The following is a 72089-nucleotide window of genomic DNA, read 5'->3' as shown; positions in this document are numbered from 1 at the left end:
CCATCACATCTCCTCCAGTCCCTTTCCCCTGCTATCACCACTCACCTACCAAAAATATTTAACCTCTCTCTCTTACGTTATCTTTCTGTTCTCATTTAAGCATGCCATCATACATCAACTACTTAAAAAAACCATCCCTCGACCAAAACTGTGCTGCTAACTATAGACCTGTCTCTAATCTACCCTTCATCTCTAAACTCCTGGAATGCCTGGTTCACGCCCGACTTATCCGCTATCTCTCAGATACCTCTCTCCTCGAGTCTCTGCAATCCGGTTTCCGCTCTCTTCACTCTACTGAAACTGCCCTCACTAAAGTCTCTAATGCTCTTCTAACAGCTAAATCTAATGGTCTCTACGCCATGCTAATTCTCTTGGATCTCTCCGCAGAATTTGACACTGTGGATCATCAGCTCCTCCTCACTATGCTCCATTCCATCAGCCTCAAGGACACCATTCTCTCCTTGTTCTACTCCTATGTCTCTGACCACTCCTTTACTGTATCTTTTGCTGGCTCCTCCTCCTCTCATCTTCCCCTTACTGTTGGGGTTCCTCAAGGATCAGTTCTATGCCCCCTCCTCTTCTCTTTGTATACTGCTCCTAATTGGTCAAGCAATCAGTAGGTTTGGGTTCCAGTACCATCTCTATGCTGATGACACCCAATTATACACTTCTGATATCACGCCTGCTGTTATGATTGGGTCACCGAGGAGGAGAGCAAGCCCAAGCTAAGCCACAGAAAACCAGAGAGGTTGGTAACTAAGCGGATTGCAGACCCCTGATCCTATCCACACAACTAGCAGTAGCCGTGGAGCATACCTACGATGATCCTAGATGCCTCAGCACAGCCGGAGAGCTAACTAAGCCTAAAGCAAGAAAGGGAAAATCTAAACTGCCCCAGAGCAGACCCCAAAGGAATAGATAGCCCCCAAACATATATTGTCAGTGAGACAAGATGAAAACACAAACGCAGGTAGGAAAATAGACTCAGCAAATGATGGGGCCCACACTGACTAGACAGGACAGGAAAGGAAAGACACTGTCTGCAATCACGCAAAAAAGTCCAACACGTCTGATAGAAAAATACTGAAGTCGCACGATTTCGCCCGCTATATCAGCACTCTGGTATATTCTGAAAGCAGAGCAAAAAGAGGCCAATCTAATAAGGGACAAAAACAAACTGGCACAAGCAGTAACATATGGATGGTGATTCAGCACAGTCCCAGCCGGAGCTGGCTGACCCAAACAAAACTGAGATACACAAAACCAGATCAAATGCAAACAGAATAGCAAACGAACACTTAGCTGAACATGCAGGGACTGATGTTATGAATGAGTCACCGTAGGAGGCAAAAACAGAAATACTAGCTAAGTCCAGAAAACCAGAGAAGTTGGCAGCTATTGGATTACAGACCCCTGAACCTATCAACAACAACTAGCAGTAGCTGTGGGGGGTTCCTACGGTGCCCTAGACCCCTCAATCACAGCCGGAGAACTACATAGCCTAAAGACAGAAAGGGAAATCTAAACTGCCCCAGAGCAGACCCCAAAGCATTAGGCAGCCCCAACATATAATGACGGTGAAACAAGATGAAAAAACACTCACACAGATAGAAAGATAGGCTGAGCAAACGATGGGGCCCAAGCTAACTACAAAGGACAGGATAGAAAAGCTGCTGTCTGTAATCCGCCAAAACCCTATCAAAAGAGCCAACAGCTGATAGGGAAAAAAGCCCTGAAGACGCTAGGCTTCAAAAAGACTATATCAGTACTCAGGTATTTTCTGAAGACAGAGCAAAAAGGAATTCAGCACACCCCAGCAGGGAATGGCAGAAATCCAGAAAAAACAAGGAAAAACAAAACCAAAACACAAATGCAAAAAACAGAGCAGAGAACTTAGCTTTTGAGGAGCAGGAATCAGACTGGTCTCCTAGAATCCCTCAGAGAGATCACCAGCAAGGCAGAAGGGTGTCGGCTGCCTTATATCCAGTCAGAAATTCCCGTCACCCAGTCATCATCATCCAGCTCAGGTGCTTGGTAATCAGCCTCACTACCTTCCTTCACCAGAAGAGGGAGTTCATCAGACCTCAATGGTGAAGGGGAAAATAAACTCACAACAGTACCTCCCCCTTGAGGAGGGGTCACCGAACCCTCAACCACGCCACCAGGGCGATCAGGGTGAGCCCGATGAAAGGCACGCACCAATCTTTTGGCATGAATATCAGAGGCAGAGACCCCTGGAATTATCCTCCTGACCATAACCCTTCCACTTAACCAAATACTGGAGTCTCTGTCTAGCCAGACGGGAATCCAGTATCTTCTCTACCTCATATTCCATGTTACCTTCAACCAATACAGGGTCCGGAGGTGCCACCCCAGGAACTACTGGTTCAACAAACCTCTTCAACAAGGACTTATGAAACACATTATGGATTTTAAATGTGACAGGAAGAGCCAAACGAAAAGAGACCGGATTAATAATCTCCAAAATCTTGTAAGGTCCAATAAATCTAGGCTTAAACTTAGGAGAAGCCACCTTCATAGCGATATTTTTTGATGATATCCAAACCATATCACCAACCTTAAACTGGGGACCAATGGTCCTATGTCGGTTGGAAAACCGCTGGGCCTTTTCCTGGGAGAGATAACTTATCCACCACTTGGTCCCAGATCTGGTGCATTCTCTCCACCACAGTGTCAACACCTGGGCAGGCAGAATGCTCCACCTGCCCTGAAGAAAATCGAGGATGAAACCCAAAGTTACAAAAAAAAGGTGACATCAAAGTGGCAGAACTAGCTCTATTATTTAAAGCAAATTCGGCCAAGGGCAAAAATGAAACCCAATCATCCTGATCAGCGGAAATAAAACATCTCAAATACGACTCCAAGGTCTGGTTTGTTCTCTCCATCTGCCCATTGGTCTGAAGGTGAAAAGCAGAGGAGAAGGACAACTGAATTCCCAGCTTGGAACAGAAAGTCCTCCAAAATCTAGACACAAACTGAACTCCTCTGTCAGATACAATGTTCTCAGGAATCCTGTGCAAGCGAACCACCTGTTGCAAAAACAGGGGCACCAACTCAGAGGAAGATGGCAACTTAGGGAGTGGTACAATATGAACCATCTTAGAGAACCTATCACAAATCACCCAAATAACAGTCATTCTCTGAGAGACAGTATAAAACTAAGGAAAAAGAGAAAGCGCAATAGGGTCTTATCTGGGTGGAAAATGGAATAAATTCTATTGGAATCTACTCACCTTTTCCAGGAAAGATATAAGCATATAAATCAATGTCAGCCTGCTGCACGCCCGAAGGTCCACAACGTGACCGCCAATATAACTCCTTTTGGATAGAATATTCTGACTCGGGCTTACTGTGCGCTGTGTGTGACCAGGATAAAATTACCACCACATGAGAAGTTTACCACCATCACGTGGTTTTGGCGCCCGAATTCAAATATTTTATGTATTTAACCAGAGAAGGCTGTATCTGTTCACTACATGTCATCCCCTGAGGAAGAAGTGGTTTACACTTTGAAACGCGTTGGGAATTAAATGGTTAAACTTCTCATGTGGTGGTAATTTTATCCTGGTCTAGCAGCGCACAGTAAGCCCGAGTCAGAATATTCTATCCAAAAGGAGTTATATTCTCTGAGAGACAGGCATATCAGAGATGAAATCCATTGAAATATGGGTCCATGGCCTCCTGGGGACTGGCAAAGGCATCAACAACCCACTTGAGCGAGAACAAGGTTTAGACCGGGAGCAAGTCCCACAGGACTGCACAAAATTCCTGACATCACGAGACAAGGCGGGCCACCAAAAAGACCGACTCACCAGATCTCTAGTACCAAAAATACCTGGATGACCAGCCAATGCAGAGCAATGAACTTCAGACATCACTCTCTTCTTCCACTGGTCAGGAACATACAACTTTCCACTGGGACAACGCTCAGGTTTGTCCTCCTGGAACTCTTCCAGAGCACGTCTCAAATCGGGCGAGATGGCAGAAAGAACTACCCCTTCGCCTAAGATGGTAGCAGGCTTGGTCACCACAGGAGAATCGGCAAAGAAGCTCCTAGAGAGAACGTCAGCCTTGACATTCTTAGTGCCAGGAAGAAAAGAGACCACAAAATCAAAACGTGTAAAAAACAAAGCCCACCCAGCCTGTCTAGGGTTCAAGCGTTTGGCCGACTCCAGGTAAATCAAATTCTTGTGGTCAGTGAGGACCACGACTTGATGCTTAGCTCCCTCCAACCAATGTCTCCACTCCTCAAATGCCCATTTCATGGCTAACAGTTCCCGATTCCCCACATCATAGTTACGTTCAGATGGAGAGAACTTTCGGGAAAAGAAAGCACAGGGATTCATTTTAGATGTTACAGGATCCTTTTGGGACAAAACAGCTCCTGCACCAATCTCAGAAGCGTCCACCTCTACCTGGAACGGGAGTGAGACATCAGGTTGCCGCAAAACCGGGGCAGAAGTGAATCTTCGCTTCAGCTCCTGAAAGGAAGAAACAGCCTCCGGAGACCAATTCAACACATCAGCACCCTTCTTAGTCAGATCAGTCAATGGCTTGGCAATACTAGAAAATTTTGCTATAAATTTCCGATAAAAATTAGCAAAACCCAAAAACTTCTGGAGGGCCTTCAAAGAAGTGGGCTGAACCCAATCATAAATGGCCTGTACCTTGGCTGGGTCCATTTCAATAGTTAACGGAGACAAAATAAATCCCAAAAATGAAATCCTCTGTACCCCAAAAAGGCTTTTCGATCCTTTGACATACAGGGAATTCTCCCTCAAGATCCGGAACACAGTCCGAACATGTTCCACATGAGAATCCCAATCCTTGGAGAAGATCAAAATATCATCCAGATAGATAATCAAAAATTTATCCACAAAGTCTCGGAGAATGTCGTTCATGAAGCACTGGAAGACAGAAGGGGCATTAGTGAGCCCAAAAGGCATCACCAGGTACTCAAAATGTCCCTCCGGAGTATTAAACGCCGTCTTCCATTCATCCCCATGCTTAATGCGGATAAGATTATACGCCCCCCTGAGGTCAAGCTTGGTAAACCAGCAAGCACCTTTAACTCTGGAGAATAGATCCGAAATCAGGGGTAATGGATACTGCTATTTAATAGTAATTTTGTTGAGGGCACGATAATCAATACAAGGCCTTAATGAACCATCCTTTTTGGCCACGAAAAAAAACCCAGCACCTAAGGGTGAAGAGGATGGTCTAATATGACCCTTCTCCAACGCCTCCTTAATATAGGATCGCATAGCCTCGTGCTCGGGTACAGATAAATTGAAGAGCCAACCCTTGGGAAATTTACACCCAGGGCTCAGTTCAATTGCACAGTCATAACTCCTATGAGGAGGCAAAGACGCAGACTCATACTCACTAAGGCTAGTTTCACACTAGCGCTTTTGAGCGCAGCGACGGCCTGCGCACGGCCGCCGCTAAGCCCCGCCCCCTGCCCCGCCTCCACCGGTATCTCCGCCTCCGGGCGCATGACGTTGCATGCGTCATGCGTCCCCTATCTTCTTCACAGAGGGCGCAGGCCGTGCGCAGTCTGCGCACAGTCTGCGTTTGGCGGCGCATGCGTCCTTTTGACGGTGCGCCGAGCACAACCAAAATGCAACAGGTTGTGTTTGGCGCTGCTCGGCGCACCGTCAAAAGGACGCATGCGCCGCCAAACGCAGACTGTGCGCAGACTGCGCACGGCCTGCGCCCTCTGTGATGAAGATAGGGGACGCATGACGCATGCAACGTCATGCGCCCGGAGGTGGAGATACCGGTGGAGGTGGGGCAGGGGGCGGGGCTTAGCGGCGGCCGTGCGCAGGCCGTCACTGCGCTCACAAACGCTAGTGTGAAACTAGCCTAAATACATCATAAACGTCCGCCAAATAGTCAGGAACATCATGCGACTGAGGAGAGGTGGAAAAAACCGGAGCCTCACTAAGGGCACACCGACAACCCCAACTCACCACAGACACAGATTTCCAATCCAAAACTGGATTATGAATTTGCAACCAGGGAAACCCCAGAACAATGGTATCATGCAAATTATGCAACACCAAAAATCTGCAATTTTCTTGATGGTCTGGGGCGACCCGCATTACCACCTGGGTCCAAAACTGAGGTTTATTTTTCGCCAAAGGAGTAGCATCAATCCCCCTCAAAGGGATAGGCGTCCGCAGAGGTGTCATCGGAAATCCACAACGTTTAGCAAAATCTAAGTCCATTAGGTTCAGGGCTGCTCCCGAATCCACAAAAGCCTTTGCGGAAAATGTGGACAAAGAGCAGATCAGAGTAATTGCCAGAAGAAACTTAGGTTGAACACCACCCACAGAAAACGTGTGTGCAAAACGTTTCTCTCGTTTAGGACAGACAGAAATAATATGCGAGGCATCTCCACAAAAAAAACACAGCTTATTACGCCTTCTGAACTCCTGACGTTGCTCCCTGGACAAAACTCTATCACATTGCATAGGTTCAGACACTTGTTCAACAGGTGGCAACACCTCTCGTGCAGTCCCGCGTTCACGTAAACGCCGATCAACCTGAATGGCTAATGACATAGAATCGTCACGACCAGAGGGAACAGGAAATCCCACCATAGTATCTTTTACGGCTTCTGACAAACCCTTCCGAAAGAGAGCTGCCAAGGCATTATCATTCCAGGTAGTAAGGACCGCCCACTTTCGGAATTTTTGACAGTACAATTCTGCAGAATCTGGACCCTGGCTCAATGCCAACAGAGTCTTTTCAGCCTGATCAATAGCATTAGATTTGTCATACAACAACCCCAAGGCTTGAAAAAATGCATTCACATTAGTCAGAATAGGATCATCTGGTTTCAAAGAAAACGCCCAATCCTGGGGATCGCCACGCAGCAAAGAGATGACAATTTTAACCTGCTGCGCGGAGCTCCCTGACGAGTTAGGCTTCAAGGCAAAAAATAATTTACAATTATCTATGAAATTCAAAAATTTAGACCGATCCCCAAAAAACACATCAGGAGTAGGGATGTTTGGTTCAGCAGCACGTGAATGAGCAAGGTAGGCAGAAATTCCCCGCACTTCCGCAGCGAGCTGCTCCACACGATCAGACAATTGCTTTATCTCCATTGAGAGAAAAAAAAATTCCCCCTACGGCCTCAGAGATATAGAGTAAAAAATATACACACTTTTTTTTTTTTTTTTTACAATTCTTTCCTGCTATTGAGTACCCTCGGATCTGTGGTATGGCTGGTGATTCTGTTATGAATGAGTCACCGTAGGAGGCAAAAACAGAAATACTAGCTAAGTCCAGAAAACCAGAGAAGTTGGCAGCTATCGGATTACAGACCCCTGAACCTATCAACAACAACTAGCAGTAGCCGTGGGGGGTTCCTACGGTGCCCTAGACCCCTCGATCACAGCCGGAGAACTACATAGCCTAAAGACCGAAAGGGAAATCTAAACTGCCCCAGAGCAGACCCCAAAGCAATAGGCAGCCCCCAACATATAATGACGGTGAAACAAGATGAAAAAACACTCACACAGATAGAAAGATAGGCTGAGCAAACGATGGGGCCCAAGCTAACTACAAAGGACAGGATAGAAAAGCTGCTGTCTGTAATCCGCCAAAACCCTATCAAAAGAGCCAACAGCTGATAGGAAAAAAGCCCTGAAGATGCTAGGCTTCAAAAAGACTATATCAGTACTCAGGTATTTTCTGAAGACAGAGCAAAAAGGAATTCAGCACACCCCAGCAGGGAATGGCAGAAATCCAGAAAAAACAAGGAAAAACAAAACCAAAACACAAATGCAAAAAACAGAGCAGAGAACTTAGCTTTTGAGGAGCAGGAATCAGACTGGTCTCCTAGAATCCCTCAGATCACCAGCAAGGCAGAAGGGCGTCGGCTGCCTTATATCCAGTCAGAAATTCCCATCACCCAGTCATCATCATCCAGCTCAGGTGCTTGGTAATCAGCCTCACTACCTTCCTTCACCAGAAGAGGGAGTTCATCAGACCTCAATGGTGAAGGGGAAAATGAACTCACAACAGACTGAGCTGGAAACATCAGACCTCAGGAGGCAAGAAGAAAATCACCAGCAGGGATAGAGGGAGTTGGCTATCTTAAATCCCATTCTGAAACCCCAGATCTCCAATCGTTGTCCTCATTATCAGGTGGTAAGCCTCTGTTAATCAGATCAGCTCCATTACCTCCAGGAACCACCAGAGGGAGCCCAGAAAGAGAACTCGCAACCCCTCTGTCACTCTGACCAGCTCCACTACCTTCAGTAATAACCAGAGGGAGGCCAGAAAGCGAATTCAAAACAGCCTGCCTTTTTGGAAAACACCAGTGATTGTCTAACTGCTGTGTCTAACATCATGTCCTCCCTCTATCTGAAACTGAACCTGTCAAAAACTGAACTCCTCGTGTTTCCTCCCTCTACTAACCTACCTATGCCCGACATTTCCATTTCCGTGTGTGGTTCCACCATTACTCCTCAGCAACATGCTCGCTGTCTTGCGGTCATACTTGATACCGAGCTTTCATTCAACCCCCACATCCGATCACTGGCTCACTCTTGTTATCTGGACCTCAAAAACATTTCTTGAATTCGACCCTTTCTTACTTTCGACTCTGCAAAAACTCTTACTGTTTCTCTTATTCATTCTCGTCTGGACTATTGTATCTCTCTACTAATCGGTCTCCCTCTTACCAAACTTTCCCCTCTCCAATCTGTCCTGAATGCTGCAGCTAGGATCATATTCCTCACCAATCCTTATACCGATGCCTTTACCTTGTGCCAGTCTTTACACTGGTTACGCATCCACTCCAGAATTCAGTATAAACTTATTACCCTCACCCACAAAGCTCTCCATGGCTCAGCACCACCCAACATCTCCTCCCTCGTCCCAGCCTACCACCCTACCCATGCCCTCCGTTCTCCTAATGACCTGAGGTTAACATCCTCAATAATCAGAACCTCCCACTCCAGTCTCCAAGACTTTTTACTTGCTGCACCAATTCTTTGGAATGCACTACCCAGGTTAATACGATTAATTCCCAATCCCCACAGATTTAAGCATGCCCTAAAAACGCATTTGTTCAGACTGGCCTATCGCCTCAACGCATTAACCTAAATATCCCTGTGTGGCTCATTCAACATTTTTTACCATAACCAGGTTCCTCGCATCATGTTCTCTCATGCTTTATTCATTTAATAGCCCTCTGTTTCTGTACTGTTACATATTTAGACTGTTAACTGGTTCATGCAGCAACAGGAACACCCGATTCTTACACTATGACTGGTCCAAACAATAAAAGCAATTGTTACCGTCCACCTTTCGTGTCTCTCCTTTTTCCTTATAGATTGTAAGCTTGTGAGCAGGGCCCTCATTCCTCTTGGTATCTGTTTTGATCTATGTGTTTATTGGTATGCTGTAATGTCTATTGTCTGTAGACGTCTCCTCTACAATGTAAAGTGCTGCGGAATATGTTGGCGCTATAAAAATAAAATTATTATTATTATTATTATTATTAGCCTGTAATTCATTTTTAGGGCTTCTATAAAGTCAATCCAACAATCCAATCAATCCTTTTTTGTTTGAGTGTATATGAGTTGATGACTCTAGGTTAAGCACTTGTTCACACTTAGTTTATGCTTAGATGTGACGGTCAGTTTTTTGAAATTTGTATTCATTAACCTTCTGACTGAGCACTCCACCTCTTATCCGCAGGCACTTTTAATCACATCAGGGCCACCACCCCTCCACAGAGATATAGATTTCAGTCCAAGGAGAGGATTTACATAAGTTCCCATACAGATGAAGACTTTAGTCTAAGTGAGGATTGGCATTAGGTTAGGGTCCTGGAAAACGAGAAATGCCTTATCGTGGCTTCCAGGTACACATAAATTGGCCATTTTATGCTCTAAGCTTTCTCAATTGCAATTCATTTTTCATATTTCATGTTTGCATGCTATGGCACCACAGAGTGCTTCCTTTTTTGTTTGAGTTATCTGATTATACACCTGGACCCGTAGAAATGTCAAGTATGCGAAACGGCCGTCGTCCTTCTTCTTCCCCGCATTCCTCCTGCACTTGCTTGTTCCATGGACTTTGTCTAAAAACCTTTTATGATTTAATAAAGGACTTCGTTTTTCACAGCTTATGGGTTAGTGCTGCATTTCATTCCTTCATTTTTGTCAAGTTTGGACGTGTTTTTCCAATGCTGGTCACCGTTGACCCAAAGCCTTTATACCGCTGTTCACAGATTGCCGTTAATCCTATGCTACAGGCGTGTTACTTTTAAAGAGCTTGGTGCCATTAATTTTTTCTTGTTGTTCGATATCTTCATGTGAGTTGGGAATAGAGCACAAGGTTCTTGTATTAGCCTGCTTGCTAATAATATGGATCCTTCTACTGAATAATTAAATACGACTGAACATATTGTGGTTAATCAGGGACTTTTAGCAGGCCGTGAGGATGTGGTGGATTTTTTTGCAGACTGTAATCTTAAAGAGGAACTACAAATAATTAGAACAAAGTCTTTAGAATCCAAGATCTATTCTCTTGCTGAAAGGGAAATTTGCCTTTTTTGGACTATAAACTCGTTGAAATCATATATTGATTGTGAACGGGTGCCGAGGGGACTGCGTGTATATAAGGAAATATCTCAATTTAAAAGAAGACTCCCAGTTCTAGAAAGAATGGAAAAAAATCCATCTGCAATGATCACAAAATGTATTGCAATTAGTTACATCACAAAACGAAAAACAGTACGCTTCTCTCTGTGAGCAATTAGAAAAGACAAAAAAAGAATTATCCTCCCGTCTTAGTGAGGACCAGAATAAAAAATTTTGAAAAAATTGGAGAGAAAGCTGATCTTGAATCAAATTGAAATGAAACAGAAGAAGAAAGAAAAAATCCTGGGTGATAAAAACGATTATGATACAGACCACATCTTCTCTTGGAATGCTTCGAAAAAACATGCATTTTTTAACAAAAACTGCACTCCTAGATTAAGAAAGAAAAAATCCGTTGGTGATGGCTGGATTATGGATTCAGATTCCAGCGCAGTTGAAGATCAGCCAGATATTTCATCAGAAAATGCAGGGTCATCTCTCCCTTTAGGAAAAAGACAAGAAGAAGCGGCAGAAAACATTAATCCAACGAAAAAGCGCAAACACGTCTCCTGGAGGAAACAGTGATCACTAACGATGATTTAATGATTGTGAACTTCACAAAAAAACTGACAGCTGACCAAAATTCTTTACTGTCAAATGGACTGAATTTATGCTTACCTGAACAGTTTGATTTAACTGACTTTAAAACTGAATTATTTAAATCTGTCAGGAAAACACACTTACATAAATCCTTTGCGAATGCTAGTAAAAATCAGGCATTAGCTAATTCTAACATTGAAAAGCCAATTTAAAAAGGAACGTTAGGATTTATGGTATAACCCACTGATGACACAGATTATATTAAAGATGTAACCACCTTAAAAGGAATCTGTCGCCCCTTTTTTCGGACATGAGCTGCCGGCACCGACATCAGGGGCTTATCTACAGCATTCTGTAATGCTGACAACAAAAATCCCATAAATATGAAATGATATGGAGACGGGACAATCCCGCTCCAACACCATATGCACAAGCTCAAAATCTGATATAAAAACCAGGAGAAGCAAAAGAGCACGCAGTCATTTAAATATAAAAAATATCAAAATCTTTTTATTAAATATCAATAGTACAAAACACATACCAAAGAAGTGCTCATGAATAAGCGTGGGCAATAAATCCCATGACAAACCCCCCTCAACCTCCCCTAGATAGAAAACCCGGTAAATGGCACTAATAAGAATGTGACACATATCCTGTGTAATACAGAATGCTGTAGATAAGCCCCTGATGTCGGTGCCGGCAGCTCATGTTCGAAAAAAGGGGTGAGAGATTCCCTTTATAATAATACATTTTATTTCTATAGCGCCGACATATTCCGCAGCACTTTACATTTCAGAGGGGATTTGTACAGACAATAGACATTACAGCATAACAATAATCACATAGATTATAACAAATACCAAGAGGAAAGAGGGCCCTGCTCGCAAGCTTACAGTCTATGAGGAAAGAGGTAGACATGAAAGGTGGGTGGTAACAGTTGCCCTGATTGTATGGACCAGCCATAATGTTAAGTGTGTAACAGTACAAACACAGAGGGCTAATGGATGCATAAAGCATGTGGGAACATGATGCGGGGAATCTGGTTATGGTAAAACTTTTGGCTGTGCCACACAGAGATAGATTAGGTTAATGTGTTGAGGCGATAGCCCAAATTGTGGGGATTGGGGACTAATCGTATTGACCTGGGAAGTGCATTTCAAAGAATTGGCGCAGCACGTGTAAAGTCTTGGAGACAGGAGAGGGAGGTTCTGACTATTGAGGATGCTAACCTCAGGTCATCGGCAGAACGGAGGGCGCAGGTAGGGTGGTATACTGAAACAAGGGAGGAGATGTAGGGTGGTGCTGAGCCATGGAGGGCTTTGCGGGTGAGGGTAATAAGTTTATACTGAATTCTGGAGTGGATGGGTAGCCAGTGTAATGACTGGCACAAAGTAGAAGCATCGGTGTAACGATTGGTGAGGAATATGATCCTGGCTGCAGCATTCAAGACGGATTGGAGAGGGGAGAGTTTGGTAAGAGGGAGGCCGATTAGAAGAGAGTTACAATAGTGGAGACCAGAATGAATAAGAGAAACAGTAAGAGTTTTTGCAGAGTAGAAAGTAAGAAAAGGTCGAATTCTAGAAATGTTTTTGAGGTGCAGATGACAAGAGCGAGCCAGTGATCGAATGTGGGGGGCAAAGGAAAGCTCCGAATCAATTATGACCCCAAGACAGTGGGCCTGTTGCTGGGGAGTAATAGTGGAACCACACACAGAAATGGCAATGTCAGGTATAGGTACATTAGTAGAGGGAGGAAACACCAGGAGTTCAGTCTTTGACAGGTTCAGTTTCATATATAGTGAGGACATGATGTTAGACACAGCGTTTAGACAATCGCCAGTGTTTTCTAGAAAGGCTGGCGTGATGTCAGGAGAAGAAGCGTATAATTGGGTGTCATCAGCATAGAGATGGTACTGGAAACCAAATCTACTGATTGTTTGACCAATAGGGGCAGTGTACAAGAAGAAGAGGGGGCCTAGAACCGATCCTTGAGGAACCCCAACAGTAAGGGGAAGGTGAGAGGAGGAGGAACCCGCAAAAGATACAGTAGAGGTGCGGTTAGAGAGATAGGAGGAGAACCATGAGAGAACGGTGTCCTTGAGGCCAATGAAATGGAGCATAGTGAGGAGGAGCTGATGATCCACAGTGTCGAATGCTGCAGAGAGATCCAAGAGAATTAGCATGGAGTAATGACCATTTGATTTAGCTGTTAGTAGATCATTAGAGACTTTAGTGAGGGCAGTTTCAGTAGAGTGTAGAGAGCGGAAATCGGATTGGAGAGGGTCGAGAAGAGAGTTATCAAAGAGATAGCGGATAAGACGGAAGTGGACCAGGTGTTCCAGGAGTTTAGAGATGAAGGGAAGAATAGAGACAGGTCTATAGTTAGCGGCACAGTTTTGGTCGAGGGATGGTTTTTTAAGTAGTGGATGTATGATGGCATGCTTAAATGAGGAGGGAAAGATACCAGAAGAGAGAGAGAGGTTAAATATTTTAGATAGGTGACTGGTGACAGCAGGGGAAAGGGACTGGAGGAGATGTGACGGAAATTGGTCACTGGTGCAAGTGGTTGGGCGAGAGGATGCAAGGAGCCTGCTTACTTCTTCTGTGACTGGTTCAAAATCAGAGAGTGAGCTAGATGCAGTGGGGGAGGGAGGACAGTGCATGGTATGAGGTGAATGGGAGATAATTTCCTGTCGAATTTGGTCAATTTTTTCTTTGAAGTAATTGGCCAGATTGTCAGCTCGGAGCTCCGTGGTTGGGGCCTGTACTCTTGGGTTTGTAGAGAATGAAAAGTGTCAAAGAGACGTTTCGGGTTATTGCACAGTGAGGTGATGAGGGTGTTGAAATAGGCTTGTTTGCTTGTTTGGAGAGGTGAAGGGCAGTGTTGTATGTTCTAAGCATAAACTTAAAATGGATGAAATCTTCATGTAGATTGGATTTTCTCCACAGATGTTCGGCGCACCTGGTGCACCGCTGCAGGAAACGTGTTTGCACTGTGTGCCAGGGTTGTCGCCGACTGCGTTGTGGTGTTCTATTTATAGGGGGTGCAAATTCATCCAGGGCACTTTGAAGTGTTTCATTGTAATGCTTCAATGCAGAATCAGGACTTGAGGGGGAGGAGATAGGGGCCAATGAAGACTGCAAGTTCTTCATAAGTTTCTGGGTGTTAATGGCCTGTATGTTTCTATAAGTATGGACAGTGGGGGTGACCTGAGCAGCCTGGCAGTTCTTGATAGAAAATGAAAGAAGATTGTGGTCAGAGAGCAGGAGAGGGGAGTTTGAAAAATCATCCACTGCACAAAGCCGAGAGAAGACCAAGTCGAGGGAGTTTCCGTCTTCATGCGTTGGAGAATTAGTAAGCTGCGAAAGGCCAAATGAGGAGGTTAGAGCTAAAGGTGAGTAGCAGATGGTGAGAGGTGAAGAGCAATGGGAATGTTGAAATCTCCCATGATGAGGGTAGGGATGTCACAGGAGAGAAAATGTGGAAGCCAAGTGGCAAAATGATCCAGGAACTGATGGGAGGGGCCGGGAGGACGATACACCACCACCACTTGCATGGAGACGGGGGTGTAGAGTCTGACGACATGGACCTCAAAAGAAGGGAAGACTAGTGAGGGTAGTTGAGGGATAACCTGAAAGGTACATTTTGGTGATAGGAGCAGACCAACGCCTCCACCTGCTCTATTGTCTAGTGTCTGACTGCTGGATCCAGGTTTCAGTTAGAGCCAGGAGGTTAAGAGAAGTAGAAAGGAAAAAGTCTTGAGTGAAGGAGAGTTTATTACACACTGAGCGAGAATTCCAAAGTGCACAATTAAGAGAGACGGATGGCATGCAGGGAATATTAATAAGATTAGAGGGGTTTCTGAGTATAGCAGTTGGGGGGTTTGACTTTCTATAACATGGGGGAGCTGGGTTGGGAGCAATGTCTCCTGCGACTAGGAGAAGGAGGATAGAAAGAGTGAGCAGATGGTTAAGTGATTTGTGAGAGCGTCTCTTATGTTGAATGGTAGGACTGACTGGATCTGTGCAATTTAACAATGTGAAAAGAGCGTGAGTGCTATACATAGGAGAGGAAAGGAGTGAGGGGCCAATATAGATGGAGTGTAGAGAGTTTAATGAGTTTATCTGAACCTACTGTCAGTACTGATTCTTTGGATAGTGTAGTTACCTCTGCATGTATGCAACCTTTTGTAGGAGAAGTGAAGTCTATATGCCTCCAACCTCTCCTGGTAATGTCATAGACCTTTTCAAGGATTTAGTAAGTAAAGATGTTGAAGCTTTATATTATTGTTTACCTTCAAAAAATTTGGCAGAAAGAGAATTAAAAGCACTACAGGATATTCAAAAATGGGATGATACGGATAGCCGACAAGGGAGGTAATATAGTGATGTTAGAGAAAGAATACTAAATGATGAGGGTTTATCACAACTTAATGACTCACAGATGTATCTTGCTTTGGTTCACAATCCCATTTGCAAGTTTAAGGATAAATTGAGAACTTTCCTCAGAAAAAACGTAGCAAGCGGTGTGTTGACAAAAAAGGGCAGAAAATCTACGTCCTGAATATCCAGAGATTGCACACTGGTATACAACATGTTCCAAATTATTATGCAAATTGTTTTTAAGTGTCACAGCGTTTTGTTTTTTTAATGAAACCCATTGATAGTATTGTGTCTCAGGGTTCTTTGGATCACTGAAATCAATCTCAGATACCTGTGATAATTAGTTTGCCATGTGAGCGCAATAAAAGGAAAACTGGATGTTCCACACTATTGAGCAGGCCACAGTTTTCAAGTAACATGGGAAAGAAAAAGGATCTCTGGTGCAGAAAAGCATCAAATAGTACAGTGCCTTGGTCAAGGGATGAAAACATTAGATATTTCCCTAAAACTTAAACGTGACCATCGTACTGTTAAGAGATTTGTGGCTGATTCTGAGCACAGACGTGTTCGTGCTGATTAAGGCAGAATGAGGAAGGTTTCTGCCAGGCAAGTTCATCGGATTAAGAGAGCAGCTGCTAAAAAGCCATTACAAACCAGCAAACAGATATTTGAAGCTGCTAGTGCCTCTGGAGTCCCTAGAACCTCAAGGTGTAGGATCCTTCAAAGGCTTTCTGTGGTGCATAAACCTACTATTCTGCCACCCCTAAATAGTGCTCATGAAGACTAATTTTCAAACAGTCTTGTTTACTGATGAGAGTCGAGCAACCCTGGATGGAGTAGTGGATGGTTGGTGGATGGCCACCGTCACAACAAGGCTGCGACGTCAGCAAGGAGGTGGAGGAGTCATGTTTTGGGCCGGAATCATGGGGAAACAGTTGGTAGGGCCCTTTAAGGTTCTTGAAGGTTTGAAAACGACCTCTGCAAAGTATATAGAGTTTCTGGCTGACAACTTTCTTCCATGGTATAAAAAGCAGAAACGTGCCTTCAGGAGCAAAATCATCCGCATGCATGACAATGCACCATCTCATGCTCCAAAGAATACCTCTGAGTCATTAGCTGCTATGGGCATAAAAGGAGATAAACTCATGGTGTAGCCACCATCTTCCCTGACCTCAACCCTATAGAGAACCTTTGGAGTATCATCAAGCAAAAGATCTATGAGGGTGGGAGGCAGTTCACATCAAAAGAGCAGCTCTGGGAGGCTATTCTGACTCCATGTAAAGAAATACAAGCAGAAGCTCTCCAAAAACTCCCAAGTTCATTGGATGCAAGAATTGTGAAGGTGATATCAAAGAAGGATTCCTATGTTAACATGTAATTTGGCCTGTTAGGATGTTTTGGAGTTAAATAGCTTTTTTGTTCAGTGAATGTGACCTCCTAATGCTGCAAATTCCACAAATGAACATTTTCAGTTCTTTAAAACATATCAAATGTTTAGAAATTCTACTGTGCCTAATAATTTGGAACAGTGCATTTTGAGTTTTTATTCATTTTGGAGATTATACTGTTATCATTGGGAGGTTTCTTCAATAAAATTCGATGTATACTTAACGGGTGATGACTTTTATTAGACTGACTGTCATTTGTACTGACTATTTAGGAAAATCAGAGAAAAATATCATTTGCATAATAATTTGGAACATGGTGTAGTATTCCCATAATACACAAATCGATTACAGCACCTCCCGGTCGACTCATAATATCAGGGATAAGTTCTTTAACTGAACCCTTGTCACAATATCTGGACTGGCTGCTTAAACTGCTTTTATTATCGATTCCATCATACATGAATGATTCAGGTGAGTTCCTATTATCTCTAAAAGGTTTTGATTGGCAACCAAGTTTGTCTTTGGCCTCTATAGATGTCGAGAACGTATATACTCGTATTCCTCAAAAATTAGGAATTGAAGCAGTCCAAAAATTTTTGATGAATACTGACAAAACCTCTGATTGGATATCGTTTATCTTGGAAGGTCTCTATTTTGTCTTGTCTCACAACACATTCAAATTCAAGAACCAGTGGTACTTACAAAGAACCGGTACCGCAATGGGGACCTCTGTTTCATGCGTTTATGCAAACCACTTTTTAGCGGTTTTTGAAGATAAATATATCACCAATATCAGCAATCCATTTTTGAAATATATACATTTGTTTTTGAGATATGTGGATGATATTTTTATTATATGGGATGGCCCCGAGCATGAATTTGACTGTTTTGTGAGCTATTTGAACGAGGTAAACATGGAAAACATGCATTTTACCTCTCATTTTGGACTTCATAGTCTAGAATTTTTAAATGTCAAAATCGACATTATTTTACATAGAACCAGAATTAAATGTCAACTTCTTATGCTACTGTCTACCGATGCGGAGAAGACATTCGTTAGAGTGAACAGGGTTTTTATGAATGAGACCCTTCAGAGACTAGGCCTAAAATCCAACATGTTACCATGGATATCAGCATTATACTCAAAGCCAATTGCCAATGTAAAAGTTAATGGGGTACTCTCCAAAGAGTTTGTTATACGCAATGGTACGCATCAGGGATGTCCATCATCTCCTCTGATCTTCATTCTTACCCTAGGACCATTTCTGAGGAAAATACGGTTTAATAAGAATATTGAGGGTCCTTGTGTTTGGGGTTCTCCATGTAAAATTACGGCCTATGCGGATGATCTGCTTTTTTTCATTAACAAATCTTTGCCTACTCTAATGGCGGAGTTCAGTACATATAACGACCTCTCTAATTTTAAAATCAATTTTGCCAAATTGGAAGCCCTGAACATCAATAATCCTCAGTCTATAGTGGCACCCTTAAAAGCAGCTTTTAGTTTTAAATGGGCCAAGTCAGTGATAAAGTGTCTAGGGATTTTACTACCAAGTGATATGAAATTGACTCATTCCCTTATTTTCCCTAAATTGCTCAAATCAGTACAAGAGAATTGTTCAAGAGGGATGAGAAATGCCTTTACATGATTAGGCAGAAATGCAATATTTAAAATGAACATTCTCCCTCGAATCCTGTATGTTATCCAGGCCATCCCAATTGCTGTCCCCTCGTTTTTCTTTAAAGATCTTGCCATGGCTCAGATGAAGTTTATCTGGTCCAGTAAGCCTCCCCATGTAGCAAGAAATACATTGCATCTTGCTAAGTCCTCTGGGGGTATTGCCTTGCCTGATTTCGATTATATTATATTGCTGCCAACCTTTCTAGAGTTTTGGACTGGTGCAGGAATGGAATTGAGAAGGCCTGGGTCGGGATTGAACAAAGTTTCACAAACATCCCTCTAACCACTATTCCCTGGTTGGACCTTTCTGTAGTTAATGTTCTTAAGACACACCCTAGTATTGGAGCTACCCTTGCTTGCTGCAGTAATCCTTCAGTATGGTCATTGATCATACCACAGGCCTCCTCCATGTACCCTATATTGGGCAATCCATTCTTCCCCTTGGGGATAGAGGACAAAGTATTCCATGCTTGGTTTTAATAACGGTTGTTTCAGAGTATCCCATTTTGGAATGGGAAATTAATGGCCATCAAAGGAATGCCTTCAAGGTCTTTCCGCCCCCTCCTCTTTGGGTTTTTGGACAGCCGGTCAGCTATCTCATTTCTTGCAATCTCTTCCATCTAGAGTCCACTACAAAAATATGTTCTTGGAAGAGCGCACGAAAACAGAACCCATGAGGCACACCTTGTCTTTCTCCTACTCCCTTCTGATCGATCCCATGGATCAACCCAAAACACATTTCCAAACTCAATGGGAGAATGATTTAGGCCAAATTCTGATGAAGGATCAGTGGAAATGTATATGTAACACACAAATCATCTGTTAGTTCCCGCTTCCACGAGGCTGGTTACAAACTATCGCAATGGTATAGAGTCCCAACTCGCCTACATGAGATATTCCCTGATGACAGTCCTAAGCTTCTTTCCAATTTCTGGGAAAAAGTTGAACTAGTGATAGGTAAAATCACAAATCTTATCACAGACCTAAATCCCGCTCTCGTTCTTCTTCATCACAGTGACATCCCTATATTAAATTCTATATTGAGACACTTAATTGCATCTGCTAGATTGTGCATTCCTTTGTTGTGGAAAAAAGACACCATCCCAACAATTTCCCCCTGGTTTGCTAAAATGAATGCGATAATGTTGATGGAGGAATTAACCTCGACAATAAGCAACTCATATGGAAAATTTTACAAATCATGGTATCATTGGATGTAAATTAAATCCTCCAATGAATATCGGGATCTCATTGGAGACAACTGATTCAGCAGTTTCGGTGACTCTGGATATAGTCCATTGTCCCCTTTTTCGGTACTTCCCCACCTCCCTCTTGTTTCTTCTTCTCTTTGCTCTACTGTCTCTCTTTTTCTTTCTTTTTCTCTCTCTTAATCTTATTTCTTTTTTACACGTCAATGTTATTATTAATGTGACTGTAAGTACGAATTTTGGTTATGTCTACTGTCTAATGCTATATGCATTGTGATATGTTTAATGGATTCACTCTTAACAAGACTGAAATTGTGATGGTTATGACACTTGTATTTGTATTTTGAAAATGTAATAAAAGTTTTAAATTTAAAACAAACAAACAAAACAAAAAACGACATTATTGAAGGGGATATCGTTGCAAAGGTCCATAGAAAGGAAAGTCACTAACTCCATGTTACACTTTAACAGCCCACATCCGTTGCACACGAAAATAAAAGTTTACCATACAGCCAGAAGATTAGATTACAGAAAATTAACAATAATGAAATCATTCTTCAAAAACAATTAGATGAATTGAAAACATGCTTCCTTAAAAGAGGATATCCTCCTTCTATATTGAATTCGGCTCATGAACGGGTGATGAACATATCTCAGGCTGACTTGTTAAACAGGACGTACAAAAGACGTAAAAAAGAATGAAATAATGAGGCCGGTGCAACAAGGAGATTTACTTTCAGTTTTTAACATAGACCCACTGATGGAATCGTACATGCAGCAATCAGAAAAAATTGGCACTTTTTACCGGCAGTGATAAAGACCTAGAAGAGATTAGTTCTGAGTGCCCACAGTTTGCAAGTAAAAGAACGCACAATCTACCTGACCTATTAGTGCATAACCATTTATTACCCACTGATAATAATTGGCTGAACAAAAATCTTCCTAAAGGGAATCATAAATGCGACAATTGTAATTATTGCCATTTACACTTGACTGATAACCCCTAACAATTGGGTCTATTCAACATCAGACTTTATATCCTGTAAAAACACATTTGGGGTACATGTATTATTTAGCCCCTGTCTATTCTTTTATATAGGGAAAACCATCAGACCTCTGACCACTAGATTCCGAGAACATTATCACTCTATAACAACAGGGAAAGGGTCACTAAGATTAATTCATCATATGCAAACAAAACATTACTCTAATCCAGAATTGTTGAGGTTTGCTGGTTTGGAAATAGTCAAATTCACACCACAGGGTGGTAACCATAATACAATCTTATTAAGAAAAGACGCTAGGCGGATTATTATCAAATGGAATGCACAAGGTGCGATAGGATTACATCATAGGTTGGATCTTTCTATCTTCTTGTAAGTTATTTTTATTATTTTCTATTTGATTATAATGTCTTCAGAAACTAGTAATCATGACATTATAGATTTTAATTCTTCCGTATATGTTTTTAAAATAATCATGTGTAGTCATTAACCCTTATAAAGGAAGTGACATCATCTGATTATACACCTGGACCCGTAGAAGCGTCTAGAACGCGAAACGGTCATCGTCCGTCCCCTTCCCCGCACTCCTCCTGCACCTGCTTGTCCCATGGACTTTGTCTAAAAACCTTTTATGGTTTAATAAAGGACTTCATTTTTCGCAGCTTATGGGTGAGTGCTGCATTTCATTCCTTCTTTTTTGTCATAGATTAACATTGGTCCGAATTCAATCTGATTTTTTATCGGATTGAAATCGTCCGATTTCATCGCAAGTGAGAATGAGCCCTTACACCGGTATCCCATTTATATTTTCATTATGTTTTGGCACTTGGACACAATAAAAACTATTTTATACATATTTTTTAATCGCTTCATTCTGACACATAACTTTTTCATTTTTGATGATGATGATGATGTTTTTAGAGGGACCATTTTTAATTACCTTCCTCTTTTTGATCGCACTTTTTGTTTGGCGATATGATTATCATAGTTCTTTTACTTGATTTTAATGTATTATTTCCAGGACGTCCACCTGACAGCACCATGGAGGACGTCCTCCACCATGGAGGGACAGGAAAGCACACGAGAGGTTAAAAGGTCATGTCCCACCCCCTCTCCCTCAGTGTCTTTCCTGTCCCTGCACGGAGGGACACACGAGAACTTACCGGAGGGGCTCAGGGGATCGTGCGGCCAGTCCAAGCCTTCCCCTGTCAAGAGGTCCCGGGGCCGAAACTCTCTGATGGGGAGTCCCTCTGCTCCAAAGGCCAGGAGCAGGACGACGCTCCTGGAGGGAGCCGTTCCTCCCTATGGGAGGCTCTCGGCTCCAGGACTCACCGCCATAGCAGGCGAGGGTCGGCTCCCCGCAGGCGGCTGGCCGAGCAGGCATCGGCAGAGGGATGGCGCAGTCGGCGCTGGGCTCCACAGTGCCATGTCAGGCGGAGGTCAGGCCCCCGCAGGCGGCGGGCTGAGCGCCCGCAGGATGGCTCCAACGGGGGCGAGGTCAGCGCCGGGAGACGGCTCCAACAGACCCCCATAGCAGGCGGGGGGCGGTTCCCTGCAAGCGGCTGGCTGAGCGGGCACCGGGGTAGAAGCAGAGTGCGGTCGCGCGCATGAGCAGCCGGGAGGAAGTGGAGGAGGCGGCCTATCGCGAGAAGCCGCACGTCACATCCGGTGACGTCACACGCCGGCTTTGAATCCCGGGCGTGCGCTCCAGAGGTCCACAGCACTCTGCAGAATCATGCAGGATGGAAGGCAACGCTCCAGCAGGTGGAGGGGTAAGTGCGCATAGCGCAGATCACCTTCCCCCACCCATCCTCACAGCCCAGATCTAGAGTAGGCGCCCCTTCTGTATTTTTAGGAGAAGGGAACCCCGGCAGAATCCCCCTCGGGGGTGAAGGACCCGGCAAAAGTCACCTCCAAATCGGTCCGATGCAGGGTAAGCTGCCAGACACCTATAACAAGACCTTATGCGGACCCTGTACCTCAAGGGTCATAGGCGAGGAACAGCCATCCCTTCTTGCCGAAATGAGATCCCAAATAAGGGAGGAAGTTCAGGCCGCTACAGCCAGCCTCACACGGCGTCATTCCCCCAGCCCAGGGCCGAGTCGCAAGCGTCCAAGGTGGGAAGCAGACCCAGTGTCGGAAGCAAGCCCTAGCGAGGAGTCCGACTTCCGGGATTCAGATCAGGAGGAAGAAGGCGAGATCCTGTGGGATAGACAGGATCAGAGCAGGAAGTACCTGTTCAGACTGGAGGACACGGACGAGTTGATCCAGGCAGTCAGAAATACTATGCAAATAGAGGAAGTCCCTAAACCACAGTCCAGACAGGACTTAATGTTTGGAGGACTAGTGGCCCGGAAACAGGTAGTGTTCCCCGTAAGTGAACACATCAAAACAATGGTCCAGGAGGAGTGGAAAGAGGCAGAGCATCGGTTCATACTCTCCCGAGACTTTAAGAATAGACTGCCTTTTGATCCCGAGGAAACACGGGCATGGGAGGAAGTCCCTAAAATAGATGTCCCAGTCGCCAAGGTTACCAAAAAGACGGCCATCCCATTCGAGGACTCATCAGGTCTCCGAGACCCAATGGATAGGAAGGCGGACGTCTTGTTAAAGAGAACATGGGAGACGTCAGCGGCTCTTATTAGGGCCAACATAGCAGCCACCCTGGTGGCCAGGTCTATGTTCTTGTGGATGGGGCAGTTGGAGGAATACCTAACCAACAAGACCCCTAGATCAGAGATCCTAGCATCACTTCCTCTCATGAAAACAGCCACGGCGTTCCTGTCGGATACGTCGGCTGAATCAGTAAGGTTCGCAGCCAGAAACAGCTCCCTCTCTAATGCGGCCCGGAGAGCAGTCTGGCTTAAATCCTGGTCGCGGGATAACGCTTCTAAAACAAAGCTATGCGCCATCCCCTTCTCGGGCCTGAGGGTATTTGGTCCAGCCCTAGATAACATTCTAGAGCTAGTGTCCGATAAAAATAAAGGATTCCTGGAGGAAAAACCCAGGCGGCCCCAGTCCTTTCGGAGAGGCTCCTTCTCCAGGAGACAGACTGACTTCAGGGGTCGGGCAAGGTCCAATAGAAGCTCCTATAAGGGCTCCTTCAGCCAAGGTGGGAGGAACGGGGGTCCATCATTCACATCAACATCTAGATCGAGGAGGCAATGACGCCATAGGTATTGGGGGGAGACTCCGCCACTTCGCAGCAAACTGGTCCCGAGTCACCCACAATCGGTGGGTCCTCAGAACCATCGCGGAAGGCTACAGTATAGAGCTTTATTAACCTCCCCCCGACAGATATATTGCCCCCACTGTCGTCCTGGAGGACTCCGCAATGTGGACGGATCTACAGGACATGGTAAACTCAAAGGTCATAATACCAGATCCCCCGACGGAAAGAGGAAGAGGGCACTACTCTTCCCTGTTTTCGATCACAAAACCATCTGGCGAAGCCCGTACCATCATAAACTTGAAACCACTAAATGCCTGGGTCAGGTACAAGAGATTCCGGATGGAATCGATCCGATCCGCAATCCTCCTAATAGACAAGGACGCCGTCATGTGCACCCTAGACCTAAAAAAGGCATACTACCAGGTTCCTATCCATCCCTCATCCCAGAGCCTACTAAGGTTCGCGGTCAGTTTACCAGCCCGGACCTGCCACTTCCAGTTCCAGTGTCTTCCATTCGGGTTGGCCTCAGCTCCCAGAATCTTTACAAAACTGGTGGTAGAGGTGGTGGCCTACCTGAGAGATCAGGGTACTGTGATCATTCCATACCTGGACGACTTCCTACTGGTGGCAAGATCCAAAGAAGCGCTCATTCGAGACCGGATCCGAGCAACTACCGTATTGGAGTTCCTTGGCTGGGTGATCAATTGGGAGAAGTCGGACCTCAGGCCAGACACCAGAAAAGTATTCCTCGGAGTCCTTCTAGACTCAGCCGACAGAATATCCTGGCTACCCGAGCAGAAGCAGAGGACTATTCAGGCCAGAACCAGAGACCTGTTGAGGCATCAATTTTCCATAAGAGAGGCAATGGAGGTCTTTGGCCTCATGACAGCCTGCATCCAGTGTGTCCGATGGGCCCAATTCACTCGAGATTATTACAGAGAGAGATCCTCGCAAAGTGGGACAGAAGTCAGGCATCACTAGACAAACCCCTAAGGCTGCCAGAACGAGTGAAGGAGTCCCTTCGGTGGTGGACACAGTCCAGAAACCTTCAGGTGGGAGTACAATGGACAACCTCTCCATATGTGGTAGTCACCACAGACGCCAGTGCATGGGGATGGGGAGCCCACATAGAAGGGAAGATCTTCCAAGGGAAATGGCCAGTAGGCATCAAGACCAGATCCTCCAATTTCAGAGAGCTCTTCGCGGTCTGGGAAGCGTTGCGGAGAAACCAGTTGGTACTAAAGAATCATCACGTCCGCATATTATCCGACAATATAACGGCAGTGGCATTCCTGAAGCACCAGGGAGGGACCAGACATCAACCACTACATGCCCTAGCGGAAAAAATATTCCCTTGGGCGGAACAAACAGTCCAATCTGTGACCGCAGTACAGCTAGAATGTTCTCAGAACGAAGTAGCCAACTACTTGAGCAGACAACGGATCCACCCGACAGAGTGGGAACTGAACGTAGAAATCTTCGACCATCTTTGTCAGCGTTGGGGGACCCCCAGTATAGATCTTTTTGCAAGCCGAAAGAACTCGAAGGTCCCCAGATTCTACTCCCTGAATCCAGCGGACCACCCAGAAGGCGTAGACGCCCTGAGCCAGACTTGGGGAGAATCCCTCTCATGCGTTCCCACCACTGGCTCTCATACCAGCAGTGCTCAGGAAGATACGCGAGGACCACGCGAGAGTGATGTTGATCATTCCATACTTAACCAGGAGGTTAGCGTGCACTCAAGTCCAATAGCGAGGTGCAGGTGTAACAGACCTGTAGGTCCTATTACCAATAATAATATAATTCACCGCACACTCAGAGGGGTTTCTTTATGCAAATAAGTGCTTATTTTTATTATATACAAAACATGTGGGAGCCAAACAAGTATATATAGCACGAAGTAGAAGCGATATAATTTAATACGACGTTTCGGCTCAATCCGAGCCTTTATCACTTTTATCGCTGTAAATAAAGAGAAATACATCAGAAAATGAGAAAATAAACACAAGAGAATTACAACACCATACAAAAAAACAAAAATAATCCCAATAAACAACAATAGTAAAACAATATATACAGAGCATATACAAATATACAATATGGTACATGTAGAACACTCAAGTAAAAAAGGTTCAGTGAACCAACTCCATCTTAGGTACAATAGGAGAAAAGGTGATTACCTGAATTGAAATTCGGATCTTTGAATAAGGAAGAACAGAACTCCCAAGAGAATAGCCCAAGAAAGATGGCTGAAAGGAATTGTCAAAATCGTAGTTTAGTAGATTCACATGTGTAGACACCATGATGTCTCTATAAGGTCATAAAGCAGGCCATCTACACAAGGGGAATACAATGTTTTGCTGTTATATAAAGGTGGATGTGTTCCTTATGACAGATAATATAGTGTTCAGGATGTCCGTAATACCGCAATATACTGTGCACGGAGCAGGCATAGTTGTATGTAGTTTTTAAATGGTATATATATGCTATACGATATGACTGTTGGTTACATAGGTGTCCCTAGATAGTATCATATATCTCAGTGTACTTTGCATGAAAAGGTTGCTGTAACTAAATAGTATGTGCTGGTGTGCACACTCTCAGATGATAGTCAATTAAAAAAGCGTCCCTGAAAAGTGCCACTAAAGATGGCCATGTATACAGTACCTGGTGCAGTGGTGCTAGATAGCGGCGCTCCCACGCCTAGCTGCAGTGGCGTCATGCTAATACAATCAGGGTGAAGTGGTATTTAAATAGGGACCGGGTGGTAGCGTCAGACCGGAAGTGAACCTATGAACCGGAAGTGACGTCGCGCTGTCCCAATAGGAGCACTGCGCATGTCTAAGGACTATACTATTAAGCTGTACACATACAGCGGTTGCCCTGGTGATAGGGAAAATAGCGATTTTTTCATCCTATCAGAAGGAAAGCGGTATAATGTTGTCATGATGTATGGATTACATAGGATACAGACTATGTAAATGTACTATTGATCAAGAACAGATAATTAGTAAAAATTGCATAATTATGGTTAGGACATCTAGACAAATAGTGAATCCTAAAAAAGAAAAAGAAAACCGTAGAAAAATAGGGAAAACAAATAAAAATAAAAATAATAGTAAAAAAGTAAAAAAATGTAAAGTAAAAATAAAAATAAAAATAAAAAGAGGTAGATGGAAAATAATGAAAATCAGCAAAACATTGTTAACTCATGTACAATACCTTATGTATGGACATGTAGACATAAGTGTATCAATATATATATATATATACACAAAAAAATTACATATATATACATATATACACATACACAGGGGCAAACATCTCAATCTAAGACAGAGTCCAGTGGGCGGAGCAAACTCACCTAGGGTTAAAGTGTACTAACGAGTCTGCAAAAATAACAGAAAAAGGTTGTTAGTCATTATATAAGCCAGTCTATTTCTCTATTCAGCCCTCTAGGGGTCAGAGTATCAAGCTTATATATCCAGTATGTTTCCCTCTCTCTTAATAATTTGATATGGTCACCACCCCTCCTCGGACGGGGTACATGCTCAATTACCTGGTATTTCAACTGTGCAACTGAGTGTCGGTATTTAGTAAAGTGCTCAGGCAGGGGTAACCAGTTTTTTTGACATCTAATCGTTGACTTATGGCTGGCAATACGGTCTTTGACGTGTTGGGTTGTTTCCCCTACATAGAGGAGGCCACATGGGCATTTCACCAAATAAACCACGAAGTTTGAATCGCACGTATAATAGCCACGTATCGGAAAAGACTTGCCTGTCCTAGGGTGAGTGATATTGTCTGACCTGATCACATTCGAACAGGCTGCACAGTTGAGGCAGGGAAATGTGCCACAACGGCGAGGGGCGAGTAACCTCTGGGTAGTAGTAGAAACTTTACTGCCTATGTCAGCCCTTACCACCTTGTCACGGACATTGGTGGGACGTTTAGTACAGATCAATACAGGGGCCTCAAAAGAACCGATGTCCGGGTAAGCTTTATAAAGGAGAGGCCAGTGTTTCTTAATAATAGAGTAAACTTTAGGCATCAGCGGATGAAAAGTGTGAACAAAGGGGATCCTTTCTCTAGGATATCTTGTAGGTGGAGGGGAAGGGGGTGTTAGTACCCGTTGTTTTTCGATCTCCAGCAATTTGGATGGATACCGTCTGTCCCTAAATTTCCTAGCCATTGTGTCGAGCCTCTCATTGCGGACATCCTGATCCGATACAATACGTGCTACCCTGTTGAACTGTGAACGTGGTAGACTGTTCTTAGTGGCTCTTGGGTGACAACTCGAGTAATGTAAAAGACTGTTACTATCGGTAGGTTTACAATATAGGTCCGTTGAGAGAGTACCCTCACTATCCTGTAAAACTCTCGTGTCCAAAAAAGGAACTGATTCCATACTGAAATGTAGCGTGAATTGTAGTTCTGGATAAATGGAGTTGAGATACAGATGGAAATCCTGTAAGGATGATATCGTACCTGTCCAGACAAAGAAGATATCATCGATATAGCGATGATATTCTATAGCATATTGTGAAAAAAGATTATTGGAGAAAACATGATTAATCTCGAACAGGTTCATGTAGGCATTAGCGTAAGCCGGCGCTATGTTCGCGCCCATTGCAGTCCCGCACCTCTGTACATAGTAGGTGTCCTCATATAGAAAGTAGTTTTCATGCAATACTAGTTTAAGTAGGGCTATACAGAATTCCATGGAGTCTGTGGACAGGTCTGAAGAATTAAGCAAGAATCTTGCGGCTTCCATTCCTTTATCGTGGGTGATCGATGTGTATAGGCTATTGACATCTAGGGTGGTAAGGATACTGCCTGGTGGTACATTACCCAATTTTTGAATGACTTCCAAGAAATGCCCTGTGTCCAAGAGGAAAGACCTTGTCTGTTTGACTAGAGATGTGAATATTTTCTCAAGGAAAATGGATAATGGAGATAGAACTGAATCCGTAGAAGCTACAATCAGTCTGCCTGGTGGATTTTGTAAGGACTTATGTATCTTGGGTAGAATATAAAAAACCGGTGTAATCGGATGAGGGTTAATCAGAAAATTGGCAGTTTTTTGGTCAATTGTATGACTGTCCAGATAAGTTTTGGTCAGTTCCTTGATTTTGTGAGTAATGGTGGAAACCGGATCCCTAGGGATAATCCTATAGGTATTAGTGTCAGATAACTGCCTATTCACTTCCTTATTATAATCAGTGTAGTTCATAACCACTAAAGCACCGCCTTTATCAGCCGGTTTGATTACGATGTTCTTGTTATTGTGAATAGAATTGAGAGCTTGTTTTTCAGTAAGTGACAGATTAGAGTGAGTTTTGAAGAGACCGAGTTGTGCCTGATGAGAGAGTAGTTTGACCTCACGGTCCACCAGCGAAATGAATGTCTCCGCCGCATGGTATGTGCTAGGAGGACAGAATTTACTCGGGTTGCGAAGACCAAGTGCAGAAATAGACAATTTAGGAACCTGAATATCGCAAGATAATGTTGTCCCCTCACCCATAGGGTTAGGAGACAAGCCAAAATGGGTCTTAAGTCTAATAGTTCGATAAAATCGCTTGAGGTCTTTTTCGAGTTGGAACGAGTTCCACATGGGAGTGGGACAAAAAGAAAGTCCCTTCTGTAGCTCGGAGAGTTCTGACGGGGAGAGGAGATAGTCTGAAATGTTGATCACCAGTTCCGATGCTATATCTGTTGTCTCACCTGTGAGCGGGTTGCCATCCTTTCTCCTGCCTCGCCTGGTGGGTCTGTGGTACGCTGGTTCCCCCTGCGGCTTCTTCCTAAAAAACGTTGTCTGCCAGAGTTTGTGGAGGAGTCGCTTCCGGAACTGAAGGACCCATTTCTTCGTTGGTAATAAGGTCTGCGCCAGGGACCCGTAGTAGCGGATGTATCGTTCCATTTGTATACTCTGTTCATAGAATAGTCGTCTGAATCACGCTGAAATTTCTGCCTCTTACGTTCCTGTAGAGACTTTAGATGTTCGGACAGGGCTTTCTCGGTTTTGGTTTTGAGAGATGTCCACTCCGTTGAGGAGATAGAGGTGGAGAGTTGCGCTTCAATGGCCTGTATATTTTGTTTAGTTTCCACTATGGCCCTCTGCAGATATTCCACCGTCAATATAATAATGTCTAATGAACATTTATTAAGTATCTTTTTATACTTTTCACAATACTCTGAATTGTCAGAGAAGAGAGTAGGGCGGAGATTACTCCTAAGCCCCCTTGGAATCTTATTCTGTCTGTGGTACTCTGCCAGTGTAGTACAATGTAAATCATACGAGATCAATCTACGTTTTGCTTTTTCATACTCACGGGTCCTAAGCTCTTGGACTGGAGTTCTCAAAAACTCGTTGGAGCTAGTAACTTGAGCCAAAATATTGGTGCTCGTAGCCAAATCATATGCAAATGTGTCCGTAGACATATGGAGATAGGGGAGTGACTGGTGCAAACGCCAATATAGCAAACGTAACCAGGAGGTTAGCGTGCACTCAAGTCCAATAGCGAGGTGCAGGTGTAACAGACCTGTAGGTCCTATTACCAATAATAATATAATTCACCGCACACTCAGAGGGGTTTCTTTATGCAAATAAGTGCTTATTTTTATTATATACAAAACATGTGGGAGCCAAACAAGTATATATAGCACGAAGTAGGAGCGATATAATTTAATACGACGTTTCGGCTCAATCCGAGCCTTTATCACTTTTATCGCTGTAAATAAAGAGAAATACATCAGAAAATGAGAAAATAAACACAAGAGAATTACAACACCATACAAAAAAACAAAAATAATCCCAATAAACAACAATAGTAAAACAATATATACAGAGCATATACAAATATACAATATGGTACATGTAGAACACTCAAGTAAAAAAGGTTCAGTGAACCAACTCCATCTTAGGTACAATAGGAGAAAAGGTGATTACCTGAATTGAAATTCGGATCTTTGAATAAGGAAGAACAGAACTCCCAAGAGAATAGCCCAAGAAAGATGGCTGAAAGGAATTGTCAAAATCGTAGTTTAGTAGATTCACATGTGTAGACACCATGATGTCTCTATAAGGTCATAAAGCAGGCCATCTACACAAGGGGAATACAATGTTTTGCTGTTATATAAAGGTGGATGTGTTCCTTATGACAGATAATATAGTGTTCAGGATGTCCGTAATACCGCAATATACTGTGCACGGAGCAGGCATAGTTGTATGTAGTTTTTAAATGGTATATATATGCTATACGATATGACTGTTGGTTACATAGGTGTCCCTAGATAGTATCATATATCTCAGTGTACTTTGCATGAAAAGGTTGCTGTAACTAAATAGTATGTGCTGGTGTGCACACTCTCAGATGATAGTCAATTAAAAAAGCGTCCCTGAAAAGTGCCACTAAAGATGGCCATGTATACAGTACCTGGTGCAGTGGTGCTAGATAGCGGCGCTCCCACGCCTAGCTGCAGTGGCGTCATGCTAATACAATCAGGGTGAAGTGGTATTTAAATAGGGACCGGGTGGTAGCGTCAGACCGGAAGTGAACCTCTGAACCGGAAGTGACGTCGCGCTGTCCCAATAGGAGCACTGCGCATGTCTAAGGACTATACTATTAAGCTGTACACATACAGCGGTTGCCCTGGTGATAGGGAAAATAGCGATTTTTTCATCCTATCAGAAGGAAAGCGGTATAATGTTGTCATGATGTATGGATTACATAGGATACAGACTAGGTAAATGTACTATTGATCAAGAACAGATAATTAGTAAAAATTGCATAATTATGGTTAGGACATCTAGACAAATAGTGAATCCTAAAAAAGAAAAAGAAAACCGTAGAAAAATAGGGAAAACAAATAAAAATAAAAATAATAGTAAAAAAGTAAAAAAATGTAAAGTAAAAATAAAAATAAAAATAAAAAGAGGTAGATGGAAAATAATGAAAATCAGCAAAACATTGTTAACTCATGTACAATACCTTATGTATGGACATGTAGACATAAGTGTATCAATATATATATATATATATACACAAAATATCTGTTCTTGATCAATAGTACATTTACCTAGTCTGTATCCTATGTAATCCATACATCATGACAACATTATACCGCTTTCCTTCTGATAGGATGAAAAAATCGCTATTTTCCCTATCACCAGGGCAACCGCTGTATGTGTACAGCTTAATAGTATAGTCCTTAGACATGCGCAGTGCTCCTATTGGGACAGCGCGACGTCACTTCCGGTTCAGAGGTTCACTTCCGGTCTGACGCTACCACCCGGTCCCTATTTAAATACCACTTCACCCTGATTGTATTAGCATGACGCCACTGCAGCTAGGCGTGGGAGCGCCGCTATCTAGCACCACTGCACCAGGTACTGTATACATGGCCATCTTTAGTGGCACTTTTCAGGGACGCTTTTTTAATTGACTATCATCTGAGAGTGTGCACACCAGCACATACTATTTAGTTACAGCAACCTTTTCATGCAAAGTACACTGAGATATATGATACTATCTAGGGACACCTATGTAACCAACAGTCATATCGTATAGCATATATATACCATTTAAAAACTACATACAACTATGCCTGCTCCGTGCACAGTATATTGCGGTATTACGGACATCCTGAACACTATATTATCTGTCATAAGGAACACATCCACCTTTATATAACAGCAAAACATTGTATTCCCCTTGTGTAGATGGCCTGCTTTATGACCTTATAGAGACATCATGGTGTCTACACATGTGAATCTACTAAACTACGATTTTGACAATTCCTTTCAGCCATCTTTCTTGGGCTATTCTCTTGGGAGTTCTGTTCTTCCTTATTCAAAGATCCGAATTTCAATTCAGGTAATCACCTTTTCTCCTATTGTACCTAAGATGGAGTTGGTTCACTGAACCTTTTTTACTTGAGTGTTCTACATGTACCATATTGTATATTTGTATATGCTCTGTATATATTGTTTTACTATTGTTGTTTATTGGGATTATTTTTGTTTTTTTGTATGGTGTTGTAATTCTCTTGTGTTTATTTTCTCATTTTCTGATGTATTTCTCTTTATTTACAGCGATAAAAGTGATAAAGGCTCGGATTGAGCCGAAACGTCGTATTAAATTATATCGCTTCTACTTCGTGCTATATATACTTGTTTGGCTCCCACATGTTTTGTATATAATAAAAATAAGCACTTATTTGCATAAAGAAACCCCTCTGAGTGTGCGGTGAATTATATTATTATTGGTAATAGGACCTACAGGTCTGTTACACCTGCACCTCGCTATTGGACTTGAGTGCACGCTAACCTCCTGGTTACGTTTGCTATATTGGCGTTTGCACCAGTCACTCCCCTATCTCCATATGTCTACGGACACATTTGCATATGATTTGGCTACGAGCACCAATATTTTGGCTCAAGTTACTAGCTCCAACGAGTTTTTGAGAACTCCAGTCCAAGAGCTTAGGACCCGTGACTATGAAAAAGCAAAACGTAGATTGATCTCGTATGATTTACATTGTACTACACTGGCAGAGTACCACAGACAGAATAAGATTCCAAGGGGGCTTAGGAGTAATCTCCGCCCTACTCTCTTCTCTGACAATTCAGAGTATTGTGAAAAGTATAAAAAGATACTTAATAAATGTTCATTAGACATTATTATATTGAAGGTGGAATATCTGCAGAGGGCCATAGTGGAAACTAAACAAAATATACAGGCCATTGAAGCGCAACTCTCCACCTCTATCTCCTCAACGGAGTGGACATCTCTCAAAACCAAAACCGAGAAAGCCCTGTCCGAACATCTAAAGTCTCTACAGGAACGTAAGAGGCAGAAATTTCAGCGTGATTCAGACGACTATTCTATGAACAGAGTATACAAATGGAACGATACATCCGCTACTACGGGTCCCTGGCGCAGACCTTATTACCAACGAAGAAATGGGTCCTTCAGTTCCGGAAGCGACTCCTCCACAAACTCTGGCAGACAACGTTTTTTAGGAAGAAGCCGCAGGGGGAACCAGCGTACCACAGACCCACCAGGCGAGGCAGGAGAAAGGATGGCAACCCGCTCACAGGTGAGACAACAGATATAGCATCGGAACTGGTGATCAACATTTCAGACTATCTCCTCTCCCCGTCAGAACTCTCCGTGCTACAGAAGGGACTTTCTTTTTGTCCCACTCCCATGTGGAACTCGTTCCAACTCGAAAAAGACCTCAAGCGATTTTATCGAACTATTAGACTTAAGACCCATTTTGGCTTGTCTCCTAACCCTATGGGTGAGGGGACAACATTATCTTGCGATATTCAGGTTCCTAAATTGTCTATTTCTGCACTTGGTCTTCGCAACCCGAGTAAATTCTGTCCTCCTAGCACATACCATGCGGCGGAGACATTCATTTCGCTGGTGGACCGTGAGGTCAAACTACTCTCTCATCAGGCACAACTCGGTCTCTTCAAAACTCACTCTAATCTGTCACTTACTGAAAAACAAGCTCTCAATTCTATTCACAATAACAAGAACATCGTAATCAAACCGGCTGATAAAGGCGGTGCTTTAGTGGTTATGAACTACACTGATTATAATAAGGAAGTGAATAGGCAGTTATCTGACACTAATACCTATAGGATTATCCCTAGGGATCCGGTTTCCACCATTACTCACAAAATCAAGGAACTGACCAAAACTTATCTGGACAGTCATACAATTGACCAAAAAACTGCCAATTTTCTGATTAACCCTCATCCGATTACACCGGTTTTTTATATTCTACCTAAGATACATAAGTCCTTACAAAATCCACCAGGCAGACCGATTGTAGCTTCTACGGATTCAGTTCTATCTCCATTATCCATTTTCCTTGAGAAAATATTCACACCTCTAGTCAAACAGACAAGGTCTTTCCTCTTGGACACAGGGCATTTCTTGGAAGTCATTCAAAAATTGGGTAATGTACCACCAGGCAGTATCCTTACCACCCTAGATGTCAATAGCCTATACACATCGATCACCCACGATAAAGGAATGGAAGCCGCAAGATTCTTGCTTAATTCTTCAGACCTGTCCACAGACTCCATGGAATTCTGTATAGCCCTACTTAAACTAGTATTGCATGAAAACTACTTTCTATATGAGGACACCTACTATGTACAGAGGTGCGGGACTGCAATGGGCGCGAACATAGCGCCGGCTTACGCTAATGCCTACATGAACCTGTTCGAGATTAATCATGTTTTCTCCAATAATCTTTTTTCACAATATGCTATAGAATATCATCGCTATATCGATGATATCTTCTTTGTCTGGACAGGTACGATATCATCCTTACAGGATTTCCATCTGTATCTCAACTCCATTTATCCAGAACTACAATTCACGCTACATTTCAGTATGGAATCAGTTCCTTTTTTGGACACGAGAGTTTTACAGGATAGTGAGGGTACTCTCTCAACGGACCTATATTGTAAACCTACCGATAGTAACAGTCTTTTACATTACTCGAGTTGTCACCCAAGAGCCACTAAGAACAGTCTACCACGTTCACAGTTCAACAGGGTAGCACGTATTGTATCGGATCAGGATGTCCGCAATGAGAGGCTCGACACAATGGCTAGGAAATTTAGGGACAGACGGTATCCATCCAAATTGCTGGAGATCGAAAAACAACGGGTACTAACACCCCCTTCCCCTCCACCTACAAGATATCCTAGAGAAAGGATCCCCTTTGTTCACACTTTTCATCCGCTGATGCCTAAAGTTTACTCTATTATTAAGAAACACTGGCCTCTCCTTTATAAAGCTTACCCGGACATCGGTTCTTTTGAGGCCCCTGTATTGATCTGAACTAAACGTCCCACCAATGTCCGTGACAAGGTGGTAAGGGCTGACATAGGCAGTAAAGTTTCTACTACTACCCAGAGGTTACTCGCCCCTCGCCGTTGTGGCACATTTCCCTGCCTCAACTGTGCAGCCTGTTCGAATGTGATCAGGTCAGACAATATCACTCACCCTAGGACAGGCAAGTCTTTTCCGATACGTGGCTATTATACGTGCGATTCAAACTTCGTGGTTTATTTGGTGAAATGCCCATGTGGCCTCCTCTATGTAGGGGAAACAACCCAACACGTCAAAGACCGTATTGCCAGCCATAAGTCAACGATTAGATGTCAAAAAAACTGGTTACCCCTGCCTGAGCACTTTACTAAATACCGACACTCAGTTGCACAGTTGAAATACCAGGTAATTGAGCATGTACCCCGTCCGAGGAGGGGTGGTGACCATATCAAATTATTAAGAGAGAGGGAAACATACTGGATATATAAGCTTGATACTCTGACCCCTAGAGGGCTGAATAGAGAAATAGACTGGCTTATATAATGACTAACAACCTTTTTCTGTTATTTTTGCAGACTCGTTAGTACACTTTAACCCTAGGTGAGTTTGCTCCGCCCACTGGACTCTGTCTTAGATTGAGATGTTTGCCCCTGTGTATGTGTATATATGTATATATATGTAATTTTTTTGTGTATATATATATATATATATTGATACACTTATGTCTACATGTCCATACATAAGGTATTGTACATGAGTTAACAATGTTTTGCTGATTTTCATTATTTTCCATCTACCTCTTTTTATTTTTATTTTTATTTTTACTTTACATTTTTTTACTTTTTTACTATTATTTTTATTTTTATTTGTTTTCCCTATTTTTCTACGGTTTTCTTTTTCTTTTTTAGGATTCACTATTTGTCTAGATGTCCTAACCATAATTATGCAATTTTTACTAATTATCTGTTCTTGATCAATAGTACATTTACCTAGTCTGTATCCTATGTAATCCATACATCATGACAACATTATACCGCTTTCCTTCTGATAGGATGAAAAAATCGCTATTTTCCCTATCACCAGGGCAACCGCTGTATGTGTACAGCTTAATAGTATAGTCCTTAGACATGCGCAGTGCTCCTATTGGGACAGCGCGACGTCACTTCCGGTTCAGAGGTTCACTTCCGGTCTGACGCTACCACCCGGTCCCTATTTAAATACCACTTCACCCTGATTGTATTAGCATGACGCCACTGCAGCTAGGCGTGGGAGCGCCGCTATCTAGCACCACTGCACCAGGTACTGTATACATGGCCATCTTTAGTGGCACTTTTCAGGGACGCTTTTTTAATTGACTATCATCTGAGAGTGTGCACACCAGCACATACTATTTAGTTACAGCAACCTTTTCATGCAAAGTACACTGAGATATATGATACTATCTAGGGACACCTATGTAACCAACAGTCATATCGTATAGCATATATATACCATTTAAAAACTACATACAACTATGCCTGCTCCGTGCACAGTATATTGCGGTATTACGGACATCCTGAACACTATATTATCTGTCATAAGGAACACATCCACCTTTATATAACAGCAAAACATTGTATTCCCCTTGTGTAGATGGCCTGCTTTATGACCTTATAGAGACATCATGGTGTCTACACATGTGAATCTACTAAACTACGATTTTGACAATTCCTTTCAGCCATCTTTCTTGGGCTATTCTCTTGGGAGTTCTGTTCTTCCTTATTCAAAGATCCGAATTTCAATTCAGGTAATCACCTTTTCTCCTATTGTACCTAAGATGGAGTTGGTTCACTGAACCTTTTTTACTTGAGTGTTCTACATGTACCATATTGTATATTTGTATATGCTCTGTATATATTGTTTTACTATTGTTGTTTATTGGGATTATTTTTGTTTTATTGTATGGTGTTGTAATTCTCTTGTGTTTATTTTCTCATTTTCTGATGTATTTCTCTTTATTTACAGCGATAAAAGTGATAAAGGCTCGGATTGAGCCGAAACGTCGTATTAAATTATATCGCTTCTACTTCGTGCTATATATACTTGTTTGGCTCCCACATGTTTTGTATATAATAAAAATAAGCACTTATTTGCATAAAGAAACCCCTCTGAGTGTGCGGTGAATTATATTATTATTGATCATTCCATACTGGCCGAAGAGAAGCTGGTTTCCCCTTCTAGGAGCCATGGCGGTGGGAAATCCAGTCGAACTACCCCCGTGGAAGGACATCATCCACCAGGGCCTGATCCACCACCCGAACCCAGCAAGACTCCACCTATCGGCTTGGATCCTGAGAGGGACATCCTGAAGGCAAAGGGATTGTCGGATCAGTAATAAAAGAAGAAATGATCCAGCTGAAGTGCTCTGTTGATTTATTGAGTGCTGTTCAGACAACAGAACATTGTTTACGCGTTTCTGGCTAGACGCCCTTAATCATAGCCAGATTAATCATGGTTATGATTAAGGGCGTCTAGCCAGAAACGCGTAAACAATGTTCTGTTGTCTGAACAGCACTCAATAAATCACCAGAGCACTTCAGCTGGATCATTTCTTCTTTTATTACTGCTGTGCGGCCAGGGCAGGGCCGGATCCGAGTCTGAGGTGCGGTGAGGCCAGACGTGGGTGAGCTGGTCTTTCAAACCAATTGTCGGATCAGGTCATATCCACCCTACAGGCCAGTAGGAAACCGGTGACATCAGCAATCTATCGAATGATATGGAAAAGATTCTGTCTGGAGGGTGGTAGGTCCGATCTCGTGGCAAGCACCCCTGACCTCCCTAGCATAATAAGCTTTTTGCAGGCAGGTTTTAATAAAGGCCTTAAGCCCAGCACTCTAAAGGTCCAGATTTCAGCCTTGAGCGCCTTCTTCGATTACCAGTTAGCTTCACATCCCTGGGTAATAAGATTTATAAGAGCCACACAGCGCCTGCGCCCCACGATTAGGCAGCTCACCCCGCCTTGGGACCTGGGCCTGGTACTTAGGTTTCTCTGTACAGACCCCTACGCTCTCGGTGAGAAAATAACCATCTCTGCTCTCACTCGTAAAACGGCCTTCCTAGTAGCCATTACCATGGCCAAAAGAATAGGGGAGATCCAGGCCCTGTCCACTAAGGACCCATATCTCCAGATAAGAGACGACCGTATAATCTTAAGATTAGACCCGGCATTTACCCCAAAGGTAGCCTCTCCAAGAAATTAAACCAAGAGGTAGTGTTACCATCTTTCTGTGATAATCCCCGTAATAAAAAGGAGCAGCGTCTTCACTCGCTGGATGTGAGGCGCGCAGTTCTAGACTATCTAGAGGCCACCAATAGCTGGCGCATCGACCCAAACCTGTTCATCCTTTTTGGGGGTAGAAATAAGGGGAAGAGGGCCTCTAAGGCGTCCATCGTGTGCTGGATTACCTCAGTAATCTCGGACGCCTACCAAGCTGAAGGCGCCAACCCGCCAGATTCCATAAAGGCCCACTCTACGAGGGCGGTATCGGCCTCATGGGCCAAACGGGCGGGGGCGTCGGTTGATCAAATCTGTAGAGCAGCAACCTGGGCCAGTCTTAATACATTCTGCAAGCACAACAAGCTTGATGTGTTAGCTGGTCAACAGACTGCATTCGGGAGAAAGGTTCTCCAGGCAGTAATCCCACCCTGAGGAGGTGCTTTGGTACTCTCCATGGTGCTGTCAGGTGGACGTCCTGGAAAATAGGTATTAGACCGACCGGTAATGATGTTTCCAGGAGTCCATCCTGACAGCACGGGTAGTTCCCTCCCGGTTGTGTTATACTACAATGTATTATGTTATGTCATATGCTGTAATATGATTGTTTCATTAAACTGTTACTAGCATCATCCACCTTGTGGTACTTGTTAAATCACTGAGGGAGAGGGGGTGGGACATGACCTTTTAACCTCTCGTGTGCTTTCCTGTCCCTGTAAGGAGGAGGAGGACGTCCTCCATGGTGCTGTCAGGATGGACTCCTGGAAACATCATTACCGGTAGGTCTAATACCTATTTTTTATAAAGTTCACTGAAAGGGTTAACTAGCAGGACAATTTTATAGAGCGGGGCATTCTGGATGCGGCAATACCAAATATGTGTACTTTTTTTGTTTATTTCTTTTTTTTACATAAATATATTTATTGGATTCAAAGTTTTAATTTTTTTCTTTATTTGGGGATTTTTAAAAAAAAAAAATTAAAATTTTTAACTTTTTTTTAAAACTTTTTTATATTGTCCCAATATGGGACATCTTCATTATACTGACAGATCGCTGATCTGATACTCTGTAATGCTTCTGCACTGCAGGGCATCAGATCAGTGTCTGACATGCAGGGAAGGAAGCATGTCAGCTCCTGCTCTTAGAAGGTGGTCACAAGCCACCTTCTCTGAAGGATCCTGAAGGACAGCTTGGTCATCTTGCTGCTAGGGTTCACCATGGAGACTATCAGCACAACTAGGTGACATCACATTGTGCTGATGGAAGCAGACATTGAGCTCACTCCCTGTGCGATGCACCTCGATGTCGCTGTCATTATTGATTGCAGCATCAGAGGCGTTAAACGTTTGCTATTGCTGCTAGCACTGTTCGTGGGCGTTGCTATAGGGTGTCAGTTCTCACATGGAGCTGACACCAAGACCCGATCGCTCCGTGTGAGCCCGCGTCATCACAGCGCCAAACATGGGTTTATTATTTACCATGTTCACTATGTGGTAAAACTGACCTGCCAATATGATTCACCTGGTCAGTACGACTATGCGGATACCAACAATGTATAGTTTATTTTTTTAGTGCTGAAAACATTCTGACATTTGTACGAATACAAGTTTTTGCTTTTGTCGCCATTTTCTGAGACCCGTAATGTTTTCATGTTTTGGTAACTGGGGCTGGGCGAAGGCTTATTTATTGTGCCCTGACCTGCCATTTTGATTATTGCTATTTTGAGGTAGATGCAATGTTTTGATCGCATTTATTGCAATGTTGCAATGACTAGAAAAAAGGAAATTCTGGTGTCTCAATTTTATTTCTCATTACGCTGATTACCGATCATATTAAGTTTTCACCTATTTTGTCACATCAGACATTTCTGAATGCAGCAACACCAAATATGTGCATTTTTTACCATGATTTATTTCTAAGGAGGAAAAAAGTGGGTTGATGAGAATTTTTTGTGTTTTTTATTTTTTTTCATATTTGAATTTTTTTGACCATTTACTTTATTTAATAGTCCATTTAGGAGACTTGAAACTATGATCATCCGATTACCTGTGCTGTACTTTACATAGCAGTGCTTCAGCCCTACTATGTATAGCAGAAATCACAATCTCCTTTGTAAGCCAGCCATGAGCCGGAATTCACAGGGGTATCATAATGACAAGCACGGGGGTCTTCAGAAGACCTCCGGCTGCCATGACAACCCACGGGCGGGCGCCCCACAATCACATGACAGAGGCGCTTATGGTCAAGATGAATAAAGCGCTTTTGGATGGCAAGTGTTAAATCTATCTCTGACATCGAGATTTAAAGGGAATCTGTCACCGGAAGTTGCAGGCCTACATAAATGGCCTGGGTCCGGTCCAATGGACGGTGTTTCTTCTTTTTTCTCTACCCCATCCCTGGCCCCCGTCCGCGTTCTTCTCCGGTATTCTTCTCCATCGTTTGCACATGTGCAAAGCAATCTTGCTTCACGTACGTGCAGTATGCTTTGCCCAACTGCGGGCAAAGCCAAAAATCATTACTGCGCATGCGCCGGTACACTATGTCGCGGAAGTATTTCGCTGTGGTTCGGGACATAGTGTACCGGTGCATGAGCAGTAATGATTTTCGGCTTTGCCCGCAGTTGGGCAAAGCATACTGCTCGTGCATGAAGCAAGATTGACGGAGAAGAATACCGGAGAAGAGTGCGGATGGGGGCCCTGGATGGGGTGGAGAATAAAGGAGAAACGCCTCCCATCGGACCGGACCCAGGCCATTTAAATAGACCTGCAACTTCCAGTGACAGATTCCCTTTAACAGGTTAACAGCTGCAGGCAAAGTACCACTACACCAGAGGCTGTTAAAGGCACATGACAGCTGATTAAATCAGTTTTTATGTGTGGGGAAAGGTGCGGGCTCAGCGTCTGAGCCCATATGAAAGTCAGGGACACAACACATGACTTTAATATATGTTATATGTCATGAAAGGATTAACGATTATGAATGAAAGCTATTACAGCACAATCTGCTCTGCCATTACATAAAATAAAAAAAAAAATCTATATGTACCACCCCTGTGATAAAGGCTAAAGCAGGACAGGTGTAAAATACTGATCAAACAACCACTTACACTCCAACGATTACTGGATGAAGTAGTTCATGGTATTGCAAATGCATACGGATAAGGTTTTTATTAGAAGCCTCTGTCCTGCTCTCCACTGCCCCACAATAATAGTAGGTCAGTGGTGTAATTTTACCACTCCTCTTCACAGTCAATAAAAAATATAGAGGTGGCATTAGCAGGGAGAAATGAAGAGGATCTATGTACTGCAAGTGCACGGATACGAGCACCAGAGCACTTGCAAACCTAATTTGCATATCAGTAAAAGCTGAATTTCTGTTCAAAAGCACAAAAGATGGCACAATAATAGGTTTATTGTTTTAGACTGTCCTATCCTGCACTACTTCTGCTTGCATTGGGTTATTGTTATTCACAGATTCTCCTTAAATCAGTCTTGTCGCCATTGTACCACATTCTAGGTGTAACAGCCAAGGAAACAAAGTAAGGTTCCTATAGTAATGTAGAATATTTTTCTGAGGAACATCATCATGTGAAGCTTTACAGAATCAATTGAATGATTTCTCACTCAGTTATATTACATTATAAAATAATGAGATCAAATAAGTACACCCTCCTTGAAATTTGTAGTTTGTTGTATCAAGACATAAATTAGGTAAATGCAACCTTAGATGAACAACAACACTTGGCAAATTACATCAAGTCATTATTTATTTACTAACAACCAGGCCAAAAGGAAGTACACCCCCTTACTCAATAGTTTCTAGAACCTCAGGGGCTCTGTCTGGAAGTGTGACATGTTGTCCATAATTTATCCCAGTGAAATTTGCCCTGAAAAAATAAATTAGTTCTCTTTCATTTTTGAATGCTACCATTAGCACAAACAGCAGTTTATGACCACATCCAGGATATCTGCATTCGGGATCAATTATGAAAAACAAATACTATTTTATTTCATTACAGTTTGTGAGAATTACAAAGTAGGGGCTAAAGAACATTTTACCAGAAAAAAAAACATTTTATTTTCTTTCCTCATCCAAATGTTGTAAAGTTTTGTGAAGAACCTGTGGGTTCTAAATGTTCTCCACAAACCTAGAAGAATTTGATGATGGGCTATATTCCAAGAGTCACTTGTAGAGGTTTCTCCATGCTCTGGAACCTCATGGCTCTGCAAATGCGACATGGCATCTATAATCCATTCCAGCCAAATTTGTGCTAAAGAAATGTAATTGTGCACTTTCCTTCCCTAGTTTTGGCATGTGCCCAAATATTAGGCATCATTACATTCAAGATAAATTTGTTTAGCAAATTAAGGGGTCCATTTTTCCTTGTTACTTCTTGTGTAAAATGCAAACTTTGGTCTAAAGCAACATTTCACTGGAAACAAAAGTTTTTTTTATTTTCGCATTCAAATTTTAAAGATGTATAAAATGTCTATGGGTACAAAGTGGTCAACATACCCCCACAAAAATTTTTATAAAATGAGGTCACTTGTGGGGGGGGGGGTTCTGCTATTTAGCACAATCTAGTCCAGCTAAACTTATACTTCAAATACGAAATTGCACTTCTTCCTTTCCAAGCAGTAAATTCACGCCACATTTATAGTATTGCCTCATTGGAGATTGATTATTACATTTGGATGTGTATTTTCTGCTATTATCCCTTATGAAAATGTTAAAGAGAATCTGTCACCTCATTTTTGGCCTATGAGCTGCTGCCACCGCCATCAGGAGCTTATCTACAGCATTCTGTAATGCTGTACTGTAGATAAGCCCCCAATGTAACCTGAAAGATAAGAAAAACGAGTTAGATTATACTCACCCGGGGGCGGTCCAGTCCGATGGGTGTCGCGGTCCGGTCCAGCTCCTCCCATCTTCATACGATGATGTCCTCTTCCTTGCTTCTGTCGCGGCTCCTGCGCAGGTGCACTGCTCTGTCCTGTTGAGGGCAGAGTAAAGTACTGCAGTGCGCAGGCGTTGGACCTCTCTGACCTTTCCCGGTGCCTGTGCACTGCAGTATTTTACTCTGCCCTCAACAGGGCAGATAAAGTACACCTGCGCTGGAGCCACAACAGAAGTAAGAAGGAGGACAGCATTGCTAGAAGATGGGAGGCTCCAGACCGGAGTGCAACACCCACCTCATCCGACTGCGCCCCCCAGTGAGTTAAATCTAACCCTTTTTTTATCTTTCAGGTTACATCGAGGGTTTATCTACAGCTTTACAGAATACTGTAGATAAGCCCCTGATGGCTGTGGCCACACCTCATAGGCCAAAAATGAGGTGACAGATTCCCTTTAAGTTTGCCTCTAAATCAACATTGAAGTGGAAAAAATGGAATTTACATTTTTCACTTTTCTTTAGTAAATAAGCAAAGAAGTTCCTCTAAGCAGATAGGAGACAGAAGAGTATCTAGAACCCAGTAACATATAAAGTAGGCAGTAGAAACTATGTAAATCCTAGGCAGTATCCTGTATGGTAACCTTGATACTGTACAAGAAGTCTAAGAAAAGTCAAAATTTGAAATCAGGCAAAACAGTATTGGTAATATTAGTCATGTGCCAGTTGTGGACCAGTGTCCTGAGGTGACCCCAGAAAGGATGCTAAGTGAGTCAAACTTTACAACTGCAATGCAAGTAGCATCCCTGACATATTTCTCCATAACAGTAAGAACCAATATTTGAAAGGGACAATGCCTAAAGTGCTTGGGCAAAATATGCATCTCAAAGTATTGTGATGCAACCCATACCCATATTACAATTAATAGTCCCAAAAGTAAATAGAGATGGGGGAAAAAGAAAAAATAAAGAAAAAATATTAATCTATACCACTGTAGCAGACATGGATGGAGCAAGTACAACGGAATGGCAGACAAAATAGAAACAAAAGACAAGAGGGTAGTAAATATGATACCCGTACTTACAGAGAGGTACAGATCCGAATGTGCCTGGGCCCCAATGCGTGTTTCACCCTGCTTCCTCAGGGGGCATGTGTCTATACAATACCTGAAGGCTTAAGAAATTTGCAGGGTACATTTTTTAAAATGTTATCACATCTGGATATCTTTCATTATATTATACACTCCAAGCCCTTTGTAAATTGAATAGATCCATAAAAATATGATTTGCAAATTTCTTTGAAAAAAATGAAAAGTTACTGTTAATTTTAATTAACCCTAATTTTAGTCCTCCAGAAAAAGTTCAAAGGTCGTTTGAGAAGTGATGATGATGAAGAGCAGACGAACGGAAAATGTTACTTGTTAAGTCTTTTATGTGATTGGCATGACTATCTGGAGTTTGGATATAAGCATTCAAAGTTTGAAAATGTGGTAATTTTTCCACATTTTCATCAATATACAGTTATTTTCACAAAATATGCAATGAATTTTCAGCTAACATAAAATATAATCTGTCATGTAGAAACTAGCTCTCAGATGGATGCCAGGGGAGGTATGAAAAATATGATATATGATGGGATTTCTTTAATAGGCAACAAAGCATTGTATTATTGTAATTACCCCAAGGTCTAAAAATTCCCATTGGTGTAAAATCATCAGAGGTATATTATTTAGTACAAACCAACTAATAAGTTGAAGAGCACAAAAAAGGCCTAAAACATAACAGTGAGGCCTATGATTGAATGGAGAACCTATGCGAGAAAGAAAGTCCTCCAAACACAATGTGTTAATGTAAATGATAGTTATAAAGTAAAAAATGATGTAAGCAGAGTACAGACCATAAAGAAATGAAAAAGCAAACATTGAGCAAGTATGGTGAACAGGTGAGTTGAGTCAATTCTAGACATTGAAAAACAGGCTTAAATAAAAAATGAGTAAGCGCCTGAGGTTACATTAATAAAGGAAATGGTGTCCTCATAGACAAAGTGCTCGGTACAAATGGTAAATTCAAAGAACTTGCCTACAGACGCAGATAGAAGTACTGGACAGTGCTGGGTATTGTTTCTGGTAACTCTAATGTAAATTAAACCAAGTATTGTACCAATGGCATGGAGCACATAATTAAGGGGAGAATCCAGAGGCAGCACAAAAAATATATAAATATATAACAGGCAGTCAGATAGGCATTTGTAAGTAATATTATAAAAATATAAAGAGCAATATCAAAGCCATGACCAATAATAAGATATAGAAATCAAAAAGACGGGTGTTTTTAGCTTACCACGCCGTGTATTGTAAGGTCACGGTTGAAGACGATTCCTGTAGGGTGCTAAACCTGCCGGTGATTGCGGCCAAATGGAATCAAAGATGGAAGGAGGAGTCAGTGAGCGCGGCCATCCAGGTTATATAAAATAACTTTTTATTTAGTTCTCAAAACCTAAAAGGATGAAGGTTAAAAAACAAACTGAAGCGTTTCTGGCATGTTAGTACCCTTAGTCATTTTTATATAGTGAAAGAAACCAAGGTGCATATACAGTATATATACTGAGAACAAATCACAAGTGAGAAAATGGGTGGAAACACCATAATTAATGCAGACCCTATGTGTGACATCAATGTTATATTTCAACTTACTGACTGCAAGAGAAAACAATAGCATAAGTTATATATGTAAAATAATGAGAATATATGATAGTTATATGGGTAATGAATTGTCTAGTATATCAGCTTTTGGAAACCGTCGGTATCCACCAGGCGGAAAGGCAGCATTTCTGTGGCCAACAAATTGGAGATGGTGAAGTTCAACCTCTTAGCTTTGTCATGCATAGGAGGAAAAATCTTTTCCGTGACCACAACTGCGGAACCGTGTGCTGGGTGCAGTGCTGTGAGAGGGCGGAGTATGTTGAACCGGACAAACTGCTGGACCATGAGAGAGGTGCAGACGGACATGTTACTGTGGATTGAAAAACTTGTGGTGTGCTTGTTCTCTGAGATCGTTCAAAAACAACAGGCATGTCACCTTCCATTACAGCTGATGTCAGCCTCTCAGTCACCGTTACTCGATCGGGTAAAGAACCCAAAGTTCTGCGGTGAAAGACCTGCATTGTAACAGAGGAGGAGGAAAAAGCAGCAGATGCGATTGATGGGGCGGCTGATGGTTGTTGATGTCCGCTGGTCCGCATTTTTGCGCAGTGGGATTCCCACAGTAAAGCATGTTGATTGCACATGTGAAGGTTCATACATGTAGTAATCAAATTATTGCACTTTTTACTTTGACTCTGTTTTTTTGTAAAATTGGCAGATTACATGAGTTGGCTTATCCTTTGCAGTGTCAAAAAAGGCTCAGGCTAGGCAACCCTTGCCACCACTATGAGCTGTAGACCCGTGGACGCTGCTGGTCAGAGGCACAGTTGTGGCTGAGGATGCATAACTTGTCATGGCTGCACAAACTACGTGTCTGCGATGGACAGTGCAATTTAATCTCCTCGTCTTCCTCCTCACATGACCTTCTCAGCTGTGTGCCTCTATGTTCATGCCAACTGTCATCTAACACCTCATCATCATCCTCTGTGTTATCACATTCCTCGCTATTGGAGTCACCCTCCGCCTTTTCTTGCCCTGACAGCACAGTACAGTCCAGGTGAGCCTCAGATATCTGAGTCACATCAGGATCACCTACCTCCCCAGGGGTTAACGTCTGATGATGAGGCTCAGTTTGCTGTTTGAACCATACTTCTTCCTGCCCCAGATCCAAGTTAAAAACTTTTGGGCATCGGTGCAGATTTCCTCGAGTCTGCAAATCTTTTGAGTATATTTCTGATGAACATGGCATAGAATGTGTGAACAGCTCTACAGTCTCACCCATCTTTATTTCCGTACAGTCAGTTGAATGGCTGCATAGTTCTGATGTGGGGGGAAGCAAGGGGAATATGGTTGCCACATCTGTGGACTGTACTGGATGTTATGTTGAGGTGGAGGAAGAGAAGGAGAGGCCACTTGAAACTGCACTTGCCATCCACTCGAGGACATGCTCTTTCTGAGCATCATTGACAAGGTGTACTGCTGTGCGTCTGCCAAAGAAAGGTAGTGGTGTAGCCTGTCCAGTAACATAAGTTTTTAGTTTTCTTTGCATAGGACGTGACGTTGCTTCACTAGTGCTTTCACCAACAGTACCACGTACACCATGTACACCTTGAACACCAAGCCTAATTCCCCTTCCAACACGGCCTCGCTTTTTCCCAGTCAAGTTGCTCAGTGTGGTAGGAACACAGTATTAGCATCCAAAAATTAGATTTTAAACTCTGCACCACCTCTGCAAACAGCTGAATTTCAGTGACAGTAAATTCGAAGTTGAAATATGGCGTGCTGTATCGTGTTAGTCACAGAAAAAAGAATTGTTAGAGTGTGGATCAGGCCTGTATAACACACTAGATGCTACAAACTATTTTTAAAGTCCGGTTCCTTACTGTATGATGTTAATAACAGAAGAATTTTTTTTGGACCAAGGATCGGGCCTCTATAACACACTAGAAGCTACAAATTATTTTTAAAGTCAGGTCCCTTACTGTATGACGCTAATAACAGAAGAATTTGTTTGTGGCCTTTGGATCAGGCCTCTATAACACATTAGATGTTAAAACTATTTTCAAATTCAGGTCCCTTACTGTATGACGTTAATAACAGAATAATTTTTTGTGGCCTCTGTATCAGGCCTCTACAGTTGAATTTCTTTTCAAATAATTTTATTGGTTTTCAGTAATTAAACAGGGTAAGGGAAGGAAGGTAGGAAGGGAGGAAAGGGAATGGGAAGTAAAGAACCTTGTACTGGTACAGAAAAAATGTAAAACTAGAGAACCCACAACTAGGCATTAAATAGCATATAGCAAATAACAACATAAAAGGAAAAGAAAATCGCCAATCCTTATTATTAACATTCTTGGAAGGAGATACAACATCCCGGTACTACAACGGCCATGTTTAGGCCTCAAAATATGATACCTCTTAATAGGTCTATTTGATATGGAATTTGTTGTTACAAGTCTTCCATTTTTTGTATATTTGTGGATGTGATTGTTGTTGTTACAGCTTAATTTCAACCCTAACAAATGATAAAGTGTGATACGGTTGATTGTCTAACTTTTTGCAACTGAAAAATTATAATTTTGTTTTAATGTGCCTTAGGTCTGCAGACCGGTTTCTATCACCGCCACAAAATGATAACATGGAATACAGCAGGCTGTTACAAATTTAGCAACAAAAAAATTATAACTTTTTTTTAATGTGTCTTAGGTCTGCAGACAGTTTTATATCACCACTAGTTATGAGCGAGCACTAAAATGCTCAGGTGCTCGTTGCTCGGGTCAAGCAAATTGGAATGCTCGGGTGCTCGACCCAAGCAACGAGCCCAATGTAAGTCTATGGGAAACCCGAGCATTTTTGCCATGACCTCCCCAGGAGTCTTTTTAGGGTCTAAAAATGTTTGAAATCGATGGGAACAGTGCTGAAATTACATGGGAACATCATGGGGAAGACCCTTGGAAGCATTCCTGACTCCAAGGTGACTGCTGTGAACAATGTCAGAGTCGTACGCCACTTTTCCGGGCGCACAATAAAACATACAAAAACTAAACCAAAATTGATTTTCCTGGGAAATATGTTAAGGAACATCCTTTCCAGGGTAATGATTGTATGTAAGGCAAAATAAGTAACCCAAAACAAAAATGTTCCTTCAGCACTTGGGCTATGTCAATACATAGTATTTTTGATGCGTTTTTCAACTTTAGCATTGCTTTCAACCAAGACAAACGCATTCAATGGGAAATGTCATTTTAACATTTTACAACCTTAGCTGGCCATGTGGTGTGTGACACATCATCAGGCACATCCTGTTTCATTTATGAAGGAGGGACCGTTAAAGGAGGAGGGCCATCAGGCGGACTTTAATGTTCTTAAAGGGACAGCAGTTGGTCCTCACTATTCTTAGAGAGCCATCAGCCAGCTATGCTTTGTTGTTCCCATTATTAAAGAGTGGGTCTCCTATACTGTTGCTGCCTATGCATTGAATACAAGGCCTGCCCCAAATTTGGACACACCCCAATAACCCATTGAACTGACATACTGTACTGGATGGTCACATGAAATCAAAGTCCCCTTTTTATTAACTTGCTACTCCCTTAATGTTAGCCTATGCATTGACTGCAAGGCCTGCTATGCCCCAAAGTAATGCGCACCTCAATAACCCTTTGAACCAACGTACTGGATGGCCACATGAAACCAAAGTTCCCTTTTTATTAATTTGCTACGCACATAATGTTAGCCTATGCATTGACTGCAAGTCCTGCCCTGCCCCAAAGTTACACGCACTCCAATAACCCTTTGAAACAATGTACTGCATGGACACATGAAACCAAAGTTCCCATTTTTATTAATTTGCTACTCCCATAATGTTAGCCTATGCATTGAATGCAAGGCCTGCCCTGTTCCAAAGTAACACACACCCCAATAACCCTTTGAACCAACGTACTGGATTGCCACATGAAACCAAAGTTCCCATTTGTATTAATTTGCTACTCCCATAATGTTTGCCCATGAAGTGAATGTAAGGCCTACTCCAAATTTGGATGCACCCCAATACCCCTTGGAACAGATGTGGAAGAGGGCCTCCTAATATTCTTTTCCCAATTTAAAGGAGCGAGTCTCCTGTACTTGTAATGCCCACACACTAAGTGTATGTGTGACAAACATTTCCTCCTGGGGGTTACATATCAACATACTGTGTAAACATTTTTTTAACGGGCATCATAAACACCCTTGTAAAACAATAATGTGGTTTCCTACACAGTTGCTGTTGGAAAGGTGTAGGTTTGTAGCAGAAATATGGCGGACGCATTGTTGGATGAAGTGAACAGGGAAAGGGGCATGGTGACGCTGGAAATGGGAATGCTCAGGATTAGTAACAGGGGGACTATGGGAGGTATGAGATCCAGGATCTTGCCTACACCGAATAGTCCTTTACCTCCCACCAATTACCAGAATGCATTTGATGCTCGTCAGAAGATAGGTGTAACCGATGCGTGTCTGAAGCTAGGCATAAAAGATGCCCGTGAGAAATTGTTTGCCAAAGGCACATGTTTCCATATAAAGGGTAAAGTGCAAGATGCTCGTGAGACGCTGAATTCTAGAAAGCAGCTGATCAGTGTTGGAGGAAAACTAACCAAACTGATGGATGTTCGTGAAAAACAAAGTTTAAAGAGGAGTGCACCTGCCGTAACTATCAACTCACCAGTGGCACAAGGTTGTTCATCTTTACCCATAAATATTACCAAGACCACAGATAGGTGAGGTCTGTGACGGAGATTCCCCCACTTTTAATTATCTGGCCTGTTTTTTTTTTAACAGCAAAATTGTGTCAATGACTTGGCTGAGACACAGCAACAACAGTTAAATTGAGTCCCAAAAATGCCCAAATTTTTAGATCACAGATAGGTGAGGCCTGTGATGGAGATCTGCCACTTTTAATTATCTGGCCTGTATTTTTTTAAAACAGCAAAAGAGTGTGAATAAATAGGCCAAGACAAAGCAACAACAGTTCAATTGAGCCCAAAAAATGCCCCAATTTTTAGCCCACAGATAGGTGAGGTCTGTGATGGAGATTCCCCCACTTTTTATTATCTGGCCTCGATTTTTTTTTAACAGCAAAATTTGGTCAATAACTAGGCTAAGACACAGCAACAACAGTTCAATTGAGCCCAAAAAATTACCAAAGTTTTAGATCACAGATAGGTGAGGCCTTTGACAAAGATCCCTCGCTTTTAATAATCTGGCTTAGATATTTTTTCACAGCAAAATTGTGTCAATAACTATGCTAAGACACAGGAACAACAGTTCAATTGAGCCCAAAAATGCCTCAATTTTTAGCCCACATATAGGTGAGGCCTGTGACGGAGAGCCCTCACTTTTAATTATCTGGCCTGGATTTTTTATAACAGCAAAATTGTGTCAATAATTAGGCTAAGACACAGAAACAACAGTTCAATTGAGAACAAAAAAATCTCCAATTTTTAGCCCACAGATAGGTGAGGCCTGTGATGGAGATCCCCCACTTTAAATTATCTGGCCTGTATTTTTTTAATCAAAATTTTGTCAATAAGTAGTCATAGACACAGCAAAAAATATTCAATGGAGCTCTGAAATAGCACAATTTTGACCACGATGATAGGTGATACGTGTGGCAGACAAAATCCAGCGTAAAATATCTGCCCTGTAGGTAAAGATTTTTTTTAAGCAAACTGGAGTCATGAACCTATATTAGACACTACAAAACAGTACCACAAAAATGGCAGAATTTTATGCACACTCAGATGTGATCGCTGTGACGGTCAAACCTCTTTAATATAGCTGTATTTTGACGCTGTACTATGGAAAGGATATGGATATGTTCTGCAGTGCCAACAAGCAAATGCAGAAAAAAAATGTGTGCTCTGGATTGCATTTAAATAAAATAATCAGGAGTAAGATGCAAAAAAAATTATTCCTGGCCACTGATACCTGGGGCTGTGTATATACGGTCATTATCTGTAATAGGCAGCAGCAGAAGACAGTAATGGAATGGACCCTCTATCTGTATGCCACATACACTGCCTGCCTGGCACTTATATCTATATACCCCGCCATAATTAGTCCTTAGAAGGACTGTTCATTTAGCTGGATTTGTGGATTCAACAATGGTATACCTACAGTAACTGATACCCCATCTATTCTGTCCCTATCGCTGCAGCAACTCTCCCTACACTGGTTATTCTGGAGCTGAGGGTGACGAGCAGCCAGCCAATCACTGTAATGCCACAACCAAAGTGGTTGCTGCATTACAGTGCCAGGCAGACAATCCCTGCATGTTGATTGGCGCTCTAAAGAGCGCCAACAATGCAGGGCGGGGATCTGAACTCCAGCCGAACAGTCCTGGAAATGTTCGGTGCTGGAAGAAACCCAATTCCAATGGCTAAATAGGAAAGAGGGTTCTTTATAGTTAGAGCAGTCAGACTTTGGAATGCCGACCACAAGCGATAGTAATGGCCAACACTATAACAGCTTTTATACAAGAGCTGGATGATTTTCTCATAACATTGTGGGTTATAGTTAACTTGGTGACAAAATGAACAATTGGTGGAGAATGGTTGAACTTAATGGACCTAGGTCTTTTTTCAAGCTATGTTATTGAGCAAAAAAGTAAATATGTACCATCTTCATGTGAAATTTTACAGCATTGATTAAATTATCTTTTATTCAGTTATATTACATTATGACATACATAGTAAAAAATATTGTAAAAACACTGTCCTTAGAGTGTCTTAAAATTTGGCAAATGCAACCTTAGATAAAAGCAACACTTGACAAGTTACACCAAGTCATTCTACATTTATTAACAAACAGACCAAAATGCAGTACATCAAAATACTATATAGCTTCTAGAACCTCAGGGGCCCTGCAAATGTGACATAGTGTCCCCAATCTATTCCAATGAAATTTGCACTGCAAAAATAAAATATTTGTCTTTCATTTCTGAACCCTGCATCAGCACAAATAGTAGTTTATGACATATATACAGTGGATATGGAAAGTATTCAGACTCCTTTAAATTTGGCACTCTTTGTTTCATTGCAGCCATTTGGTAAATTCAAAAAAGTTTTTTTTCATTCATGTACACTCTGCACCCCATACTGACTGAAAAAAAACAGAAATTTAGAAATGTTTGCAAATGTATTAAAAAAAGAAAAACTGAAATATCACATGGTCATTAGTATTCAGACCCTTTGCTCAGACACACATATTTAAGTCACATGCTGTCCATTTCCTTGTGATCCTCCTTGAGATGGTTCTACTCTTTCATTGGAGTCCAGCTGTGTTTAATTAAACTGATAGGACTTGATTTGTAAAGGCACACACCTGTGTATATAAGACCTCACAGCTCACAGTGCATGTCAGACCAAATGAGAATCGCGAGGTGAAAGGAACTGGCCAAGGAGCTCAGAGACAATTGTGGCAAGGCACAAAACTGGCCAAGGCTACAAAAGAATTTCTGCAGTACTCCAGGTTCCAAAGAGCACCGTGGCCTCCATAATCCTTAAATGGAAGAAGTTTGGGACCACCATAAGTCTTCCTAGACCTGGCCATCCATCCAAACTGAGCAATCGTGGGAGAAGTGCCTTGGTGAGAGAAGTAAGGAAGAACCCCAAGATCACTGTGGCTAAGTTCTACAGATGCAGTAGGGAGATGGAAGAAAGTTCCACCATGTCAACTATCACTGCAACCCTCAACCAGTTGGGCCTTTATGGCAGAGTGGCCCGATGGAAGCCTCTCCTCAGTGCAAGACATATGAAAGCCTGCATAAAGTTTGCTAAAAAACATGAAGTACTCCCAGACTATGAGAAATAAGATTCTCTGGTCTGATGAAGTGAAGATAGACGTTTTGGTGATAATTCTAAGCAGTATGTGTGGAGAAAACCAGGCACTGCTCATCACCTGCCCATACAATCCCAACAGTGAAACATCGTAGTGGTAGCATCATGCTATGGGGGTGTTTTTCAGCTGCACGGACAGGACAGCTGGTTGCCATTGAAGGAAACATGAATGCGGCCAAGAACAGAGATATCTTGGATGAAAACCTCTTCCAGAGTGCTCGGTACTTCAGACTTAGCTGAAGTTTCACCTCCCAACAAGACAATGACCCTAAGCACACAGCTAAAATAACAATGGAGTGGCTTCTGAACAACTATGTGACCATTCTTGACTGGCCCATCCAGAGCCCTGACCTAAACCCAATTGAGAATCTCTGGAGAGACCTGAAAATGGCTGCCCACCAACGTTCACTATCCAACCTGATGGAAATGGAGAGGATCTGCAAGGAAGAATGGCAGAGGATCCCCAAATCCAGGTGTGTAAAACTTGTTGCATCATTCCCAAGAAGACTAATAGCTGTGTTTTAGGGGGGTTGAAGGAAGATTCCGTTATGATCACCCCTTTAAGATGATCTATGTATATATGTCATTATTTGATGTGTACAATGCCAGCGGTACTGCTACATGAGCATGTATATTACCGCTTGTCTCATTGGTACTGCCACATTACATGTGTTACCATGGAGTACGGATTGTAACATATTGTAATATATTATGTTTTTCATATCCATGTATAGATTAGGGTAAGCTGGTGCATCCTTTGGGGTCATTAGAGGAGGGCGCTATTAGTATAGAGTTCCTAGATATGGGTAAGCGTAGTTCTGTAGCAGGCCACTAGGTGGAGGTACACTAGTGGGTCTTGTTAGGTATACTGTAGCTATAGGAAGTTCATATAGGGTTAACTGTAGGAGGAGCTGCTATGGGTTAAGCAAGTGTACGAGACAGGAACAGGCAAAAGGGCAAGCACGCCCGAAGTGTCCAAAAGTCGTGCAGGGCGCAGAACATTCACCATGTGGAAGATCTTAAATAGGGAAGGGAAGCAAAAGACCAGAAAAAGCCATACACCTGACAAATGCTATTGAGAACTCTATTAGAAGTGGAAAGGAAGAACAAAGACAAAAGAATGTAATTAATAAAAATATTGGAGAAAGGGAAACCAATCACAAACTAAAATGTTTCTATACTAATGCACAAAGCATGGACAACAAACAAGGAGAATTGGAACTACTAACACAGGAAAAGAAATATGATGTCATTGGAATCACTGAAACTTGGTGGGACAATACACATGATTGGAATACAAGACTAGAAGGATGCAACTTATTTGCAAGAAACAGACTTGATAAACGAGGAGGAAGTGTCGCATTGTATGTTAGAAACGCGTATATCTGCACAGAGATTGAAGCTTTAGAGACTGGGAGTTCTGTGGAAACTGTTTGGGTAAGAATACAAGGACAGAACAATGGAAAGGACACCATTGTAGGCATTTACTACAGGCCGCCTGTGCAAGCTGAAAATATGGATGAACTCTTTATGCATCAAATGGCCAAGTTCTCCAAAAAATATGACGTAGTTGTCATGGGAGATTTCAACTATCCAGACATTTGTTGGGAATCTCTCTCAGGCAAAACTAACAGGTCAAGGAAATTCTTATCCTCTCTTGCTGACAACTTCATCTTCCAAAAGGTAGGGGAGAAAACAAGGGGAACTGCTACCTTGGATCTAATCCTTATAAACAGGGAGGAAATGGTTGAGGAGGTAAAAATGGCTGGGACCCTAGGAGGTAGCGACCATACTATTTTAGAATTTTGGATAACTAGAGGAGGAAGATCTGTGAAGACTCAGACGTCAAGGTTAGATTTCAGAAAGGCAGATTTTAAGGGATTCAGAAAGAGAATTGGAGGGATCCAATGGCTGGATATCCTTAAAGACAAAAATGTCCAGGAAGCATGGGAAATCTTGAAAAATGAAATTCTCAAAGCACAATTGTTAACAATTACGAAAAGAGGGAAGAATAGGAAGCATTTAAGGAAACCAGGATGGATGAACACAGAACTTAAGCACATGCTAAAAAGGAAGAAAAAAATGTTTATAAAATGTAAAGAGGGAGGCATATCTAAAGAAGAATATAATGCTGTCTGCAGCACCTGCAGGGCACAAATCAGATTAGCTAAAGCTGAAAATGAATTGAGGCTTGCAAGAGATGTCAAAAGCAATAATAAAGGATTTTGGGGATATGTCAAAAGTAAAAGAAAAGTCAAAGATGCTATAGGATTTTTACAGGATGAAAATGATGAAATGGTAAGACAGGATGTTGAGAAGGCCGAACTTTTAAATTCCTATTTTGCATCTGTTTTCTCTCAGAAAGGAAATGTAACATCAACCGTTCTTCACTGTCCTATTAAGGGAATAGAAGAATCCAGGATATCTATAAACAGAAAGATAGTGAGGAAACACTTAGCTAACCTAAATGAATTCAAGTCTCCAGGTCCAGATGAATTACACCCCAGAGTACTGAAGGAGATAGCAGAAGAAATTTTTGAACCCCTCTCCATAATCTTTGAAAATTCTTGGAGAACAGAAGTCCCAGAAGACTGGAGAAGAGCAAATGTTGTTCCTATCTTCAAAAAGGGGAAGAAGGTGAACCCAGGCAACTATAGGCCGGTGAGTCTGACTTCTATACCAGGAAAGATCTTTGAACAAATTATTAAACAACATGTATGTCAGTACCTGGATAAGAATGAAGTGATTAAACAGTCAGCATGGGTTTGTAACTAATAAGTCATGTCAGACTAACTTAATTTCCTTCTATGACGGAATCACTGATTGGGTGGATCAAGGATATGCTGTAGATATAGTATATCTTGACTTCAGCAAAGCATTTGACAAAGTATCTCATACAATCCTTATTGAAAAAATGACTAAGTATGGAATGGACAAGGCAACTGTTAGGTGGATTCATAACTGGCATAGTGATTGGACCCAAAGAGTGGTCGTAAATGGCTGCACATCCAGTTGGAAGAATGTCTCAAGTGGGGTACCACAGGGCTCTGTCCTGGGCCCTGTATTGTTCAACATCTTTATCAATGATTTAGATGAAGGAATTGAGGGTAAACTGATTAAATTTGCTGATGACACAAAGCTAGGAGGGATAGCTAATACTAGAGAAGAGAGAGGATTCAAAAAGATATAAATAAACTGGAGAAGTGGGCAGCAACTAACAGAATAGTTTTTAACAGGGAAAAATGCAAAGTACTACATCTGGGCAATAAAAATGAAAAAACCATACACAGAATGGGAGGAATAGGCCTAAGCAACAGCACATGTGAAAAAGACTTGGGTATACTAATAGATCACAGACTGAATATGAGTCAACAGTGTGATGCAGCAGCAAAAAAGGCAAATGCAATTCTAGGATGTATTAACAGAAGCATATAGTCCAGATCACGTGAAGTCATTATTTCCCTCTACTCCTCTTTGGTCAGACCTCATCTGGAATATTGTGTCCAGTTTTGGGCACCACATTTTAAAAAAGACATCAACAAACTGGAGCAAGTTCAGAAAAGAGCAACCAGAATGGTGACCGGTCTGCAAACCCTGTCTTATGAGGAAAGGTTGCAGGATTTGGGAATGTTTAGTTTGCAAAAGAGAAGACTGAGAGGAGACTTAATAGCTGTCTACAAATATCTAAAGGGCTGTCACATTGTAGAAGGATCAACTTTATTCTCATTTGCACAAGGAAAGACTAGAAGCAATGGGATGAAGCTGAATGGGAGGAGACACAGATTAGATATTAGAAAAAACTTTTTGACAGTTAGAGTGATCAATGAGTGGAACAAGCTGCCACGAGAAGTGGTGAGTTCTCCTTCAATGGAAGTCTTCAAACAGAGGCTGGACAGACATCTGACTGGGATGATTTAGCGAATCCTGCTTTGAGCAGGGGGTTGGACCAGATGGCACAGGAGGTCCCTTCCAACTCTACGATTCTATGATTCTATGACTCTATGATTCTAGGGCACAAGCTTGCAAATCCGGGGCAAAATGGATGAACGGGATCCCCTATGTCCTGAGGTCATACAGCAGTGATGCTCTACTACCCCGTAATGTGGGTGAGGACAAAGAAAGCAGGAAAGGGAAAGTGCAGGAGGAATGCTGTGTGGACTCTATTGTAACTGATGTGTCTGGGACCGTTGAAGAGAAAAGTAAAATCGTTTGGTTGGCATCTGAACTAGTATCTGTGTCCGTTGTTTCTACCCTGCGCACAGAAGCTGAGTGTGCAGGAGCTGTGCCGCACCACAGTGAAATTCCTGATGGTGAACCAGAACCCCGAACAGGTACGCTGACAATTTTTCTGTGGGAAGAGGCCGGGACACCAAGGCCCTGGTGTCCTCAGCCACAACTACCACACCAAGGCCCTGGTGTCCTCAGCCACAACTACCATCCTGGCCCTTTCTTACATGTGGCGTAGTCGGCAGGATGTGACTATCCCGAAGTGCGGAGAATCCGCAAAGAGAAGAATGACAAGTGATGTGGGGGTAGAAGTTGTGCCTCTGAAGTTTAGTAAAGAAGATGTGACCATAATGGAAGTGGCCCGGAGTGAGCAGGCTGAAGATTGTATTGAATTGACCCGAGGTACACGGGTTGAAGAGTGCAGAGATGTGAGCACAATACTGGATGTGTCAAAAGTACTAAATCTGATCAAGGAAGAAACTGAGAGTGACTTTCTAAACAACAAGATGGCGGCCACCAAAATGGAGGACTTTGGCACTGAAAAGGTCTGTAGCAACAATCTTCGTGAGCGTGGCAGCACAATAATGGCACCATCAGAGAGCTGTCAACCACCCCTGACCCACCCTTGGTGGAGGTGACAAAGAAGAAGGAGAGCGTGCCCCCTGCAGGAAGTTAATGGAAAATGGGTGGAACTACGGAGTCCATTACCTGCTGAGGAGGATCCCCGGCGGCTGCTGGAGACCGAACCACCCTGTCATCTCGGTCTAGAACACCAGCATCAGAGTGAAGAGCCTCCTACCCCTATGTCGTAGCTTGACATGTCGGAGTCACGGAAAGAAAAGGAGCAGCTCCTGCAGCGTTCGGAGTCAGAGCAGGAACCTGAATGGATGGCGGAACCTTCATGTCCGGAGACAGTTCCACTGCAGCGGGGACCTGAAACAACGTCCACCCAGGATGGACCACGGCTGGAAGTGTTGGATCCAGCAGAGCAACGCCAGCAGGAGGAACCCTGCAGACCCCTACGTTAACTCTGCGGGGACAGAAAGCGGCGTACATCTCTGAGGAGCAGCAGCTGGGAGAGTCAATGCTCTACTCAGCGCCAGCCGAAGGAGACAGCAGGCCCGGAATGGATGTGGACAATCTCGTAGCATCAAAGTGGGTTAGTGCGCCACGGCTCCTGACCCCTGAGGATGGCTCCCTTCCACGCCTTCTTACTCAGCGTTCGTTACCTGGCATGGTACTCTCTAGGAAGGGGGCTATATTGCTCCCCTGTCTTGCAGAGGCCCCAAACGTACCCACTAAAACCGCAGCCCTGGGTGTTTTTCACTTTTCCCTGTCATCCGAGGGGGCACTACCCTACCTCCATCACTAACACCCCATGCTATATTCTTGTCCTGGATGATTCACAGGTCTGCAGCTGCAGAGTCGCCCATGGTCAACTACTGGCCCTGAGATTTAGCTGTTAATGCGATGGACCTGGACGTCCGCCGATGAAGACAGATTTTGATAAAGAATGTTGCGCAGGTTGCGACTAAAAAGAAAAGAGAAAAATTACTTGTCAAAAATTAAAGTGGGACTGTTCCACGTCCCTGTGAAGATGGTGCCCCACTCTGTGGGAAGTACATGGCCGGATGGCCAATGTGAACCATGTACCAGGGATCGCCCCACTGAACAACCACTCTCCTTTTAACGTAGGCATAACAATACTCAAACAACACAGGTTGAGGGCAACAAAACAGTGTGGCAATTCTTTATTGAACCAAAAAAAAGGCAGATAACATGGAACAGTCCCGGCACAGCACCCAAGATGGTACACATTACAGAGTCTCACCCTTCCTCTGACTCGCCGGGATAATTGCAGCTGTGACTTCAGTTCTTCCAGGGTTGTTACCTCACCTGTAGCATGTACACAGATAGGAGGTAACGACAAGCGTAAGTAGATGACAATCCATTGAGTCAATACAAGGTACAAGGCCAGTTGTCCTGAGGGTCACAACCTGGCTTCTCCAAACATCTCCATGGAGCCAGGCGAACAGCAGTTCCCAATCCTGGCTTTCTCCAAATGTATCCATGGTTCAACGATGGTCAATGGAGCAGATCTGTATTCTTCCAACCGGGGCCGAAAAACCCTAGATTGTTTCCTGTAGAATGATTAATCCTTGTCCTCGTGATGGTGCCATGATGATTGACTGCTGTCCTGTCTCGGGTCCATTGGATGTATATGTCTTGGCAGAATCTCTGGCTGTCTCTCTCTGTCTCTCTTTCTCTCAGTCTCTTTATACAGAGGCATGCAACCTATTTTTAGACTTAACCAGTGTTCTTTATTCAGTATTTACATAAAAGGGTAAGAATGGAGATGACATCAAGTAGCTTTACTTGACTATTTAAGCTATTCGCATAGTTTTTCAAAGTCAATAAACTGGCTCCATAACACAATGCATAATTAGGATATCAGCAAACATCACTAGTGATCAAGGGTAAGCGCACAATACAAGTCAATATTACAGTCTTACACAAATAACAGTCTGTTTTCTTGACCAACCAGAAATGAACACTTAAATTTGAAAGCCAACACACAGATAACATTCCATTATTCTTGGTATGCTAAAAACAGTCGCCTGGTTAATTAAGATACAATCCTGTGTCTTTACACACTTCATCCCTATGGAACCCTACTATGTGCCCAAGCAGTAATTTCACACCACATACAGGTGTGTCTGCGCTTCCATAACCCCTCAGCAGTGCCACAGGCTGATCACCTCCATGCCACGCCGCATTGATGCAGTAATTGATGCAAAAGGAGTCCCAACCAAGTATTGAGTGCATTTACTGAACATACATTTCAGTAGGCCAACATTTCAGATTTTAAAATCATTTTTCAAGCTGGTGTTACAAAGTATTCTAATTTACTGAGATAATGACTTTTGGGTTTTCATTGGCTGTAGGCCATAATCATCAACATTAACAGAAATAAACACGTGAAATTGATCACTCTGTTTGCAATGACTCTATATAATATAGGAGATTCACTTTTTGTATTGAAGAACTGAAATAAATTCACTTTTTGATGATATTCTAATTTTGTGAGAAGCACCGGTACATGATACTGCTTCATTCATGAGTGATTAATATAATAATACATTTGGATGTGTATTTTCTCCTATTTCCTCTTTTGAAAATGAAAAGTTTGCTGCTAAATCTAAGTCGAAGTGGAAAAAAATGTAATTTTCCTTTTTTTAATTCCACTTTGCCACAATTCCTGTATAGTACCTGAAGGGTTAAAATTTCCTTACAGCAGTTTAGAATTTGTAGAGTATAATTTTTAATACGGTATCACTTCTGGATATCTTTCATTATTTTAGCTACTCAAAGTCTGTTCTAAAATGAATAGATCAATAAAAATATGATTTGTAAATTTCTTTGAAAAAAAAAGAAAAATTGCTGTTAGATTTTAAACCTCCAAACAAGATCAAAGGACGATTGAGAGGTGATGCTGATGTAGAGTGGATGGATGGGAGATGTTATTTGTTAACTCTTTTGTGTGGTTGGTATGACTAGCTGGTGTTTGGATATCATCATTGAAAGTTTGAAAATTTGGTAATTTTTCAACATTTTCATGAATATTCAGTTATTTTCATAAAAGCTGGAATTAATTTTCAGCTAATATAAAATATAATATATGTAGAAAGTATGTCATTATCACTGTGATATTGTGAAGCATTCCAGAGTTACTACCATATAAAGTAACACAAGTCAGATTTGTAAAACTTGGCTGTGCCAGAAATAGTGGACAGATCTTATGCATTGAACTTACATTGAGTTATGGATCGGAGCACAGTAGAGGATAAGACCGCAGTCTTCTCGTCACAGTCATCATCTCCACGTACAGATCTGGATAATACAAGACCAAGAGTGACATTTCCCTTCCGTAATCCTATTTATCACTACAGTATTAGCTCTCGGATGGAGCCAGGGGAGGTATGAAAAATATGGTGGGATTTCTTTAATAGGCAACACAACATTGTATTATTGTAATTACCCCAAGGTCTAAAAATTCCCATTGGTGTAAAATCATCAGAGGTATTTTATTTAATACAAACCAACTAATAAGTTGGTAAAATATGAATGTTTAAAGGTAATGTGCCATTAAATAATAACCTGTTGGTTAAATCATATTTTTTATATATTTGGCAATATTTTTAAATATATTAAAAATGTAAAGCATTTAAAAATGAGAAACCTTGAAATTTCCATACTTCCCACTGGAATTCTCTTAGATAGTTAACAACTAAGGATGGTACATAGCATAAGGACCACCATAAGGACCACCATTTAGAGTCAGCCATGTCACAGCTAGTGGCATAATTGAAGCTCAAAGGCCCCAATGCCAAAAAGCTCCAATGTGCCCCCAATATTGCAAGTGTTTAATAGCATTCGTCATTTCATCTAGGCCAAAAAGGGCTCTGGGGTCCCCATAGGCTCCACAGACCAAGTGTAATTGCAACCCCTGCCGCTATTGTATTTTCATCACCGGTTACAGCTCACCTCCTCCTCCTACTGTAAGGCCTTTTTTCACATGTCCGTATATCTCTGGTGCCAGAAATATCCGTGTCTGTGTGTCCGTGTGTGTACTACGTAAGTGCTGTTCCCCGGTGGCTGATGCTGAAGCCGGCTGTCATCATTCTCCCCTGCTCTGCCGGTGAGCAGAGGAGAATGATGAGCATTATATAGTCTGAACGACAGCAGGTGGTGACTTTTGGGACTGTTACCCCCATCCTCCGCACTTACTGTCACTGTTATTAGCGGCAGCAGGTGTCGGATGATGGGGGTAACATTCCCAAAAGCCACCACCTGCTGTCATTCGGACTTTAAAATAATGCTCATCATTCTCATCTGCTCGCTGGCAGAGCAGGGGAGGATGACAGCCGGCTTCAGCACCTGCCGCCGGGGACAGCACTTACAGTAGATATTCTTCCCCGGCGGTCGTCAGTGTCACCTGGAGGACATGAAAGTGTGTTCTACGTGTGCATGTGTGCGGGACATTTTGCCGTCCGTGATGACGGCAAAAAACAGACATGTCAGCTTGTTTTGCCCACAGACACACGGTCCGTGGAAACACACTTGTGCATAGACCCATTCTACTCCCATCCCGTTCTACTCCTTCATTGGAGTATAGTTGTGTTTAATTAAACTGATTGGATTTGATTTGGAAAGGCACAAACCAGTCTATATAAGACCTCACAGCTCACAGTCCATGTCAGACCAAATGAGAATCATGAGGTCAAAGGAACTGGTCAAGGAGCTCAGAGACAGAATAGTGGCAAGGCACAAAACTGGCCAAGGCTACAAAAGAATTTCTGCAGTACTCAAGGTTCCTAAAAGCAAAGTGGCCTCCATAATCCTTATATAGAAGAAGTTTGGGACCACCAGAAGTCTTCCTAGACCTGGCCATCCATCCAAACTGAAAAATCGTGGGAGAAGAGCCTTGGTGAGAGAGGTAAAGAAGAACCCCAAGATCACTGTGGCTGAGTTCCACAGATGCAGTAGGGAGATGGGAGAACGTTCCACAAAGTCAACTATCACTGCAGCCCTCAACCAGTTGGGCCCAATGGAAGCCTCTCCTCAGTGGAAGACATGAAAGCCTGCATAAAGTTTGCTAAAAAACATGAAGTACTCCCAGACTATGAGAAGTAAGATTCTCTGGTCTGATGAGATGAAGATAGACCTTTTTGGTGATAATTCTAAGCAGTATGTGTGGAGAAAACGAGGCACTACTCATCACATGCCCAATACAATCCCAACAGTGAAACATCGTACTGGCCGCATCATGCTATGGGGTTGTTTTCCAACTGCAGCGACAGGACAGCTGGTTGCCATTGAAGGAAACATGAATGCGGCCAAGTACAGAGATATCTTGGATGGAAACCTCTTCCAGAGTGCTCTGTACTTCAGACTTGGCTGAAGTTTCACCTTCCAACAAGACAATGACCCTAAGCACAGAGCTTAAAAAAACAATGGAGTGGCTTCAGAACAACTATGTGACCATTCTTGACTGGCCCATCCAGGGCCCTGACCAAAACCCAATTGAGTATCTATGGACAGTTCACTATCCAACCTAATGGAACTGGAGAGGATCTGCAAGGAAGAATGGCAGAGGATCCCCAAATCCAGGTGTGTAAAACTTGTTGCATCATTCCCAAGAAGACTCATAGCTGTGTAGGGAGGATGAAGGAAGATTCCCTTAAGATCACCCCTTTAAGATGTTCTATGTATACAGTATATGTTATTATTTCATGTGTACAATTCCAGTGGTACTGCTACACGAGCACGTGTATTACCGCTTGTCTCATTTGTACTGCCACATTATATGTGTTACCATGCTGTACAGTGTTATGAATGGATCACCGAGGAGGAACAACATAAAGCTAAGTCTCAGAAAACCAGAGAGGTTGGTCACTATGCAGATTGCAGATCCCTGATCTTAACCACACAACTAACAGTAGCAGTGGAGCGTTCCTACGTTGTTCCTAGACGCCTCGTCACGGCCGGAGGACTACATTAACCTAAAGCAAGAAAAGGGAAAACCAACTGCCCCAGAGCAGACTCCAAAGGAAAAGACAGCCCCCACACATGTATTGACGGTGAAGTAAGATGAAAACACAAACACAGGCAGGCAGGAAAATAGGCTGAGCAAACGATGGGGCTCGACTAACTAGAAAAGACAGGAAAGGAAAGCCACTGTCTGCAATCTGCCAAAAAGCCCTACCAAAAATATTGTCCAACACGTCTGATAGCAAAATTAACCCTGAAGTCACTAGACTTCTCCCACTATATCAGCACTCTGAAATATTCTGAAACAGAGCAAAAAGAGGCCAATAAGGGACAAAAAGGCAAATTGGCAAATACAGATAAATAGGAGTGGAAGTTCAGCATAGCCCCAGCAGGGGCAAGCTGACCACACAAGAAACTGAATTGACCAACAAGCGCAAGTGTGAACATTAGCAAAAAACCAACTTAACTTAAGAAGACTGGAAGAGAGCTGAAGTCCAAGACCTGAGAAGCAGACTGAATCACCAGCACTAGGATAGGGCGTCGGCTGTCTTATATCCAGTCTGATACTCCAGAGATCCAATCGTTATCCTCATCAGGCGGCAGATCACTACCACTTAAACCAACCTCACTACCTCCTGTCACCACCAGAGGGAGAACGGAAGGAGAACTCTCAACTGGTGGAGCAGAAAATGAGCTCATAACAGTACCCCCCCTTGAGGAGGGGTCACCGAACCCTCATCCATGCCACCAGGCCGATCAGGATGGGCCTGATGAAAAGCACAAACCAATTTATTGGCATGAATATCAGAGGCAGAGACCCAAGAATTATCCTCCTGGCCATAACCCTTCCATTTGACCAAATACTGGAGTATCCGTCTAACCAAGTGAGAATCCAATATTTTCTCTACCTCATATTCCACATTGCCTTTAACCAATACAGGGTCAGGAACTGCCGCCACAGGAACTACTGGCTCAACAAACCTCTTCAACAGTGACTTGTGAAATACGTTATGGATTTTGAACATAACTGGAAGAGCCAATTGAAAAGAAACAGGATTAAGAATCTCCAAAATCTTATAAGGTTCAATAAACCTGGGATTAAATTTTGGAGATGTAACCTTCATAGGAATATTCTTAGATGACAACCAAACCATATCACCCACTTTAAACCGGGGACCAATGGTCCTATGCTGGTTGGAAAAACGCTGGGCCTTTTCCTGAGAGAGTGACAACTTACCCACCACTTGGTCCCATATCTGCTGCATTCTCACAACCACAGTGTCCACACATGGGCAGGACGAAGATTCCACTTGCCCTGAAGGGAATCGAGGATGAAACCCAAAATTACATAAAAAGGGGGACAAAGTGGCAGAACTAGCTCTATTGTTCAGCGCAAATTCGGCCAAGGGCAAAAATGAGACCCAATCATCTTGATCAGCAGATATAAAACATCTTAAATAAGACTCCAGGGTCTGGTTTGTTCTCTCAGTCTGCCCATTGGTCTGGGGATGAAACGCGGAGGAGAAGGATAACTGAATTCCCAGATTGGAACAAAAGGCTTTCCAGAATCTGGCAACAAACTGGACCCCTCTATCGGACACAATGTTCTCAGGAATCCCGTGTAACCGAACCACCTGTTGTAAAAACAAGGGTACCAACTCAGCGGAAGATGGCAACTTTGGGAGTGGTACAAGATGGACCATCTTCGAAAATCTATCACAAATCACCCAGATAGCAGTCATTCTCTGAGAGACAGGAAGATCAGAAATAAAATCCATTGAGATATGGGTCCATGACCTCTTGGGCACCGGCAGGGGCATCAGCAACCCGCTAGAACGAGAACAGGGTGTAGACCGAGAACAAGTCCCACAGGACTGTACAAAATTCCTGACATCACGAGATAAGGCAGGCCACCAAAACGACCGACTCACCAAATCTCTGGTACCAAAAATACCCGGATGACCAGCCAGTGCGGAACAATGGACTTCAGACATCACTCTCTTTCTCCACTGGTCAGAAACATACAATCTTCCCATAGGGCAATGCTCTGGTTTATCCTGAAATTCCTCCAGGGTGCGTCTCAAATCGGGCGAAATGGCAGAAAGAACTACCCCCTCACCAAGGATAGTAGTAGGCTCGGTCACATTAAGAGAATCAGCAAAGAAACTCCTAGAAAGGGCGTCTGCCTTAACATTCTTAGTGCCCGGAAGAAAAGAGACCACAAAATTAAAACGCGTGAAAAACATGGCCCATCTAGTCTGTCTAGGATTCAAGCGTTTGGCCGACTCCAGATAAATCAGATTCTTGTGATCGGTGAGGACCACAAATTGATGTCTAGCTCCCTCCAACCAATGTCTCCACTCCTCAAATGCCCATTTCATGGCCAACAATTCCCGATTCCCCAACGTCATAGTTGCGTTCAGATGGGGAAAACTTTCGAGAAAAGAAGACACAGGGATTCATCTTAGAAGTCACAGGGTCTTTTTGGGACAAAACAGCTCCTGCACCAATCTTAGAAGCGTCTACCTCCACTTGAAATGGAAGTGAGACATCAGGTTGCCGTAAAACTGGAGCTGAAGTAAATCTCCGCTTAAGCTCCTGAAATGCTGAGACAGCCTCAGGAGACCAATTCAGCACATCAGCACCCTTCATGGTCAGATCAGTCAGTGGTTTGACAATACTAGAAAAATTACCTATAAATTTACGATAGAAATTAGAAAAACCCAAAAACTTCTGGAGAGCCTTCAAAGAAGTAGGCTGAACCCAATCATAATTGGCCTGTACCTTGGCCGGGTCCATTTCAATAGTCAGTGGAGACAAGATAAATCCCCCCAAAAAATCCTCTGTACACCAAAGAGGCACTTCGATCCCTTAACAAACAGGGAATTCTCCCTCAAAATCCGGAACACAGTCCGGACATGTTCGACATGGGAATCCCAATCACTAGAAAAGATCAAAATATCCAGATAGATGATCAAAAACTTATCCACAAAGTCTCTGAAAATATCATTCATAAAGGACTGGAAGACAGAAGGGGCATTAGAGAGCCCAAAAGACATCACCACTTACTCAAAATGTCCCTCCGGAGTATTAAACGCTATCTTCCATTCATCCCCGTGCTTGATGCGAATAAGATTATACGCCCCCTGAGGTCAAGCTTAGTAAACCTGCAGGCACTCTTAACTCTGGAGAATAAATCAGACATCAGAGGTAACGGGTACTGATATTTAACCGTCATCTTGTTAAGGGAACGATAATCAATACACGGTCTTAATGAACTATCTTTCTTGGCCACAAAAAAAACCCAGCACCTAAAGGTGACGAGGATGGTCTAATATGACCCTTCTCCAACGACTCCTTAATATAGGATCACATAGCGTCATGTTCGGGTACAGATAAGTTGAAAAGCCGACCCTTGGGAAATTTACACCCAGGCATCAAGTCAATTGCACAGTCATAACTCCTATGAGGAGGCAAAGACGCAGACTTACTCTCACTAACTACATCAGAGAAATCAGCCAGATAATCAGGAACATCATGAGACTGAGAAGAGGTGGAGAAAACAGGAGCGTCCCTAAGAACACACTGACAACCCCAACTCACCACAGAGACAGATTTCCAATCCAAAACTGGGTTATGAGTTTGCAACCAGTGGAACCCCAGAACAATAGTATCATGCAAATTATGCAGCACCAAACATTTACAATTTTCTTGGTGGTCTGGGGCAACTCGCATTATCACCTGGGTCCAAAACTGAGGTTTATTCTCCACCAAAGGAATGGCATCAATACCCCTCAAAGGAATAGGCATCTGCAGAGGCATCATGGACAAACCACAACGTTTAGCAAAGTCCAAATCCATCAGATTCAGAGCTGCACCTGAATCCACAAAAGCCTTAGTGGAAAATGTGGACAAGGAGCAGATCAGAGTAATTGCCAAAAGGAACTTAGGTTGTATACTGCCCACAGCAAATGTGTGTGCAAAACGTTTTTCTCGTTTAGGGCAGACAGAAATAGTATGAGAGGCGTCTCCACAGAAAAAACACAGCTTATTATGCCTTCTAAACTCCCTAGACAAAACCCCATCACATTGCATAGGTTCAGACATTTGTTCAAAAGGTGGCAGCGCCTACCGTGTAGTTTTACGTTCACGTAAACGCCGATCAACTTGAATGGCTAATGACATAGAGCCATCCAGACCAGAAGGAACAGGAATCCCACCATAACATCTTTTACGGTCTCTGACAAACCTTTCCGAAAGAGAGCCGCCAATGCACTATCATTCCATGTAGTAAGGACCGCCCACTTTTGGAATTTTTGACAGCAGAACTCTGCAGGATCCTGACCCTGGTCTAATGCCAACAGGGTTCTCTCAGCATCATCAACAGCATTAGGTTCATCATACAACAACCCTAAGGCTTGAAAAAATGCATCCACATTAGTCAAAATAGGATTTTCAGGTGTCAAAGAAAAAGCCCAATCCTGGGGATCGCCGCGCAGCAAGGAGATGACAATTTTAACCTGCTGCACAGAGCTCCCCGATGAATTAGGCTTCAAGGCAAGAAATAATTTACAATTATTCTTAAAATTCAGAAATTTAGACCAATCCCCAGAAAACACATCAGGAGTAGGAATCTTAGGTTCAGCAGCATGTGACTGAATGAGGTAGATGGAAATTTCCTGCACTTCAGCAGCAAGTTGCTCCACACGATCAGACAATTGCTTAATCTCCATTAGAAAAAAAAATCCTCCTACAGCCCCAGAAAAAAAAAAGAGGAAAAAATATACCAAAAAAAAAAAAAATTCTGACACTTTTTTTTTTTCTTTTCCTTTTCCCTTAAACAATCTTTCCCTGCTTTTGAGTACCCTAGAATCTGCGGTATGGCTGGTGATTCTGTTATGAATGGGTCACTGAGGAGGAACAACAAAAAGCTAAGTCCCAGGAAACCAGAGAGGTTGGTCACTATGCAGATTGCAGATCCCTGATCTTAACCACACAACTAACAGTAGCAGTGGAGCGTTCCTACGTTGTTCCTAGAAGCCTCGTCACCGCTGGAGAACTACATAAACCTAAAGCAAGAAGAGGGAAAGCCAACTGCCCCAGAGCAGACACCAAAGGAAAAGACAGCCCTCACACATGTATTGACGGTGAAGCAAGATGAAAACAGAAACACAGGCAGGAAAATAGGCTGAGCAAACGATGGCAACCGACTAACTAGAAAGGACAGGAAAGCAAAGCCACTGTCTGCAATCTGCCAAAAAGCCCTACCAAAAATAATGTCCAACACGTCTGATAGCAAAATTAACCCTGAAGTCACTAGACTTCTCCCACTATATCAGCACTCTGAAATATTCTGAAACAGAGCAAAAAGAGGCCAATCTAATAAGGGACAAAAAGGCAAATTGGCAAATACAGATAAATAGGAGTGGAAATTCAGCATAGCCCCAGCAGGGGCAAGCTGACCACACAAGAAACTGAATTGACCAACAAGCGCAAGTGTGAACATTAGCAAAAAACCAACTTAACTTAAGAAGACTGGAAGAGAGCTGAAGTCCAAGACCTGAGAAGCAGACTGAATCACCAGCACCAGGATAGGGCGTCGGCTGTCTTATATCCAGTCTGATACTCCAGAGATCCAATCGTTATCCTTCTCATCAGGTGGCAGATCACTACCATTTAAACCAACCTCACTACCTCCTGTCACCACCAGAGGGAGAACGGAAGGAGAACTCAACTGGTGGAGCAGAAAATGAGCTCATAACAGTACAGATTGTAATATATTTTAATATTTTATGTTTTGCATATCCATGTATAGATTAGGGTAAGCAGGTGCATCCTTTGGGGTCATTAGAAGAGGGCACCATTAGTATAGAGTTCCTAGATATGGGTAAGTGCAGTTCTGTAGCGGGCCACTAGATGGGGGTACACTAGTGGGTCTTGTTAGGTATAGCTATAGGAAGTTCACATGGGGTTAACTGTAGGAAGAGCTGCTATGGGTTAAGCAAGTGAAGGAGATAGGAACAGGCAGAAGGGTGAGAACGCCCGAAGTGTCCACAAGGTCTCTAAGCTCAGGATGCCATTGCAGCTACGCAACATTTTTGAAGAAGAAAAGCACGGGCACAGTCAGACGGGTGCTGGATAAGACCAGAGCACCCGGGAAATTGCAGTTCATTACAGCAGCAGGAACGGAAGGATTACGTGGTCCAAAAGTCATGCAGGGCGCAGAACATTCACCATGTGGCATATCTTAAATAGGGCTGAAGCTTGCAAATCCAGGGCGAAATGGATGAATGGATCCCCTATGTCCTGAGGTCATACAGGAGTGATGCTGCGGTACCGCCTATGGCGCTACTACCCCGTAATGTGCGTGAGGACAAAGAAAGCAGGAATGGGAAAGTGCAGGAGGAATGCTGTGTGGATAGTAATGTAACTGATGTGTCCGGGACCGTTGAAGGGAAAAGTAAAATCGCTTGGTTGGCATCTGAACCGATTTTTGTGTCCTTCTACCCTGCGCAAAGAAGCTGAGTGTGCAGGAGCTGTGCCGCGCCGCAGTGAAACTCCTGATGGTGAACCAGAACCCTAAACAGGTACGCGGGTAGAAGCTGAAAAACTTTTCTGTGGGAAGAGGCCGGGACACCAAAGCCCTCGTGTCCTTGGCCACGACTGCCGTCCTGGCCCCTTCTTACAGCTGTACTAGCTCAAAAGGGTGCTTCTACTCAATACTGA

General features: G+C 42.8%; 1 protein-coding gene and 2 long non-coding RNA genes across 3 annotated transcripts; 2 read left to right on the top strand and 1 right to left on the bottom strand.

Annotated features, from left to right (window-relative positions):
• Positions 1-25887: 25887 nt before the first annotated feature.
• Positions 25888-28931, bottom strand: LOC141075425 (uncharacterized). The gene is made up of 3 exons (XM_073562457.1): positions 27428-28931; positions 26244-26312; positions 25888-26025 (listed from the first exon to the last, which is right to left on the bottom strand). The coding sequence occupies exon 1, from the start codon at positions 28835-28837 to the stop codon at positions 27485-27487; it is 1353 nt and encodes a 450-aa protein (XP_073418558.1). The 5' UTR covers positions 28838-28931; the 3' UTR covers positions 25888-26025; positions 26244-26312; positions 27428-27484.
• A 3498-nt stretch (positions 28932-32429) lies between these two features.
• LOC141075424 (uncharacterized) lies at positions 32430-33295 on the top strand. The gene is made up of 2 exons (XR_012227272.1): positions 32430-32939; positions 33158-33295. It is a non-coding gene; the product is annotated as an uncharacterized lncRNA (long non-coding RNA).
• Positions 33296-35955: 2660 nt separating this feature from the next.
• On the top strand, positions 35956-38066 carry LOC141075423 (uncharacterized). The gene is made up of 3 exons (XR_012227271.1): positions 35956-36524; positions 37642-37710; positions 37929-38066. It is a non-coding gene; the product is annotated as an uncharacterized lncRNA (long non-coding RNA).
• The last annotated feature ends 34023 nt before the right edge of the window (positions 38067-72089 follow it).

The sequence above is a fragment of the Dendrobates tinctorius genome, unplaced genomic scaffold, assembly GCF_039654945.1.
Source record: "Dendrobates tinctorius isolate UK_male_01 unplaced genomic scaffold, ASM3965494v1 ptg000351l, whole genome shotgun sequence".
Taxonomy (NCBI): domain Eukaryota; kingdom Metazoa; phylum Chordata; class Amphibia; order Anura; family Dendrobatidae; genus Dendrobates; species Dendrobates tinctorius.
Note: the sequence above shows the minus strand (reverse complement) of the source record. Positions and strands in the feature narration are given on the sequence as shown.

Coding starts and splice junctions, on each gene's coding strand:
- LOC141075425 (XM_073562457.1), bottom strand. CDS start 28,837: ATGGAAGCCGCAAGATTCTTGCTTAATTCTTCAGACCTGTCCACAGAC.